Source organism: Muscardinus avellanarius (genome assembly GCF_963383645.1).
Source record: "Muscardinus avellanarius genome assembly, chromosome: 16".
In the NCBI taxonomy this organism is placed as follows: domain Eukaryota; kingdom Metazoa; phylum Chordata; class Mammalia; order Rodentia; family Gliridae; genus Muscardinus; species Muscardinus avellanarius.
The window spans coordinates 8,100,805-8,172,893 of record NC_137802.1 but is presented as its reverse complement, the minus strand read 5'-3'; the positions used below and the strand labels follow the sequence as shown (position 1 = coordinate 8,172,893).

Genomic DNA, 72,089 nt, shown 5'->3' with positions numbered 1-72,089 from the left:
GCATGATCGTGTGCACCTACAATCCTGGTACTTGGGAGGCTTGAAGAGGAAGATCTCAAGTTTGAGGCCAGCCTCAGCAACTTAGCCAGACCCTGTTTCAAAATAAAAAATAAAATAGGCCTGGGGGTGTAGCTCAGAGATAGAATGCTCCTGGGTTCAATCCCTAGTACCATAAAAACAAAAACAGAAAATTCTAGAAGGCAGTATGATACAATCCCAGGCAGAGAAGAAAGGAAAATCTGAGCTACTGTTCCAGGATGCGCTTAAAGTCTCATCAACTCGGAGGTGACATCATTCTCTTTGGTACAGAGGGAGGTATGAAATAATATGCCCGAGAATGCTCTCCAAGGGAATGCGTTTATTTTTTTGGCCTAATTTTTGTAAATCTTTCCACCACCTGGGCGGCGTCTGCTACCCCATCTCTCTGTTTTTGTTGTTGTTGTTGTTGTTGTTGTTGTTGTTTTTTCTCAGAAAGGGCAGCCTGGCCTCAGAGGAATTCTCACAGTGGCTACAGGTACTCATTGGTCCACAAGTGTGTGTGTGTGTGTGTGTGTGTGTGTGTGTGTGTGTGTGTAGTGCTGGGAAATGAAGCTACACCCTCAACCCTATTTAAATTTTTTTCTAATCTTGAAACAGGGTCTCACTAAGTTCCTGAGGCTGGCTTCTAGCCCACAGTCCTCTTGTCTCAGTCTCCTAAATACTGGGATTACAGGTGCTTAGCTCACAATGATATACTCTTATCTAGCTTTGGCAGGTTTTACTCCTTGAAAAACCTTTGCCCCTTCATCTCAAGAAAGAAACCAGGAGCTAGAAACAGGTGCCAGAGGAAATTTAAAGACAGGGACAGCATACACATAGTATTCGACAAGAATGTCTTCTTGGCTATTGATGGCGGCAGTCCTGCGCACGGCCCCAGCTGGCAATGACCACTAGTCGCTTTATCTTCTGAAAAGGCAGCTGCCCAAGTGGGCCAAGCTGGAACTCCAGAAGATCTGCCTACCTCTGGTTTTATACCAGGCCTCCTGCTGCTCCATCCAGAAATTCCCAAAGAGAGGGATGTGTTGAAAACAAGATGCATGCGTTTCAGGGTGGGCAGATGGCTTGGTGGTAGTGAGCGTGTCTGGTGTGCATGAGATCCTGGGTTCAATGTTCAGCAGGAAAGAAAAAAAATTCACATATTTACTTTCTTCTAGGCTGATGAGGGGCAGGTAGACCTTCAATAAGTGTTTATTGATTGCCATTTGTGAGTGTGTGTGTGTGTGTGTGTGTGTGTGTGTGTGTGTGTGTGTGTGTGTGTTACTGGGGTTCCTGGAAGCCCTCTACCTCCGGGCTATACTCCCAGACCTATTTTATATTTTTGAAACAGGGTCTCTTACGCCAGTGCGGCTGGCTTCAAACCTGCGCGATCCTCCTGTCTCTGCCTCCCAAGCGCGGGGATTACAAGCGTGCGCCACCACGCCTGGCTATTGATTGCCATTTTACACCCAACTTTGGGCTATGCCCCGGGAGCATGAAGACAAAGAAAGGAGAGAGATAAGATTCCCTGCTGTGGTGGTGTTTGTTTAATGGAAGAATGTGAAGATAGTCATATGTGTCCACTGAGCTAGGCTGCAGTACACAGTTATGTAGGGACTGCTGTGATGGGTAGTTATAATATGTCAACTGGGCTAGGCTGTCATCTAGGGTTTTTTTGTTTTGTTTTTTGGTTTGTGTGTGTGTGTGTGTATGGTACTCAGGATTGAACCCAGGGACATTGTACCTTTGAAATACACCCCGAACCCCACTTTATTTTTTTATTTTGAAACAGGGTCTCACGCTAGTTTGTAAGTCTTACTACTTGCTGAGTCTGTCCTCCAACCTGCAACTCTCCTGTCTCAGCCTCCCAAGAACTGGGATTCCAACGCTCCACCATAACTGACTCTGTAGTGCACAGTTATTTAACCCAACACTCATCTAAGGATAGCTGAGACGGGGGCTTGTGGATATGGTGAACACCCACAGTCTGTTTACTTTAAGAAATCATCTTAGATAGTGAGGCTAGGTCTCACCCACTCCAAGCACAGGGGTTTCCTTTACATTGTACGTGGGTGTATCGCCACCTAGTGGACGACGTGCAAGTCACAACCAAAAGGAGGACCCAGCTTGCAGAGAAATGCAACTTCGGTCCCAGAAGTGTTCAAACATATTGAGGCTGACCCGTAGCACTGTGGGATTTCAACAATTATCTGGAAACTAAAAAGACGATGATGTTTCTTAACCACAAAATGAACTAGAAGTGAACATTATCCTGTTACTAGCTGATCATTTTATAATGCATGATCTCTGTAGATAGAATTATTATTTATTTTATTTTTTTTTTTTTTGCAGTACTGGGGATGAAACCCAGGGGCATTGAACCTCCAAGCTACACCCTCCACCCCTATTTTTTATTCTTTATTTTGGAACAGGCTCTCACTAAGTTGCAGAGGGCCTCACTAAGTAGCTGAGGCTGGCCGGGAACCGTGATCCTCCTGTCTCGGCCTCCCGAATGTTGGGATTATAAAAGTGCGCCACCACGCCTGGCTAGAATTAAATTTTACAAAGGGCCATTGATTTGGGCGGAGCTACTGCAAAGGGCTCCAAAAGACCACAGCAAGATGGAGTGACTCGTGTTACAGTTCCACACTGCCATGCCAAGCTAAGACCTTGGCTGTCCTGGGAAATCAGGAGCCGGGGAGATAATAGCCAAAGCACTGGACAGCTGCACGATAGAGAAGTCCCCTCTGCTTTAGCCTTTAGGAGGAAAGTAACGTTGACACTTGTTATTTCCTGTCGTCTGTAGCCTTTTCCTGTCTAAAATACTCACAGCCCTTAGCTGGGCGTGGTGGCGCACGCTTGTAATCCCCACGCTTGGGAGGCGGAGACAGGAGGATCACGCGGGTTCGAAGCCAGCCTCAGCTACTTAGTGAGGCTCTCAGCAACTTGGTGAGACCCTGTTTCAAAATAAAGAATACAAAATTGGGCTGGGGGTGTAGCTTGGCAGTAAAATGCACCTGGATTCAATCCCTTGTACCGCAAAACAATAATAAATAAATAAATATAAAAAATAAAAAATAACCGGGCGTGGTGGAGCACGCTTGTAATCTCCACGCTTGGAAGGCGAAGACAGGAGAATCGTGCAGGTTCGAAGACAGCCCACTGGCTAAAGAGACCCTGTTTCCAAATACAATATGAAAAATAGATCTAGGAGTGTAGCCCAGAGGTAGAAGGGTTCCATCCCCAGTACCACCAAAAAAATAATTTTTTAAAAAATAAGATAATAATAAAAAAAAACCTCCAACATATCTGTGAATTCCCCTAAGTGCCTTCTCATGTTGATATCAAGTTTAACTCCACTGTGGTCAGAGAAGGGTCCCACAAAGCCTACTTTTACTCTGGGTTGGGTGCCTTCAGAAAGTAAGGGCAAATCTGAGTGGAAATGTTTCTTTGTGTGTGATAGTGGGGATGTTCTACCTCTGAGCTGTACCCTCAGACTTTTTTTTTAAGCAACAGAGTCTAAGTTATGGCACAGACTCTGAACCCGTGATCCTCCTGTCTCGGCCTCCCAGGGGCTGGGATTACAGGTTCGTGCCAGAAAGAAATCTTCATTTACTCTAATCCAAGAAGCAGGAGGAACTGGGTGGTCTACTGCTATGGCTGAAGGAGCAGTCGCTTCACTCATGGAAGCCAGGAGAGATGTTTGGTCACTCTTTGGTCTGCACAGCCTCTTGGTTCCAGACTCCCACTGGGGAATCTCCGTATTTTAGTCTCACTCAGAGTGGCCTGGTCAGGTTCTATGAAATGGTCTAGGCTCCGTAAGACAACAGCCCACCCCGGCTGTCAGGGTCAGGCCAGCTCCCAGCTTTTCTCTTCTCCTTGTAAACAGGATTCCCATGGACAGAACTACTCAGCAGGGTACACAGCAGTTGTGAAAGACGCAGGACACTTCTTTGTCAGACCCAATTTCTGATGCCCTACAGGCACCTAGCATCCTTCGTCTCCATTCACTATGGTATCAGGAGCTCCCACCAACCATGGTGTCAACCAACCCATCCTCCCTACATTCCAGACACAGCCTTGGTGGGGTGGCATCACCGGTAGAACCACTGCTACAGATAAGCTAAATCCAGCCCGAGTCACCTTAAGTCAGGGATACGTACTACAACAGCCTTCAGACCCCACAGAACTGTCCTACCGAGCTGTATTTCAATGGTTTCCATCACGAGTTTTCTAAAAGGAGCTGTCCAGTTAGAAGGCTAGGACCGTGAGCTACGGCAGTAGCCCAGGTCCTGGGCACAAAGCCCCACTTAGGGGTGTGTGCGGTAGACACGACCATCCTTCCCCGCATTTTTCCTTACTAACAAAATCTCACACTTTATCCCAGGCAGCAATGTACCTACCTAAATACCTGTTTCCACCAGGAATGGTACACCCATTAATTCTAGTACTTGAGAGGCTGAGACGGGAGAACTGCAAATTTGAGGCCAGCCAGCATCAGCAATGTACCGAGACCCCCATTTCAAAATTAAAAGTAAAAAAGGCTTAAGGGTGCATCTCAGTGTTAGAACATTCCAGACTGCTTTGCACTGATATAACACCAATTTGAAAAGCCAAGGAATTAGAAGTGAGCGGAAGCCAGGCCTGTTATGATTTTTTTCCTTTTTTTTTTTTTTTTTTTTTTTTTGCGGTACCGGGGATGGAACCCAGGGGCATTCTACCTCCAAGCTACACCCCCAGCTCTATTTTTAAGTCTTTTTTTTTTTTTGGTGGTACTGGGGATGGAACCCTTCTACCTCCGGGCTACACTCCCAGACCTATTTTACATTTTTTATTTGGAAACAGGGTTTTTTAAGCCAGCACAGCTGGCTTCAAACCTGCGTGACCCTCCTGTCTCTGCCTTCCAAGCACGGGGATTACAAGCATGTGCCACCACACCTGGCAAGTCCTTTTATTTTTGAAACAGGGGAGTTGCGAAGGGACTCACTAAGCAGCTGAGGCTGTCCGCAAACTGCAGTCCTCTGTAGTGCTGGGATTACAAGTGTACGCGCCACCACGCCCCGCTCACCTGTTGTGATTTCTGAACAAGCTTCTCAGATGCACACACTCATTTTCTTCTGTAAAACCAGAGGTGTCACCTTCAGCTGTGACAGTGATCTTGTGACCATGATTAAAACCAGCTCCCTCAGGAGAGTGGGGATGGTGGAGCATCGGGGTCCTTGATGGAATTGTTAAATAGCAACATGATATGGGCAATTTTGTACTCCTAGACTTCTTTTGTGGGAAAAACACTTGTTTGTTTGTTTGATGGTTTAAGCTGCTATTATTTGCAGGATTTTCTGAACTCCAAATAGAGGAAACTATTTAATAGGAAAAAAACATAATTAACAGAATAAATAAAAGGCTTACTATTACAACCAATTACATAAAAGTGTTCAAAACATATGTGAAAGAGAGAGCTGAATTAAACCTGCACTTTTCATGGCAGGAAGTCAAAACAGTGTTTTGTGGTATGGAGGTAACTACCCCAAAATATAAAAATAGAAGCAGCTGAGGATGTTTGCTTCTGGGAACAGATCTAAGTGTAGGGTCAAACTTGCTTTACTTTGAATGTCCTTTTTTTTTTAAGGGATGAAACCTAGGAACATTCAACTTCTGAGCCACACTCCCTGCCCTTTTTATTCTTTATTTTGAAACAGGGTCTCACTGAGTTGCAAAGGGCCTAAGTAGCTGAGGCTGTCCGCAAACCACGATCCTCCGGTCTCAGCCTCCTGAATGCTGGATTACAAGCGTGCACCACCACGCCCAGCTTTGTATGTCCTTTCTTACTACTTGAAATTCTCTTCATGAGCCTTTTGTTGTTTGGGGGGGGGGTTGTTTGTTTTTGTTGTCTTTAATCATAGCAAGAGAAAGATTATATATATATATATATGTATGTATATATATATATATGTATGTATGTATACACACACACACACACACACACACACACACACACACACAACATTCTTTCCCAGCACAAAAACTGACTTTTTAGGAAATGCAAATGCTATTCTTTTTTATTAAGAATGACAATTTGAGCCAGGTGTGGTGACGCATGCTTGTAATTCCAGCATTTAGGAGGCTGAGACAGGAGGAATGAGGTTCGCAGACAGCCTCAGCTAGTGAGGCCCTTGCAATTCAGCGAGACCCTGTTCCAAAATAAAGAATAAAAGATATGGCTGGGGGTGTAGCTCAGAGGTAGGACACCCCACACACACACACACACACACACACACACACAAGACAATTTGAAGGCTTTTAAGGAGTCTTTTCTACTTCTCATAAGTTTAACTGGATTTTATTTTTGTGACGCTGGAAATTGAACACAGGGGCATCGTTCTACCTCTGAGCTACACCCCAGCTTGCTGACAGTCTCCCTAAGTTGCTGAAGCTGTCCTTGAATCTGCGATCCTCCTGTCTCAGCTTCCCGAGTATGAGGATTACAGGAATGCACCACCACGCCACAATTTTATTTTTAAATGAAAAATATGCTTCACACACAAACTTACATGGATTCTCCCCAGTCAAGAGAGACTCTGGCTTCTCTTTCCTACCAACAGTTTTCCTACAGGCTCAGGAGGCACCTTGGAAATTGGTGGTGAGTGATGAGCGTTCACTACAATAAGCTCTGCCTTATTATCGATGCTAGGTTTTCATAAAAGACAGAGAAAAAATAAGTTCCACTAGTTTGAAAATCACTGCAGAATGATGAGGCTGGTGTAGCTAAATTTGACCTACATCCTTATTAAGTCGAGCTTCACATGTGATTTTCTTCCACTGAAAGATCAGATGTCACATGAACCCAGGTTTTCCATTTCTCTTTGAACAAACCAAAAGACCTCGCCAGGGAAGGACCGCACATGTGAGTGGCGGCAACAGCTGGAGATGAGAGTCTGTTCTGCTGAGGTGTGGGCTCTCCTGCGAAACCTTCTCACCCGGTCATCGTCACCATTTATGGTCCGTGTGGCCCCACCGCAACTGGTGGCCCTGCACTGAGGGACAAAGAACCCAGCTTCTTTCTTTGCAAAGAAAATGGCGCGGTGGAAAGGTTACCGCCTCTGCCTCTTAAGTACCAAGGAAGGTTAAAAAGAAAAAGAGAAAACCACTGGCTACCCTCAGTCTCTCCTAAGTAACTTTCAGTTGTGATGAAATGATTAAGGGGGCAGATTTAGTTTTCCAAAGGCGGCTGTGGCGCTCTCTCTCATCCCGTAGGTTCTGATTATACTGTAGACTCCACCCACCACTCTTCCTACCGGGTACAGAGTGTGTCTGCCCACCTTTGAACCTGGACGGACCCTGGTGACTGCTTCGTCCAACAGAGAGAGAGTGTGATCGCGGAAACCATCAAAAGTGCCACGTGCTTCTCTTCCCTCCTGGGAGGCTCACTGCTAGAGCCAGGGCCAGGTCCTGAGGAAGTCCACACAGAGACACCAGAGTCGTCCCGGTGCAGGCGCCCGCCGGTGTCGACCCCCAGACCCGTGACTGAAGGCACCGTGCGCGGCGTCGTGGGTCTGGGGGTTGGTCTTCCCAGCTGACTCCCAGGCACTGTCGCAAAGCAACATCATCCCCCACTGTGCTCCACTCAGACCGCTGTCCCACAGAATTCCTGAGAAGATGGCTTAGGCCACTAACTTTGGCAGTGAATTTTTATGCAGCAACAGCATCTGGAATTCTGGGATTCATCAGCACGTATAGTAAATTACTACATAGAGAAAAGGTCTGTAATAGTACATTCAAATATTGCACTAATAAAAACAACTTACAGTGCACTAAATTCAGGCAGGCTATGAGCAACAGGAAAGCCAGAAGAGTCATGTTGAAACAAGATGAAGTTTGCTTATCACTCCAAGGTCAGAGAGGCAGTCTCGGGCTGTTGTGCCCACCAGCGGGAAGTCAGACGATCTCTACCTCATTTCTCTGCCATCCACAAAAAAAGGCCTCCTACCCCCACAGTCCAAGATGGCTGCTCCAGCTCCAGCCATCGGGTCTACAGTGCAGCCAGCAGTACGGAAACACTGGAGGGGACAGGGATGCGCCATTTCTTCCGAGAAGTGCGTCCACCACTGGCCAGAACCTGGCCACACAAAGGTGCGGTTATGAAGCCTAGGAAAAGTTTCCTTCACTCCAGGTCGCCAGGCCCCAGCTAGACAAGGGAAACCCACGGAGGGGGCAATGAGTCCTGAGGCGTAACCCACGGGGGTCTTGCACAGTTCAGAATTCCACTCATGTATGATTCAGAATCGCAGGTCCAAACGACAACAGGGCCACCTCAAGAACTACGCCCACGTATCTGCTAGACTCCCACCCTAGAGATTTCAGTTAGGTCTTTCAGATTACACAAAACATGTCTTTGGTGAAGGCCCAGGTTTCCTCAACAGATGGAAGAGCAGCTGAATATAATGGGGAAAAGCGCTTAAGTTAATGATTCTGAAGAAAGGAAAAGACATTCAGCGGCAATTCCTCCAGAAACTGCAGCACGTTCGGTGTTACCGTCTACAGGCAGCCCTGCGCTCTGGGCTTCCTGGGCAAGACCGTCGGAGCCGCAAGGCAGGGTTCATCACCTAAGGTGTCACACGTGTGTCCCCAGGATTAAATGAGATGACACATTGCAAAGGCTTTGTAAACAGCAGAATTTTATACAAATATAAAGTTGTGCACCTTCCAAACTACCACTCCAACAGACACCTATTCAATTAAACAAAACATCTTTAAAAAGTTTAACCATGTACAAACACATTCACACATAATCTGCTGACTAAAGATTCCAAAAGAGTTTATAGTACCTACAATAGAATTTACAGACGCCTACATAGTTTACAGATTAGTTACATATATTGCTTTAAGAAATATTAGTACAAATGTATGATTTACACAATATCCCCATTATAGCAAGAAAATAGATTCATAAAATAAGGTGTCTTCTAGGCATTTATTATGCCAACTATTTAACTGATTACTCTCGTTAGGACGTAAGAATAATACTCTCTTAGTGGTATAAAAAGGCAAGCTTTTATTAGCCCAAAGACCACCAAAGAGCTTGCAGGAAGTTCCAAAGTAAATTCTGACTATCCTCACCAAAAAATAAATAGAAGAGCAGCATACCAGGGTGTCCCCTAGACATACACTACGGAGATTCCATTTATACTAGCTGGGCCTAAAGTAAATGACTTACCATGAAATAAATATGAAAACGAAATTTTAGAAACCAGTTAACACCACTGGCCTGATTTTGGTTTTGACTTGCTCGTACACATCTGGAACAAATTTTATCATGAAGAAGCACACGGTAAAAATCAGCAACTTTCCTAACTTTTCTAACTCTTACATAAGCCAAGTGCTCAATCTTATCATGGAGTCCAAGCTTCCTTCTTAAAAGTATGTAGAGAGATAACATGTAAACACACAGAGCTTTGAGAGGAAGGACACCTCCCATGTTCTATGGGTCAGAGTGCAAGGATGTCTGTCATACATGTAATAACATGTAAACACACAGAGCTTTGAGAGGAAGAACACCTCTTATGTTCTATGGGTCAGAGCGCAAGGATGTCTGTCATACATGTAAATGACACGTTAATCTGGATCTACCAATACTTTGCTATGTGCATCACAAAACAGGTTCTGACCTGTTTCTAGGGACACCAAGTGCTACAATGAAAATAAAAACTTAACATGAAAACTATGTCACCTTTTCTTAAAGTTTTTAAGTGGAAAGACAAACCCAACACTCCTCTTTGCAACTGGACTGGACCCTAAATGGCTCAGAGTTCAGAATCTCTTCAGTTGTTCCCCAGGGTAACAGAACACACAAGCTTTTTCTCTATTCAGGAAGTCTGATCATCTCCTGTGTGCTGCAAAATAGAAAAAAAAAAAAAAATCCTTAATATTCAAAGTACTTCGCTTCACATGCCACACACTTCAAAGCATCCGGCCTAGGAAAACACTGCCTCTGTAGGCAGGACCAGCCACACGTTTCATTCACTGGCCCATCACACTAAGAAAACACAGCCACGCAACGTGCAAGCCTGTAACCCCAGTATGTGAGAGGCTGGGATAGGAGGATTGCAGGTTTGAGGCCAGCTTCAGCAACCTAGCAAGGCCCTCAGCAGCTGAGTACGACTCTCAGCAACCTAGCAATACCCTGTTTCAGAATACAGAAATAAAGAGACAGACAGACAGACAAACTAGAAAAGTAACTCCATGGCTCCTATCACCCAGAGCTCAGCGTGCACCGCCAGGTGTCACGGAGGACCCTGACTCTCCCCAGGCACAAAGCTCAACTTCACTTGTATTCACCATCCTTCAACCTTCAAAAAACACCAACAATCCTAGGGGGAACATGATTAACACACACCGAAACTGCCCCAAGGTGAACCACAGCAGTGGCTTCTTGAGACCACGTGAAAACCCTGTGGGAAGGGGTGAGAATCACGAGCCTCCAACAGTATCCATTTCCTCTACCTCTTCTCTTCAATAAAGGACAGCGGCACCAGAGAATGGTGAGATCAATGGGTTTCGAGGGAGGAGGGCTGTGCTTACGCGGGGCTTTGTGCCACCGATCACAGCTTCTCTTCTTCGGTAAATCACTCAATCTTTCGGGGCTTTAGTTATCTCAGGAACAATCCTTAGACCTGAACTTGTCAGAAATACTCCCCGAGGGGAGCCCCACAATCTGGTGCCACCCAGGAGATCTGAGCCTGGTGGCTTGAGAATCACAGCCCCAACGCCCAGTCGGCTTCACTAAACAAATGCGAGCAATGTTCCCAGGAGACTTAGCCAGCAGCTGTTCACCTACAACACTCCACATCCTCACTACAACCCTGGCCTAGACCTTCCTATTGGGGAGCTGTGGTGATGTTCTACGGGGGGAAAACAAACAAACAAACAAACAAACCTCCTGAGCATTTTAAAAGCACTCCTTAAAGATAAGGTCTTATGTGTCAACTTGTTTTTATATTAACCCTAAAGCCGTCCAACACACATTCTTCAAAAACATTCATTTAAAGCCATCGTAGTAGTTGGGCATGGTGGTATACAACTGTAATCTCCATACTTGGGAGGCTGAGATAGGAGGATCACAGGTTCAAGAATAGCCTCAGCAATAAAGTGAGACTCTCAGAAACTTAGTGAGACCCTGTTTCAAAATAAACAAAAAATTAAAGGGCTGGAGGTATAGCTTCAGAGATAGAATGTGCCTGGACTCAATTCCCAGTACCACCAAAGAATAAATAAAATAAAGCCACATTAATTGAGAGCAACTAAACCTAAGGCAATTTTTGATTATCAATGAGAGTTTATCTCTTTCGGTATTAACATAATTTTAGGGCACTGGTAATACACTTCTGGAATACTCTAAAAGCCTTCAAAGAGCAATCAAGGCATTTTCATCATTATCTCCTATTTAAGTAACAATGTACCTTAAGAAAACCTTAGTTAAGAAGTATTTCATAAAAATGAAACTCCACAAGAGTTAGAAAGCATTGCATTAGTCACCGGTCATACCCAAAAAGTACTTACTTGTCTTAAGAACTGCTTTCCAAAATAGGAGGTAGCCATGCTGGTTAAATTCTTCCTGCTGCCCACCTTACACCTGATGTAACCATACAGGTTGGCACCTTGTAGCACCACACCCATCATGACCACAGCCTGGGAGCAGGGGAAAAATAATTCAATGTAAGTGAGACTCAGAAAAGACTTAAATATGAAGGGTTCCTTTAAGAATTAGAAAGGAGCAGTCAAGAGACAGTCAAGTTCAGTCAGCACACACACACACCATAGGGCAAGCTGCTCTGCCAAGCTTCCCACCACAGCAGACTCTTCAGGACAGGCCCAGAAAAAGCCAGCCAAGCACAGACTGGAATCATGAGCCAAAAGGAATCCTTCCTTTAAGCTGTCCTTTTCCGGGATCTTGACACAGCTCATCAGCCTACTAGAACATTCAACACGAGCAAACGATGAAGCGACCCAGCCAAATCGTCTTCAAGAAGAGCCCGACAGGTTTGCAAGCTTCAACACGAAAGAATCCAGGGAAAGTAAACCAACGTTCTTTTTAAAAATTCTACCCAACGAGAACTGCAGCTAACCATACAACAAAAAGAAACTGCAATAAAATGGTAGGCACTGAACCAATGTATCTGAAAGACAGATCAAAGACTGAACCACCAATAAGAATTATCATTTCAAAGGTAACTGTTCTACATCTTGACAAAACATTAACACTGGATAAACAAAAAAGGAAGAAATATAAAAATACAAGTATTTACATTCACCACATTTAAGTGGTTTTAACAAGGACCCTAGAAAAACTAAAATAAAAACGGTAATAGACAAAAATTCAGAAATGAGAGAAGCCAAGAGTGCTAACTTTCTCATCTTTCATAGCAGAAAATTTATAATATTGAATAAATTTCCTAGCTTCTGAGTTATAATAAACATATAAAGTAATAAAAATAACTACTGAACAACAGAAAATAGTAAGTATATATGTATCAAAGAAAAAGAGAACTTAGAATATTTAAAACTGTAGGAAAACACATAATTAAGGCCAAGATGTCTGACACCAATAACTGTTAAATAGAATTAATTTTGACTATTATAAGAATAAGATTTATAGTGGGAGTCAACACCACACCTTCCAAAGATGGCAACAATATTTCCTGTTTCACACACTCATCTAGAACCTTCTTTCCACCATCAGGAAGTAAGGCTTAGTTACATTCCCTTGAATGTGGGCGGGTTACTAAGGCGCTCCTCCACCTTAGACAAGGTTGTAAAGATCGACTCAGCTCAGGAGATGAGCACCCCAAGCAGAGCCCTGACCCTCCATGTGAGCAGTCCAGCTGCCACGAGGCCGCCATGGAGAGACCCTCACAGAGATGTCTCAGCCCCAGCCCCCCTCCACTGTGCGGCCGACTGCAGCTGCTCTAGACCCCAGGCCCTGGCTGCTACCATAGCTCCTCCCTGTGAGATAAAATGACTCTCGTCCTAGGCCACCAAGTTTTGGGGTGATCTACTAAACAGTAACAGATGGGTGCAACAGGTTGCCAATCATTATCTCGAGAGAAAAAAAAACACTGCAGTACAGGCAGTAGTACCCTAGAAAACTGGGCAAAACGGAATCACAGGATCTGCTCTGCAGGACTTAGAGAACTTAAGAAACACAAGACGCGGCTGCCTACTCACTGTAAGTCCCTGAAGTTAAAGGAAGAGCTAGCACTAACGATGAGTCTCTGCCAGTCATCTTAATTACTCCAGAATTCTCCACTGCTACTCACCAGCCACTTCACTCTGAAGGAGAAGAGAGCACTGAAGGCAAATATCACCCACAGTACTGGACAGGCAATAAGCCCCAACCAGAAGATCCTTGATTCCGCCTCCGAAACAGTCTTACTGTCCTGAGGAGTTGCCTATAAAAGATTAAAGATAAGAGTAAATAACGTCTATCACCACTATAATTTTAGAAAATAATTTTAGTATGCTTTTTTCCAACTTAACAGCTTAGAATATTCAGGGCAAAACGGGCAGGCATCATGACTCAAAATAGTAAAGAGTGGCCTCTGGGAGGCTTCTAGTCAATTCTTCTTGCCTTTGTACTGATTATTCATAAGTAGCTCTGAATGATACTTTTGGGTAAGAATCAAGGAAATCAAGGTAATTCTCTTTTTTTGTTATTGTTTTGTGGTACTGGGGATGGAACCCAGGGGCTTTCTACCTCCGGGTTATACTCCCAGACCTATTTTATATTTTATTTGGAAACAGAGTCTCACTATGTTGCTGAAAGCCTCCCTTACTAAATAGCTGAGACTGGCTTTGAACCTGTGCAATCCTCCTGTCTCAGCCTCCCAAATACTGGAATTACAAATGTGCGCCACCACACCCAGCTCCAGTAATACTCATCCTAAAGATGTAAAAGGTCAAGGATTACCACTCAGAAGGGCAAAAAACAAAATGGAATCAAGGATTCCAGACAGTGACCATGTCTCAGCAAAACGCAGGACTGTTCAAGGTTGCTGAGTTTTTTCAAGGTACAATTTGTAGTATTATGGCATACAGGCTCACTATGCACAACGCTCCTTTCTGTCAAAGCCCTTCCAAGCAGAAGTCACACAATTTAACTGGCACTGTCTCCAAGGAATTTGTCCTCTGCCCCCCAAACCGAGTTCCACGGGGAACGGAATGCTCATTACATACTAATAGACTAATCTGAAACAGACAAGGGGCCCCCTGGGCTCCTCAGGGCACAGGCTTCAAGAAGAGAATGAGATTTAGGTTTTCTATTCAGCTGCAACCCTTCTTTCTACCCACAAGTAAAAGATGACCATAAATGTAGAGGGAGAATAAGATTAGGAGCAGTTATCCGCTTGGACATGGAGGGCTGCACTGAGACACCCAGTAAAGCCGCCAACCTGGGAGACATCAGAAAGAGATCTTTCACCAGCACCCCCAACCGGCTGCTGAGCGGGCCACATCAACTCTCACCCAACTGCCTCGCAGAGGAGTCTATCCTGTGCACACCTGTTTCCAGTTTGAACAAGACCGGAAAATGTACTAAGTTTTAGGAGGCCACCTGGATTAGTAATGACATGGCAAGTGATCTGGGGTAGCACTTTCAATTTTGAATACTTCCTCCGGTAATCATCAATCTACACCTAAGCTACCAGACGACAATAAGAACGTAGCTCACCTTCCTGGACTCAAACACCCAATGGCTCTTTCCGTCCTCATCAATATGATTCCACCAGCGCAGGCCGACCATCAGTCTACCGGTGACATTCTGGGAAAGATTAAGAAAAACACACTTTAAAAGCATTACGTCACGCACTCTAAGATCCTGTCTCAGTATAACATTTCCTAAACAAGTCTTCACATGCCTCCATATATGCCCCAAATATTTCTATTACCTCCATAACAGCCAGTTAACAAAGACCACTGTGCATCAGACCCGGCTAATAGAAAATAATAAATAAAAGGGCGATGGCGTGCCAGCACGGGCAAAGGTTAGCGTAAGCAGAACTCGACCCGTAAACATCACCTCTCGTTTCCCCCACCAAATTTCTGCCTTTTCTCCAATTCTCTAATTCTTTCCTATGCTCTTTGGCTACTGACCTTTCCCCACATATCCTGACTGTAGCTACATGCATTTTAAAATGACATCCCTAGAAACAGAGTAATATTTTCATATAACCTACGCATATATTCCCAAATACATTAAATCAGCTCATACCATGAAGATGCTATGTAAATAGCTGTTAGGCTGTATTGTTGGGGGAATAACAAGAAAAAACGTCTACACATGTTCTATACTGATGCAATTATTTTCCTCAGTAGTTTCAGCTTAGTTGAATGTGTAGTCAAATGTGTAGGTGAACGTAGGGCTGTGGATACAGGGGGCTGACTGCATCTCAATATAAATTCTTTCATTTATAATTTTGTATATATTCTTTTATGTATTTAAAAACACTGTAGTTTCATGAGATAATAAAAGGGGTCCATGACACAATAACAAAAATAACAAAAAAAAAAGGTTAGGGATCCCTGTATTTAGATGACGTGGGAGCAAGAGGAACATTCAGATAAGAACAGCAGGCACAGAAGCCCCGAGGAGGAAAGGCAAAGTAAACATCTGTGAACTTGGTGGCTAAGTGGATGTGGGCAGGAAGGCTCCTAGAACAGTTTCAAGTTCCTCCATGTCCCATTCTCCAATTCTTTACTTTCTGTTTTTGTCTTTATTTTTACCAATTTCTCTCGGGCTTTTGTTTTTGACATTTCTAAAACTAAGTACTCCATTATTTTCATCTTTTTTTTTCTAATAATAAAGCCTTTAGCCTATTGGTATTCCTCTAAATTCAGTTTAAATTTTAGAATGTATTTTGATTAGAATATATTTTAATTGCACAGGATTTCTGGAAGATGTCAACAGTCTGTATTTAGTGTTTTCTTTTTAAACCAGGCTAACTAGCAGATTAACCTGTTAAAAGAAATTCCAATTTTGATACTATTTTCTACTGAGGTCTAGTTTTTTTTCCCACTCGACCAAAAAATGTAGGTGGTGCTTTGGGTATTTTGATTTTCTTCAGTGATAATTGATAAATTTTTAAAATGTTCCACAGATTCTAACAAAATATCTGTAGAGACAAAATTCCAAATACTGCTATTTTTTATTTTGTGTGCTGGAGAGGGGAGTATTAGGGATTGAGCCTAGGGGCATTCTACCTGAGCTACACCCCCAGCCCTATTTTATTTTTATTTTGAAAAAGCATCTCAAGAGGTTGATGAGAGTCTCAGTATCTGCTCAGGCTGCCCTCGAGCCTGTGGTCCTCCTGTCTCAGCCTCCCAAGGACTGGGATTACAAGACTGTGCCACCACAGCTGGCTCAAATACTGCTATCACACTGACCTTGTTAATTATCTTTCAGATACTTTAAAAGCCTTGTTTTTGGTCACTTCAAAGACTGGTTTGTAAGACTCTGCCTCTCTGAGTTACCCCCCTCAGCCCTTTTTTATGTTGAAACAGGGTCTGGCTAAGTTGCTGAGGCTGGTCACAAACCTGCGATTCCCTTTTCTGGGCCTCTCAAGTACTGGGATTAAAAGTGTGGACCACCATGCCCGGCTTTCTATAAACTTTTAACGTTCTAAAAACTGTCTGGATCAGTGGTTATGAGTAGGCTTGTAATATCTTACTGATCTTTGAATCACTATACATGTCTCTGAAATTCCAAAATTAGTCCCCCCCCTTTTTTTTGGCCTTTGACTCTCCAACCATGTTTTTACTACAAAAAATTTCAAACACACAGAAAAGGTAAATTTTACAGCGAATACTCAACTACCTACCACCTAGAGTCTACCCTTAACAGTTTAGTGCAATTTACTACATATTCATCTGTTAATCTATGCGCCTGTCTACCCACCCACCCACCTATTTCTCAATCCATCACTGCCTTTGATTCTGAGACCCCACTCATTCTTTTTTATCCCCTGTAGCAGAGTTTCTCAAAACTTTGACACAACTGTGTGTGTGTGTGTGTGTGTGTGTGTGTGTGTGTGTGTGTGTGATGGTGGTACTGGGGATTGAATCAAGGAGCGTTCTACCCTCATCACTATTTTATTTTTTATTTAAAAACAAGATTTCATTAGGTTGCTGAGAACCTCACTCAGTCGCTGAGGCTGGCTTCAAACCTGTGATCCTCCTGTCTCAGCCCCCCAAGTACCGGGATTATAGGCACACGCAACCACATCCCGCTACAATTGATGCTTTTAGCTAGATAATTTTTTGTTGAGGAGCGCTGTTCTGTGCATCTTAAGACATTCAGCAGCAACCAGTGTCCTCTGTCTACTAGATGCCAATATAATACCCCCCTTACCCCCAATAATCAAAAGTGTTTCAGACCCTGACAAATATCCCATGGAGAGAAAAACTCGCCTCTGGCTGAACACTACTGTCCTGGAGCACCCATAGGAGCCTCTGTCAAAGGTGGGGGCTTGTTAAGTACTTGTGGGGCAACTATGCTGAAGATTTATATAGAAATTACATATACAGCATACCTGCAAATCACCCTGAAGCCAAATACGTGCTATCGATTAGAAGCAACACGTAGTATCTTTGGTTGCCATTAATATTTATTTGTTTATAATTGATGAAGGCTGCCCTATGGCACAGGTAACTCAGTGGTATAAATAACCTACATATGCTCACATATATCTGGCATTAGAACAAAGAACAAGCCCAAAGTAATAAAAAGATGCATCAACACCAATCCCCAATGTTAAGTTTCATATAAAACTCATGAATACAAATTATTCAAAAATCACACTAAACACAATTCAAAAATAAAAGCAACCAAACCTACCTTCACTGCCCAAAAGTCACACGACAACAACAAGATAATTGTCACCATACAGGCAATAAAGCTGCTGCTGAGCAATTCACAGAGAAGGTAGACCACGATGGCACTGACGCGAAAGAACAGGTGGAAAAACGATGCCACCGGGTGTCTGAAAACCAAAACATAATGTGAGAAATGCAGTTACAATCCTCTGCAGGCGCCAGCAAATGCAGATGAAAATGTTTTAGCCATGGCACAAACATGAAGAGTCTGTCAAAACAAAAGGACTTAAGGAACCAAGCCACCTACCTAACTACCCTGCTGCCACAAAGGATGTGAAGTAAACATGACTTTAGCATTTCTATAGATGTAAATTCTCACACACACAAAAAAAAAAGGAACAAGAGACTTTACCTAGCTTGGATTAATAAATCATGCCCAAAAAACGCCCAGGCCCTAAGAAATCACTTCAGGCATTAATGCAAAGTCAGCATCAAGCAATGATTTTGTTTGTGTTTTAACAACTTTACTGAGATATGATTCACATATGATACAACTCACCTATTGAAAGTATACATCTTCCCAGCATTTGCAAGGCTGAGACAGGAGGATCTCAGGTCACAGCCAGCCCCAGCTATTTAGTGAGGGTCTTGGCAACTCAGTGAGACCCTGTTTCAAAATAAAGAATAAAAAATAGGGCTGGGGGTGTAGCTCGGAGGTAGAATGCTACTGGGTTCTATTCCCAGTCCCTCAAAAAAAAAAAAAAAGTAAATATACATCTTAATTATTTTTAGTATATTCACTTATGCAACCACCATAATCAATTTTACAACTTTTAATTACTCCAAAAAGAAACTCTGTACCCAGCCCCCACAGGTCTAAGCAACTGATTATCTACTGTCTATAGATCTGCTTACTGTCGACATTTTGCATAAATAAAATCATACAGTATTTGGTCTTTGGTGACTGGCATCTTTCATTCAGCATAATGGTTTCAAGGTCTAAGGTTGAGGTCAAATCTTATTTCATTAAGTATATTTCTTTAAAGAACTAAATTTAGAATACAAGTATATTTGGCTTGATGGTTTCATGTTATTTATAGAAGATAGAATCCTGAAGTTTGTACAATAATCAAAATGTAATGTATCTATAAATATTAAAAATGGTTCATTCTTAGAAAACAAGTAGCATAGAATTTAAAACATTGTTCAAATAATTCGATTTGTTGATTTGAAAACTCAATATTAAGTAACATTCTATATGCCAGTAAGCCCCAAGAAAACCGTCAATTATCTTTGCCTCATACTGAATCAAACTAACACACAAAATTCACAAGCATACTAGAACCACTCTCACTAATCTATAAAGAGAACAACACGGGACACTAGTACAATTCGTGTAATTTATCGTGTACCTGATTTTGGATTTTTTGGGTCTATTAGATGTCTCTTCTTCTGCATCAAACAGTGAAACATCTTCCGTGTCATCATTGCTGTCCTAGTAGGAAAATTAAATATCCATGAAGCAAAATGAAATCCAGTATGTACATGTCTAATACGTGCATAGCTGCACGCTTCTCAAAATGAAAGATAAAATGATGACATGGTCACAGCCATGAGAAAGACACATGCAGATCCTCCACCCCTGAACAAGGTGACAAATACCCAACATGGTAACTCAAGAATCAGATGGGCTGTCAGCCCTCTGAGAAAACACAGGGTGCAGAAGGTGACAGCTCCTCTCAGCTCCTCTCTCCTAAGTCTCAAAGAAAGCTGAAGCCACTAGGGATAAACTTTCAGTGTTTTGGGCTCCTTCACAGAACCATCCAACTGCATCCTTATTTACATGCCTCCGTACAATACTTTCTCTTCTTTTCCAAGGCTTAACCAACTACTGGTGCTTGTAATCCCGTCTTTTCATGCCTTCTCAGAGGCTTGCGCCATCATTTTTCCTTTTATTTATGTTTTCTTGTATCTTCAAATCAGGTAGTGATGACACTTACTGCTCCCGGCTTAGTTATACTGTCTCGTCTCACCTCCCCATATTCTCGAACCTACCCACACCAAACCTAGAATACAGAGGGCGACACATCTGTACTGTTCACAGCGCTATGCCTGGAACCTAGAACAGTACCTAAGCCGCCTTAATCCCTCCGGAAATTATTTGTGAAGCAAAAGAAAAAAAATACTTAATCTAAGTGAGAGTGTACTGTAAACAGGTTATTTTTTAAGGAAGAGTTTAAAGCCGGGCACGGTGGCGCACGCTTGTCATCCCAGCATTCCGGAGGCTGAGACAGGAGGATCCGGGTTCTAGGCCAGCCTCAGCTACTTAGTGAGGCCCTCTGCAACTTAGCGAAACCACACTTCAAATTAAAGAATAAAAAATCGAGCTGGGGGGGGGGGGTGTAGCTCGGAGGTAGAATGCCCCTAGGTTCTATTCTCAGCACCACAAATTTTTAAAAAATCAAAATAAAATAAAAAGGAAGAGTTAATTCTCATTAATCTCCAGCCCAAAACCTGTGGACTATCGCTATTAAGGGCACACACGCGACGATCATCAACAACGTTAGTTTGGAAACAGAAAATTGAACGCGAGACTCCGGCAGTGTCGCCTACTCCCGGGACCGCAGCTGGGTCAAGACTGGGGAGAACCCCGAGATGCCCCGGGCCGCTCCCTGGAGGAGGGAGACCTCCCGTGCACCGAGAGTTTCTGCAGCCCCCCAGCTCTCGGCGCTACAGACGAGGGGCTCCCCGGCCCCCCAAGCTTGCCAGCTGAGCGCCTCCTGCCCACTCCTCCGCGGAGGCCTCGGGGCCCCCCAGCCTGGACAACTGCCCCCGACTCCCGCCGGCCCACTCCGCTTTTCCTCGAGCTCGGGCGGCACGAGCGGACGCGAACACAACGACCCTGAGACGCCCTGCTCTCACCCCTTGAACCCTACAGCGCCGCCACCTTCCCCCAAAGCGCACAGACCCTTACCTGCTGCAACATGACGGCCCCGCGCCAGCCCCACTTCCGGGAGCCACGTCAGCGCGTCAGCCGCCGAGTCCGGTCGGCAACTTACGCGACCCGGGCCTCGGGAGCCCGGAAGGGCCAACGTACAAGCTGCAATCCGGACCCACTTTCTGGATACACTTCCGCTTTGAGGCCGCGAGGCCGAGGGCGAGGCCGGATGTGGGCGTGGCTATTCGGGGACGTGACCGGATGCGGGCGGAGGTATCCGGTAGGATAAAGATGTGGGCGGGGCAGTTACGAAGCGGAACAATCCAGGATGTGGGCGGGGAGATCCGGGAGCGGAAAGATTTAGGGGCGGGACCATCCGGGGCGGGGCGATTTGGAGGCGGGATCACCTGGGGCGGGAAGATGCGGATAATGGAAGATCGGGCTTAGAGATAAGGGATGCCTGTAGAGCCGCGGACTGGCGGAAGAGAGTCCTGTCCTTTAGAAATAAAATCCTGGTGGGGAAGGAACTCGGCCCCACAGTCGGCTCGAAGGGAAAACTTTTGTGGTCTCTTACGGGAACAAGCTCCCACAGGCTTCAGGGCCTCGGTGTGAGGGGCGGGGCTTTATCCCAGAACTGTGAAGACACCGCCATCTCCCCATCCCCACCCACGGTGGGGGGGGAGGCTACCCAGTTTGTGAGGTTTACTGTAGCTGTGTCTCTGTTCTTTCTACTTCTGTTATGCATTCTATTTGAATTCATTGCCATCCTTTAAGAGTGTTAGGGCATTTGACAAAATGTTGCGTTTCGGCCTTTTTTTTAAGAAGCAAAAGATCTAGTTATGCTGTTCCATCCAACTAGTAGGATCTGCCCCCTTCAAATGGGACTTAAGCTACCCGACACCTTCCAATTGTTTAAAGAGAAACCCTGACACACTTGATATTAGTGACCTGCTTTGAGGAAAGGATGAATCCTGAGAAGGAAAAGCACATAAAAGATTCTTAAATGTAATATCAGCGTATTGAAAGCTTCCCCCTTTTGATTCTTCACTGAACTCATCTGAGTTTCATTGAAACTTTCATTTGAAACTTTCAATTGGAACTACGGCAAATTCCAGTGCCTCATGCTGAGATAATCCTACCACCTAATTGGCTAGAGGAGATGATAGCACTAAACTAGTAGTGATGTATGGTCTCTAATTTCCAGTGCTCACCTCCAAATACCACCCCCATCAACCAAATTGGACTGCCTTAGGTCTCACTGTTTTCCAGTGGGAATGTAGATACCAGTCTCTCCCGGCCTCCTCCTGTTCTCTTTGTTTATATCAATTCTTTGTTTCAGAGGAAGACAATTAGGAGTTTTCACATTAATTGCCAGGGAATTATCAAAAAGAGTTTGACAGAAAGAGAAAGAAGGCTAAATACCAAAACCCACTTGGTTTTCTGTTTAAGACATTGTAATTTCCCAAGGTTGGTTTAGATAAATACATTTGGTCCAAGTTCGGGGGCTGGTATTTTCCCCTGCTTCATGAAGTTATCAATAGGCAGACCTTTGATCTTCCGGATCCACGCAGCTCTGCTGGCTTTTCCTGGATTAACCACTCTCGTGGGCTTCCTGGCCTGATACTCCTTCATCTTGGCTTCCCCATACTCCTTCTCCTCCTTCACTGTCAACAGCATGAAGTCAGTGTCCATCCGAAGGGGATCCAGAGTCGTGTAGAAGCGAGGCCGTTCCCTCTTGAGAGACAGGATGGCTGCACCCACATGTGGCGCTAGCATGCGGTTTGGTTTAATGACCTGCATGCTGGTCAGGGGGCCCGCACTGCGCATTGCCCCTTCAATTGAGCTGGGCACGAGGTCTTCACCCTTTAAGTTGCCAGCAAACCTGGAGCGGATGATCATGGGCTGGGGTATGGTGGACTGGACTCTCGGACTATGCAAAGATTTTTTCAAGTTGGGCTGCAGTTTCTGGATTTCAAGAGGAACACTGGTTTGTGTCACATCTATGGGAGGATTGCTTAATCTCAACCGATCAACTTCGTGGTGAATTGATTTTCCTTTGAAATTCAGGACCTTCCTTGGGTATGAAATTCCAGGTCCCCAGGCATCAATAACTTGAGTTTGGGGCCTATGGGGGTAGGCATATTCCCCAGAATTATGGGCTTGTTGCAGGGCGTTGACAGTCAGGAGGAACTGGTCAGGCGAAATCAGGGTTTTCCAGGACTTTAGTTTTGTCTTTGGATGAATGGTCACTTTTCCAGGAGTTTCCAGTTGTCTCTGTTCTTGTGCTTTCTTCACATCGTCTGCTTCTTCAAAAGAAAAAAAGGAAAACAAGCAAATCAGCATCCCATGAAAGAATATTCAGTATTTATGCACGAAAGTTCAAGCCATTCTAACCAATACATACAGCGAGGTCTTGTTCCCAACAGGCCTGTCTCATGTGGGCAAATGTCCCTGATGATGTCAGAAATGATGACACCAGAAGTGACTTAACAGGTTTCTATGAATATGCTAGTACTTGTGCAAAATGGGTATTCGCTTGTGGGTGTGCACATTTTGAAGGCAACATACGTGAGTCCAGTGTTCCATACCTTGTTAATCAGCTTTTTGTGGCTATGACCAAAACACCTGACAAGAGCAATATTTAAGTCAGCTCTTCTATCACTGTGACCAAATACCTGACAAGCACAACTTGGAGAAGGAAAGGTTTATTTGGCTCAGGGTTTTAGAGATTCAGTCTGTGGTTGGCTGGCTCCAAGAAAGAAACCACATAGCAGGGTTCATGATAAATAGAAAAAAGCCACTCTTCGTCATGGAGGCCAGAAGTAGAGAGAGCAAGGGGAGAGGACAAGGGTCATATACATTCCTCATTCCCCAAGACCAGCGCCATTTCTTCCAGAAGTGACCCACTTCTTCCAGCCATGCACAGGTGCTGAACCTTGCTGCATTGGGGACTAATGCGCCTTTAGAGGAACATTCTAAACCCAAACATAATGAGCAACTTTGAGGAGAAAATATTTCTTTTTGTGCAACCAGCTCCACCGCTCTGGGCCTGAGGTAAGGCAGAACATCCATCATGGCAGGAGGATGTAGCAGAGGAGAGCTGCTCAGCTCCTGGCAGCCAGGAAGCAGAGAACAGGGAAGAACAGGCCAACGGCACTCCCCTAGTGTCCTACTTCCTCTGGCCACGTCCCACCTGCCTACAGTTACCACCTAGGAGTTCATTCAAATTACTAATCCAATGGATTAGTCCATGGATAAGGTTAAAGTTCTAAAATATAATCATTTTTGAAAGCCCCCCTCTAGGCAGTGCTGCATTGCCTAGCCATGTGAACTCTGGGAGGAAGGGCATTCCAGATCTAAATCATAACACATGTTCCTGAAACTTCTCTGTTTCTCATGTATGATTCACACAAAACGAGTCTTCACCATTTATGATAATGTCCCTATATTTTTCAATAGCAGTCTTATTGCAAACTTTGATCTCTGCCTTATTAATCATTGTCAATCTTGGGCATTTCCCAAAGTCAGACTGGCCTTCTGAGACTATGTCACCCCTGTGCAAGACAAAACATCTCAACATGACTAAAATGAGGCTCCTAAAGAGGAGTTCCCCCAAATGTTTTGAACAATAGCAGTGACTGCAAAAGCAGTGGTCAGAACAAGACAACACTAGCATATCACTTTAGGGACAAGACCTCTGACCTATATAAGACCATTAGAGTAACAAAGATGTCTTCACAGGTAAGCAAATCCATTGTCTATCCCAAAAAAGCTTTTAATTCCCTATAATGCCCTATGAAAACTTTATCCTCATTTTCAAAAAGAATAACTGGTTGACGAGAAGCAGAAGTCATCTTTCTAGTCCGGAATGTACCAAGCAAAAAAGTCTGAACTCCAAGCAACATGTAAAACTGTGTTATACATGTAATTTCCCTTGGCCAAATAGGTTTTATCTCAAGATGAACAGATTAAGATTAAATGAAATGTCAAATTATTCCCTGGACTTTATATTATTAGTTAATGTTATATTAAAACATATAAAACTGAGTGAGTTTAGATATTAAAATAACCCCTTCTCGTTTTAATCCACAAAGCAAAATTTTTCTCCTTTTATAAAATAGGGCTTGTGATGAGTTCATTGTTATCAACTTATCTTTTTCACATGATAATATATCTTGGACTTGTTTTTAAGTCAACACATACATGGATCCTCATTCAATTTTTAACTATCAACTAATATTCCATAGTATGAATTTTTATGTTCTACTTAACCATTGCCCACCAGTGAACACTTAGTGTGTTAATGATCAGTCTTAAAGAAATGTAAATGCTATTTTTATCATAAGCAAATACAAGATGATAGCACCCAGAGATGGCATGGGGGCTTTCAAAATTGTTAGTAGGAATGTAAATTGATACTGCATATTTAAGGGCAAATATGGCAATGTCTTTCTAGTTGTTTTGTTTTATTTGCTTGTTTGTTTTTGTACTTCTGGGGATTAAACCCAGGGCCATTCTACCTGTGAGCTCTACTCCCAGCCCTTTTTATTTTTTTGTTTTGAAACATGCTCTCACTAAGTTGCTGATGGACTTTCTAAAATTGCTGGAGCTAACTTTGAACCTGCAATCTTCTAGTCCCAGCCTCCTAAGTGATGGGATTACAGGTAACACCAGAATGCCAAGTTTATTCCTAGTTTTTAAATGGACTTGTCCTTCAACTCGCAATTTCACTGCTAGGACTTTACCCTACAGGTAGATCTCTGCGGGTCCATAGACATATGTATATACAAGGATATCCATTGTATATACAGTTCAGCCTTCATGAAACTTAGTTGTTTTGACCCAAATTTGAAACTGGTCTCTCCAAGGAGTTGGTTTCAAAGAAACACTAATATACTCATAAAAAAAAAAATTTGAAAAGCATTTGAAATTTTCCTAATGTCCTTTAAAAACAGCAAAGGTATACTCCAGCCATGCTATTCAGCAACACTTCTTAAATTCCCATCCTCATTTCTTTCTCCCTATCACCTTATCTCTCGTAAATAGCCCCCACCCCAAAGGCTCTCTCTCCTCTCCTGAAATCCCTATAACCGGCCCAACCTCCTTTTCTCCCTGCCCTTGTGCCCATGACTCAAGCTGATGACTTAACGCTAAGAAGCCAGGCGGCTGAATGGCGGGACACGGAGGCAGGCTGTGAGCCAGAGACTGCAAACGCCGACCTTACAGGTCCTCACAATGTGGCCTCAAGCTAATAAGGGGATGATTAGGAAAACCAGTCACTCTTAGGAGAAGGCAGGAATTATTTTCAAAAACAAGAAGTGTTAGCCTGCTGCAAAACAAAATGGAGAGGATCTTGCCACTAACTCAGAACACAGTGCTCACCTGTCTTGTCTGCTTTCTCAGATTTAGTTTCCAGGTGTTGCCCATCATATATTTCACTTGCATCTTTATGGACAGGACCAGCTCTCTTCTTGCCATCTTTTTGGGATGATTTTGGCTTCCCTTGGCTCTGAGGTACCTCTGTTGATGAAGCTAAATTAAGATTGAGAAAGAAACTGGTCAGTATCTAATTCAGTTAGGTCTGAATGATTCGGCATAGTAATCATATAACTGATGCTAATGGAGGCTCATAATTCAACTTATTTTGTCATGACGGACTAAGCAGTCGCTGAAGTCTAAGGTCTAGTTCACGCTCTGACTCCCATCCCACACACATTTCCAACTGATTATCAAGCTTAAGGCATAATCTAAAACTCTTGGTTTTTGAAGACATAACCAATTAATTGTGTGACATGCTTGGAAGTGATCTCTATGAATCTGTGGGTCCAACTTCATGCCACATATTATGCTGGTAAAAGGAAGGACTCTTACTATAACTCAAATAGAGTGTATTCTTTAAATGCAATAAATGGTGTGAGCCATCACACACACACACACACACGCACGCATCTGCTTCATAACTAATATTTTCCAGGTGCAAGTACTATCTTTTGGAGGTCTAAAGATAATACATTCCGCATAGAACATTTTCAGGCTAATACAATTTTTTTTTTTTTTTTTTTGGTGGTGGTACTGGGGTTCCTGGAAACCCTTCTACCTCCGGGCTACACTCCCAGACCTATTTTATACTTTTTTATTTGGAAACAGGGTCTCTTAAGTCAGCACAGCTGGCTTTGAACCTGCGCGATCCTCCTGTCTCTGCCTCCTAAGCACGGGGATTACAAGCGTGCACCACCACGCCCGGCTGATACTAATTTCTATATAAATATTTATGTCATTTATGTTTGGTTTGGGGACGGTATGAGATGTTGGTTGCTTGGGTGTTTGTTTGGGTTTTGTTTTTGGTTTGGGTACTGGGTATTGAGCCCAGGGGCATTCCTCCTTCAAGCTACATGCCCACCCAGCCCTTTTTTATATTTTTCGCTTTGAAACAGGGTCTTGCTAAGTTGCTGAAGCTGGCTTTGTGCCTGTGATCCTCCTGTCTCGGTCACCCGAGTACTGGGATTATAGCTATGTGCCAACATACACAGCTGTTTGTCTTGTTTTAGTGGCAAGTATGAAGTCTACTTTTATATGCTGTATAGAGATCTAATAAATTTGAAATTAGGGGCCATGAAAATCCAGAGATTCCCTTTATGTGAACAACAGAATTTTTGGTGGACCAAAGAGAATAACTCCCACCTTCCTGAAGAGTTAGAATTCACATGATCAAGAAATACTTGTCCAAGTCAGGAGTGGTGGTGATCACCTGCAATCCAAGTACTTGGAAGGCTGAGGCAGAAGGATCACAGGTTCAAAGCCAGTGTTGGCACCTTAGCAAGACCTTGCTTCCAAATAAAAATAAATCAATAAATAGGGCTGGAGGTACAGCTCAGAGGAAGAATGCCTCTGGGTCCAATCCCCAGACACACACACACACACACACACACACACACACACACACACACACACGCGCACATGTGCATGCACACGCCCTTGGCCAAAATAGCTCACAAAGAAACTGGTCCCAGTGACCCCTCCTCTACTTCATCAGTTATCACTAAAGTTGCCCACGATGAAGCTCTTTTACCTGAGGATAGCTTGGTTGGATTCAAAAGCACCCGGGGCTTGGGAGATTTATTCTGTAGCTGCTCCTGGACTAGCATTTGCTTACTGGATACCGAGTCTCTCAGGCTCTGGACCTGAGTGCTAGACTTGGAGACAACATCCATGAGGCTGCTTCCGTCCCTCTCCTCCTCTTTCTCCTTAGTCTTCTTTTTGCTTCTTTCCACAGAGTACTGCCACTTTACTGGCTCAAACTGGAACATGAGAATATTGCTCTCTGTGTTGACCACCATCCTGGAACCAAAACAAGATCACCCACAAAACAAGCATGCAGACCACCAAAACATGGACTGTGATTACTGCCCCATCTGACCCCTGGGCCAAAGGAGCCATGCCCGGGCAGTGACCATACAGTCTAATAGAGGGCGCCAGGGGTCGGGAATGATGAACGCCATTAGGCCGTACAGCAGGGGTGGGTAGCTTCATAACTTTTTCCTTTAGCATAAACACGGCGCATATGCTCTGATTGCTTTGCTTCTCGAGTTGGAATACTTTTTCAATAGGCTTCCGCTCCCAGAGTGAGTGCCAGGCACCAAGGGAGCCCAAAGCACAATCTTAAGTACTCTGCACACAGATATCTTCAAATTCCATCCTTTTCAAGACCCAGAGCTTCCAGACACAATGGTTTCTACTTCTGTGATAGGAATAAAATCTACTGGGCAAGAGACTACTCGTCTTCTGCTGACCCTCCATACGAGGGTCCCACACTTTCCTCATTCTGTCCCTCTAGGGTCTCTGGACATACTCCAGGTGTAGCCATACAAAGCAGGATGATTTTTCTCTTTCCTAAACCCATATGTATGGTCACTTGCCTTCCCCCTGCCCCTCGTACCACCTCCCGCCACACATCGGTTTCTGTCATTTTGTCATTTACACAAAACACACTGCTTTCCTCTCTCTCTGCATCCAGATCTCCTATAACTATACACAAGAAATGGAAATAGTACATATGTTTTCCTCGGCACTCCAAAGGCTGCAGTTTGAAGACCTGAACTGTCAGTGCAAGTTTCCTAGAAAACTGATTCACTGGGGCTGGAAATATTGGAATGGAATTTGGGGCACCGAATTCCATTAAGAAATCCCTTGCAGTCAGGCAGGGTACTTAGTACTTTGGAAGAAAGGAAAGGAGGATTGCCAGTTTGAGGCCACCTTCAGCAACAACTTCCAGAAGTTCTGTTCCAAAATAAAAAGTAAAATAGGGCTGGGGGGGGGGGTGGCGCAGAAGTAGAACACCCTTGGATTCGATCACCAGTATACACACACACACACACACACACACACACACACACACAAACACACACACACACACACCCCCCACGAGAGAGAGAGAGAGAGAGAGAGAGAGAGAGAGAGAGAGAGAGAGAGTTGATTGATTGATTTCATCTCTCCTTGGATGCTTTTAAAGCATTAAAGCTGATTAGGGGAGATGGGTGCTGTGGATAGAACCCCGGGCCTCAGGAATGCTGAGCAGGTAGGTGCTCTACTGCTGAGTGACACTCCAGCTCTTGATAGCATTATTACTCTGGGCGGCTGAAAGCATGATCAGAGAGCACATGGGCCGCATACTAGCAGAATGCTCCTGACAAGGGAACATACCCATTGCACAATATCCCCCCCAAGAACGAATTCAGAGTTGGAGTGAACTCCGATTGTTAGGTTTTGCGCAAAGCCCCATTTGTCCTCCACGAGACTACTATTGCATGATATCCCAAGATGGAGGGAGACACTGCCCGCTCTCCCCTCCCTCCTGCCCACAAACCCAGAGCTTGTGTCCCCGAGAACAGGAAACCATCCCACCGGAATTGCTCACGGTTCCGACCTCCACACCTACCACCCACCTGTTGCCCTGGAAAAAGAAGGACAGCACAGGATCACCTCTGGCATTGACCTTGATCACCTTCAGACAGTTTCCATTGAGGAAATTGTAGATGCGGATCTTGCCATCTGCGCAGGCGCTGATGACCCGGAGATAGAGGAGAGACACATGGAGCACCTCCCTGGAAAGGGACAGAACAACAGGCAGCACCCGGCTCCTGGCAAACGGCTTGAGCTTCCCCGTCATTTGGGGTCCTTGGGGTGTGGTTGGGAGGTGGTGGTCATAGCTATCTTGGAAGTAGCATTTGCTACTTTTTTTACTCTTTATTTTTTTTATTTATTTATTTTTTTGGTGGTACTGGGGGTGGAACCCAGAGGCTTTCTACCTCCGGGCTATACTCCCAGATCCATTTTATATTTTATTTGGAAACAGGGTCTCACTAAGTAGCTGAGGCTGGCTTCGAACCTGCGCGATCCTCCTGTCTCAGCCTCCCAAGAGCCACACCGGGCTTTACTCTTTATTTTGAAACAGGGTCTCACTGAGTTGCAAAGGGCCTCACTAAGTAGTAGCTGAGGCTGTCCTCGAACTGTGATCCTCCTGTTTCAGCCTCCCGGATGCTGGGATTACAAGTGTGCGCCACCACGCCCGGCCTCTTATTTACCGTTTTGATTCTGTTATTATTTGGCTTTATAATATCCCCTTCCCCCCCCAAAAGCTTGTGTGTTGAAAGCATGGTCCCCAGTGCTGGGAGGTTCAGATGTGGGTGTGGCTGGAGGATGTGGCCCCTGGGGGCATGGCCTTGGGAGCTGAGTAAGTCCTTCATCTCCTTCTCTTGCTCCTAACTCTCTGCTTCTGATCACCAGGACCAAGAGCAGCTTTTCTCCACCATACGCCCTGCCACCATGGCTTCTGCATCAGATCTACCCAACCATGGACCGAAACCTTTGAAACCACAAGCTCCAATAAGCCTTCCTTCCTCCAACTTCCTATCAGGCATTTCAGTCAGTGATGAAAAAGCTGACTAAAACATATTCCCTTTAGAATAGTATTATTATGTAATACTAAAAAGAAGAACAAATTAATACCATTTGCAAGAAGATGGAAAGTTCTGGAGAGCATTATGTTAAGTGAAACCAGCCAAGCACAGAAGGAGAAGGTACATATGTTTCCTCTAATATGCCCAAACTAGGGAACGTAGAGGATACCAGTGGTACTCCAGGTAATGGAGGGGAAATACCAGCAAAGTTTGAATGGAAAGATAGGAGAGGAGGAAGGCTGAACTTGATTAATGAGGGTATACATCCAAATATGTGTAAAATTATGAATATGGTATGGTTACCCTGGACAATCATTGGTGGGAGGGGAGAAGGGAAAACAGGGGCTGGGGGGGCAGCGGGCATCAAGTATAGTTTAAATGTACACCATTTATGTTCAACAAAAAATTTAAAAAATAAATTAAAAAAATAAAAAGAATAGTATTATTATGTAAAAGAGAAAACAATGAGAAGCAAAAAAATCAGGAGATAAAAAGGATTCTCTTTATATAAGACAACACCTTAAAAAGAATCGTCTAGCCGGGCGTGGTGGCGCACACTTGTAATCCCCGCGCTTGGGAGGCAGAGACAGGAGGATCGCGCAGGTTCGAAGCTAGCCGTGCGCGCTGGCTTAGGAGACCCTGTTTCCAAATAAAAATGTAAAACTAGGTCTGGGAGTGTAGCCCGGAGATAGAAGGGCTTCCAGGAACCCCAGTACCACCAAAAAAAAAAAAAAAAAAAGAATCGTCTCTGTTCTGTCATTCTTTAACGAATGCATACCCTTAACATCCTAAAGTAAAGTTGTACCAGCAATGAGATTTATGTGTGCTCTTTCATGGTAACCTGCAGGAAAAGGGAGGGAGTAGAAGATCTACACAGTTGCTGTCAACAAAACCCTCCACGTAACAAAAGCTGGATGCAAGCTGGACTGTACATATGCAGCGCCTTCAATTCTGATAGGTCTGATTACCCCCATTCCTGTTAAGGTACCGAAAAGTTGGATTTGATGTCACCAGTTTATTGGCTCCTATACACAAAGCAAGTTCATCATTCCCTGCCACCTCTACCCATCCAAGTCTGCGACGGTTTGCATATGGCTTGAGTATGTCCTGCAGTGGTTCATGTGCTGGAAGCTTGGTTGAAAGGTGATGAAATTCCTCAGGTGGAGCCTAGTGGAAGGCATTGACAAAGACTAAAGCCTTCTATGTGGTGGATGTGGGTCTTTTAATATTCTGTAACAGTGACCATCCTCTGAAAATATGAACAGATAGTTTTTTAACAAATATATAATGGGGGCCCACCATGGGACATACACTGTGATAGTCACTGTGATGGCCATTATGATAGACACTGGGGAGGGAGTTCCCTCAGAAGGGATTAATGTAGTTCTCACAGGATCCCAGTTAATTTTTGCATGAGTAGACTATTAAAAAGAAAAACCACCGGGCGTGGTGGCGCATGCTTGTAATCCCCGCGCTTGGGAGGCGGAGACAGGAAGATCGCGCTGGTTCAGATACAGGCTCGCTGGCTTAAGAGATGCTGTTTCCAAATAAAAAATATAAAATAGGTCTGGGAGTGTAGCCCGGCGGTAGAAGGGCTTCCAGGAACCCCAGTACCACAAAAAAAAGAAAAGAAAAAGAAAAAGGAAAGCCACGCCATGCACTTGGTCCCTTCTACATGTGTCTGGTTCCATATCTATTTCTCTGTCATGTTGTAATGCACTCAAGCAGGCCCTTGTCAGAGACTTAACAGATGGGTTTGCCTGGTCTTAAACTTTGAGGCTCCAAAATTGTGAGATAAACTCTTTTTTAAAAATAAATTACCAGGCTTTGGGTATTTTGTTATAGTAGCAGAAAGTGGACTAAGACAGAATCCATCCATGACCTACCTCATATGCTACCTGCTGCCCCAAAGCCTATCTCTTATCTCCATCTCCTTCTCATCATGCACATGCACAAACTTCAGGTAGACTGCCAGATCCTCTTGGGCACGGCTCTTGTCACAGTTATCATCGCATGCCCAGCAGGTATCACAGTGCATGTCCCATAGTGAGCCCCCAATATATATTTGCTGTAAAAGTGTCTGCTCATATTTTTAGAGTATGGTCACTGTTTACGGAATGTTAAAAGAATCATATCCACCACATACCAAGGCAGATGAAGACTTTTCATGGCCCTAACCACTAAGAAAACAAACATAACAAAAACCTTATAAAAGGCAAGAGCATTCTTAACATATTTTAAAAAAAAATAGCAAGGAGACCAATATGGCTCAAACCCCTTCTTATGAGACTAGATAGATAGATGAAAGATAGATGGGTAGGTGGATAGATTAGATAGATAGATGATAGATAGATAGATAGATAGATAGATAGATAGATAGATAGATAGAGACAACACGCTACAAAATAAGTATCTCAAAGCCCAACAAAGTTCTAATCTTTCCAAGATGGGAATATGGTAACTTTTTTGGTGCCTAGTACCCTGAACACATCTTAATCTTCCCAAGAGGCAGTTCAGGACTGGAAGAGATTCTCTGTAATAGAAGGGTTTGCCTTATTGTGTCTTTCTTTTGACTTTGCTGAGCTGGGCCTACATTTCTCTTGAGTCACTGTGACCTCTGGTAGTTCAGCCTAGAACTACCAGATCATTGGAGCCTTGTGATTGAAAACACAGGCTTTGGGATCAGGAAGGCTGGGATCAAAACCCAACTCTACCATCCACTGGCGGTGTTACCTTGAGAAAGCAAGGCAACCTCCAAGTCTTCCATTTCTGTTCTGCAAAAGGGAATAGTCACTTCTGCCTCCAAGGATGGCTTTCAGGATTAAATTAATGGAGGCATTTTAAAAACCCGGCCCAGTACTTCACACAGTACTGGTTATGATGGTCTTGAAATAGCTTAGTGTCCTTTCAGGTTGTGTTCCTGTCCTAGAAGGAAATTACTTGACTCTTTCTTTGCTCTCTCCTTATCAAAGACACCACAAAGCGACATCATTCCACTTTTCCATAATAGCAACGGAACTGACGGCAACTGCCAGAACCAACTCGTTTCAGAATCCTAGAAAGAGCCAAAGGCTTGCGGCCACCCAGCGAACACTTAGACAAGAATAATGGTCTTGGTGCCAGTGAGACCAATCTGTTCTCTGGCATATTAACTGAGCCCTATTCCCATTTCCCAGCCCAGTAGGAGCTATGGAAATAATAGCCTGAATTCCTAGGACTGGAGCAGGAGATCAGACTTCATTCACAGGGAAATATTTGACCTGCCTGGGGGTTTCTTGACAGACTGGCTCAAAAGGTTTGTCTCTTATTTTTGCCTGACCAATAGTTTGGAAACCGCTACCTGGGAGACATTTGTTGACGCTATTTACAGGAAAGTGTCTTAGTTCCCGCTACCTATGCCAATAGGTGTCCACTGGAGCAAACAATACATTAATCAAAATGGTTGGGAGGAAGTGTTGGGGAAGGAATGAAATGTTCATAGAGTTTTGGAATATTCACAAGAAACTAGACGGTCACACACATGTCCAGGGCAGTGCACATGCTTAATACGGACCTGGGTTGGTTGTGGTATCATATACCTGTAATCCTAATCCTTGAAAGGCTGAGACAAGAGGATTGCAGGCTCAAGGTTAATCTCGGCAACTTAGTGAGTCCCTGTTTCAAGACAAAGCACAAAGCATGGGAGGTACTGAGGTGTAACTTGGAGGTAGAATGCTCTTGGGCTCAGTTCAAAAAAGAAAGAAGGGAGGGAAGGGAGGAAGGGAGGAAGGAAGGAAGGAAGGAAGGAAGGAAGGAAATGAGAAAAAAAAGAAAGACAGACATAGGAAAGCCTTAAGCTTTTACCTCTGGCTAACCTTGCTGTTCTGTGCCAGCAGAAGGAAGTGAAGACTAAGACAAGTCAAAGAAGAAATCAGAAAGGAAATCAGAAGATATTTTGATGAATGAAAATTAAAAGGCAGAATAACAAAACGTATAGGATACAGCTAAAGCAGTGCTCAGAGGAAAACTTACAGCAGTAGAGGCCTACATTTTTCCAACTGATAACCTAAACTTTTACCTTAAGAACTAGAAATGAATCAGTCTAAACCTAAGTCCAGCAGAAGGTGAAAAATAAATAAAGATTATAACAAAAATTAATGCAATAGGTAATTGAGAAACAATATAGAAAACAAAGTCGGTTCTTTTTAAAAAAAAATGAACAAACTTTGAACTACACAATTGGGAAATCTTTCCTTAGACTGACCAAGAAAATAAGAGTACAGTCCGATCGTTAGAACTCCCCAGAAAAGCAATCTGTTAAATTAGTGCTTGTTACCAGTCAGCTAGATATAGTTAGTAAGCACTGATATCTACACCTCACCCCTCTATGATAGTACTGTAATTTCCTCCTTGAGGTCAATGTTTGATAATCCAGATGACATATAAAAGGCATACTGGTAGTTACAAAAGGAAGGGGCTGGATAAGTCCCTAGACACAGGTGCTTCCTGGCACCCAACTGTTAATGATACAATGCTTCAGACAGACATCCATATCCCCTTACACCCCCCACATGTCCAGTGTGCCTGCTTAAAAGGGTCCCCTGAGAGTACAAGAAAATCTAGAGTCACCGCTTAGTAAATAAAGTATCCTTCGATAGATCCCCTGGAGCCGGGCATAGTGGCTCATGCTCGTAATCCCAGCATTCGGGAGGCAGAGACCAGAGGATCACAGTTCATGGACAGCCTCAGCTACTTAGTGAAACCCTTTGCAACTCAGTGAGACCCTGTTTCAAAAGAAAATAAAGACTGAAAATAGGACTGGGAGTGTAGCTCAGAGGTACAATGCCCCTGGGTTCCATCCCCATTACTGGAAAAAAAAAAATAGATCCCCTGGAAAAATCTACTTACTCTTTTAATCAATTAAGATAATAGTTTCCTGGAACCATTTTAGATATACTCAGGAGAAGAAGCACTATTCTATTCATGTAGTCTAAGAATGGTATCGAACACTCTTTAAAGCCAGTGGCCAGCGCCCGGCGTGGTGGCACACACTTGTAATCCCTGTGCTTGAGAGGCGGAGACAGGAGGATGGTGCAGGTTCAAAGCCAGCCTCGCTGGCTTAAGAAACCCTGTTTCCAATTTTTTTTTTAAAAAAAAAAAGTATAAGATAGGTCTGGGAGTGTAGCCCAGAGGTAGAAGGGTTTCCAGGAACCCCAGTACAGTACCACCAAAAAAAAAAAAAAACCCACAAAACAGTGGCCATGGCAGAATCATTCATTGACCACAATACCCTTTCCAACTTCAAGATGTTTCCTAATTGGCCCCAAGTGTCCACCGCCACCAAATTTGAATTGGAATGCAAAATGAAATCCATTTGTTATCCTGGAATAATAGCTAGCCCACTGACTTGTCAGTATAAACTTTTTTAAAAAAAAAATCCTTTGTTATAGTTAAGCCTTTGTCACTTGGATCATTTAAAGCTTTTATGAACACAGGCTTCCTAGGATAAAGGCCAATTAATTTCAAGAATTTTTAAGTTTATATAACTAGCATAATTTTTTGGGGGGTGGCTCTTCCACTCTTTATATGTCTGATTAAATAACAGATGTAAAAATTCATCATGTGTGACATATGTATAAAATTTCAACAACTCCTCACGATCCACAACTAGTAATCATAGCTCTCTCGAGGGAAACAAGTGAGAGTAGGGAAGAGAATGGCCAGAAGAGAGAGTGATGGGTGACAGGTGGGAGAGAAAGCGGGGGAAGCAGATGAGAAGCAGAGAGAAGGAGCAGAGGGACGGATAGAGCAAAGCGCTCAGTCTAGGCCGCTACAGAAGGAGGGAATGCCGTATTCGTCGGTCCCCTCTTCCCCGGCACCTACTTGGGATGCTTGAAGGCCATCAGGCATCGCTCATACTTTCCCACCATGCTCCACGCCATGACCAGGCCGTCAGTGCTTCCTGAGAGGAGATGCCACTGGTCAAAAAACAGGCACTTCACAGCTCCCTCGTGCCCACTGAGAGTCTGCAAGAAATGACGCCATTGTTCTTATCCCCTCTCCAGCTCTTGCCGTGACATACTGCTTTCATCCATGGCTGCCGTGTCCCTCTCTGAATGTTCCTGTGCTGATTTTACTTCTGCTTTAAGAAAGTCAGAGAGGTCCATGCTCCCTCTCTGCAGAGCACTTTCTGCAGCCCAAGAGGAAAGAGATCAAGGAGGGGCCTTATTCTTGGTGGGTTTGGGGGTGGTTCCATCTTCCTGGAACACCAGAGAGGGCCAGAAATCCCTCTCCTCTGCTGTTAGAAGTATGAAGGCCAAGGTGTTCCATCATTGTAATTTGCCAGGACCCAGAAGACACAGGAAGGGACATCCCATTCCTGCAACTGAGGTTCAATTATAATGACAAGATTGGTGGGGGGAAAAATCCACAAGTCAAGCCAGGCACTTCTCACTATTTTTAGAGTTTGTGTCTGCAACATTCCCCACAACGGCTCAGGTATTGAAAGGCATGTCCCCAGTACAACAACAAAATGCCCTGAAGGATTAATAATTTGAATGGATTTACAGGGTCGTAATTTAGGCAGATGGGTTATGGCTAAAGGAGGTAGGTCATGGGAGGTGTGGCCTTGGGCACTATGTCTGTCTCTGGTTTTACTCTGTTGCGCTCTCTCTCTCTCTCTCTCTCTCTCTCTCTCTCGCTCGCTCTCTCTCTCTCTCTCTCTCTCTCTCCTCTGCTCTTTTCTTTTCTCTTCTTCTTCTTTTTCTTCTTCTTCTTTTTTTCTTCTTCTTCTTCTTCCCCTCTCTCTCTCTCTCTCTCTCTCTCCCTCTCCTCTGCTCTTTTCTTTTCTCTTCTTCTTCTTCTTTTTCTTCTTCTTCTTCTTCTCTTCTTCTTCTTCTTCTTCTTCTTCTTCTTCCTTCTTCTTCTTCTTCTTCTTCTTCTTCTTCTTCTTCTTCTTCTTCTTCTTCTTCTCTCTCTCTCTCTCTCTCTCTCTCTCTCTCTCTCTCTCTCTCTCTCTCTCTCTTCCTCTCCTTCTCTCTGGTTGCCCTTGAGTTGAGCCCAGCTTTCCTCCACCAAGCCGTGCCACCATGATGTCTGCCTTGGAGTCAGCCAACTGTTGACTTTACCTCTGAAACCATGACCCAAATAAACTTTCTTCCTTTGTGTTGTTCCTGTCAGATACTTTGGTCATTGCAATGGAAATGCTGACTAATACAACTGTGATCTTGTGTTTCTGGATCAAATGATATCTCACCACCCACCACTCACCAAGATCAGGGGGCCCAAAGACGAGCATGTTTTCTAAACATCTGCTATGGTTTGGGTGTGTCCCATAGGATTTATGTGTTGGAAATTATCCCCAAAGTCATGTGTTAATATTTTGCAGGTGGGGCTTTTGAGAGGCAATGGTATCATGCAGCTTTGTCTTCATGAATAAATCAATCCATTCGTACGCTGATGGATTTATGGGATATTTTGATTATACAAGGGGTTTTGGTTGTAAAAGGTAGCTCTCTCTCTGACACTTCTCTGTCTCACCATATAATACCCTCCACCATAACATGTCCCAACAGAACGGCCCTCATCAGATGCCAGCGCCAATTCTATTAAACTTCTCAGCCTTCAGAAATGGGAGCCAAATGAACCTCCATTTCTAATAAGTCACCTGGCCTCAGGTATTTTTTTATAGCAATGGAAAGTGGACGAAGGTGACATATAGTCACTTGCAATGACAACCAATGTTCCCTCCTCATTAGAGAGTCAGGAGTGAAAAAAACTGGCTCATTCCCCAGTGTTTTAAGAGTAAGTAAGGAAGGGTGGGGAAATTTTTTTTTTGTTTATTTCTTTACCATGCTAGAGTCAGGGAAGACTATTTCAAAAGAGAAAAAGGTATTTTCGTATTTTTACTTAGTACTTCAGTACCTCAGTTAAAGGGCCCCAAGGCCCATATAATGTGCAGAGCCAAATGCCCTCCAACCCCATGGCAAGGTGGGCCATGATGTGGGCGATGGAGTTCCTGACCCTCCACCAGCTCAGAACACCTTTCCCTTTCGTGCTTCGGGGCGACCTTTGGTGGCTATAACTCAACTTCTTGAGGGTGGACTAAGGAACTAAATGGGGGACCACCCATATGCCCTCAACAGCCATGCCCCTGCCCCCACTCCAACCAGCGCCCGCTCACCTTTACCAGCTGGGCCATGGCAACGTGCCACACTCTGACTATTCCTCGTTCACAGCTGCTCACAATGTAGGTGTCGTTGATCTTGGTGGCCAAGATAGGGTCTTTGTGTTTAAATGTCTTCAGGCACTTCCCTGTGTCTATATCCCATTCTGTACAAGAGAGAGGGGAGACAAGGAAGGGAGGGAGGGAGGCTCACGGTGGCGTTTTGGACTCCATCACAAAAGCAAAGACCATTGATTAGGACCCCAGAGTGCCACACCTGCCCCAGCATCCCCGCGTCTTCAAGGCAAACCAGCAGCTTCACACGCCTGTGGCACTGAGTTCCCTAATCACGGGCCCTTGGAAGAGCCATCAGAGCAGCAGACCTCGGTTCTCACCCTGGAACCCAGTCTCAGGATCTCAGAGCTGGACAGCTCCTCTCCAGTAAGCCTACTCTGCAAGCCTGCAAATGTGTGCCATCAAGCAGGGTCCGTGAAAATCATGGCTTGTGTTGACTGTGGTCATCCTTCCCCCAGGCTCTCTTCCTCGCCCACACCTAATATCGCCATTATATGTCATCTTAGTCCGCTTTCTATTGCTATAACAAAATACCTGAGGCCGGGTGATTTAGTAGAAATAGAGATTCATTTGGCTCCCAATTCTGGAGGCTGAGAAGTTCAATAGCATGGGTGCTGGCATCTGATGAGAGCCTGAATCTCTCCTGGCCTTGAACTTGCCTCCCACTGCCAAATATTTCTGAATATGGCTTTTGGGTTTTGTGGAGGAAAGGCCATGACCAGGGGTGGGTTTTACGCTACTTATAGGCTGTGTTACATCTACTACTGTAGCATATGGTAGGGGCTGGGTGGGGATGGCATGGGATGGGTGGGTGAGAGAACAAGCTAGAAGGAAGAACCTGAAATGGGTACCATGAGTCCAAGGATAATTGTGTGTGTGTGTGTGTGTGTGTGTGTGTGTGTGTGTGTGTGTGTGTGTTACTGGGGCACTCAGTTGAATCTATGGGCACTCTACCTCTGAGATATATCCCCAGTCCTATTTTATTTTATCTTTCTATTTTGACATAGGATCTTTCTAAGTTGCTAAGGGTCTTGCTAAATTGCTGTGGATCTTGGTAAGTTGCTGGGGCTGGCCTTGAACTGGCGATTCTCCTGTCTCAGCCTTCCAAGTACTAGGATTACGGCTGTGTACTACCATGTCTGGCTAGTGAGATACCTATTAGTTCTCTTTGCTCCTTCTGTTTTGGGACCCCAGGCAGGTGAGAAGAGCCCAGGGATAGCAGCAGGTTGGTGGCTAGGGCCAGGACTAGAATGAAGTGAGATTTTAGTATTTTGTTCATCGTGAATTTGGTGCATTAATTTTGCCTTTTTAACTATTGCATTGAAAAAGGTATCTTGATCATGGAGCCTCCAATGTTATGACAGAAGCAAGAGTCTAACTCTCTCCCCTCAGTGCTGGCCCCACCAGTGGCCCCTAAGATTCTCACAGCTGGCATGGAGGCCATGGCTGATCTTCCATCTCTACACCCTCACTGGGATCATTCTCACGCTTCCTGTTGTACCCCGCAAAGTGAAAGTAGCAATGACGTATCCAGTAGGTGGAGAAGGGAAAGGGGGTCGGGAGTCGGATTTCTCCAGCAGATCTGAGAACTGGCGATTATGGCCCAACCTCACTGTCCCTTTTTCACGTCTCCTCCTCCTGCCCCTAACATGCTGTGGTTCCCCAGCTCCCTGACTTAACTTCTTTCTTCCATCTCTCCACCTGGTTTTGTGGGGAGGTCTCATCCACTCTCAGGGCTCTCACCTTTTATTACATAATCAGCCCACCATATCTAGGGGTTCCAGGATATGGTGGTTGAGTCTTCAGATTCACTCAACCACAGATCAAAAATAGTAAATGCAGGGCGTGGTGGAAAATACCTCCCACACCAGCGTGCTGAGGCCCACACTTCCGATACAGGACCCTTAGGGTCAAAAACAACATCCAATCCACAGCACAACGTAGCAGTCACAGATTCAAGGATTAGGACTCAAGAACACCTTGGCTTGGATATCCTTCTGCCTACCACACTCAACACGTTCAAAATCGAACCCATGACCTCCTCCCCACTTCTGCCCCTAACTTACTAGTCCCTGTAGTTCTAAAAATTTCTACTAATGGTATTTCCATATACATGGTGACCTACTTTTAAAAAAAACATGTCATATTTACTCCCCTATCTTTCCCACTCTTCATATCTAGTTGGTGATAAAGTTTCTAGAGCTCTCCCTTCTGCTGGGCTGTTGAATATAAAGTCACATCCATCTGAGTCTCTTCTCATTTTCTTCTCAGCTATCCTGAAGGTGCCATGGTAGGTCTCTAGACTGAAGAGCATCTCACCTTGTCTTCTATACCTACATAGTCAACACCTCCATCCTTCTTCCAAACTCTCGCCACCGCTATCTTTCTAAAATACACATCTCATTATGCCAACTGAAGCCTCAAAATGCACTCATGGCCTTCAACATCCTATAAGATAAGTCTAGCCAGGCGTAGTGGTGCACCCTTGTAACCCCAGTACTTGAGAGGTGGAGACAGGAGGATCACGCTTCAAAGCCAGCCTTAGCAACTTAGACTCTGAGCAACATAGCAAGACCCTGTTTCAAAATAAAAAAATAATTTTTTAAAAAGGACTGGGTATGTATCTCAGAGGTAAAATGCCTCTGGGTTCAGTCCCCAGTACCAGTCAGGTGTAGTGGCACACACTTGTAACCCCAGTACTTGGGAGGTAGAAACAGGAGGATCACAGGGTTGTGGCCAGCCTCAGCAACTTAGGGAGATGCTGTTTCAAAGTAAATAAATAAATAAATAAATAAATAAATAAATAAATAAAATAGAGCTGGGGGTATATCTCAAAGGTACAATATCCCTGTGTTCTATCCCCAGTACTGCACACACACACATAAAAATATAAAGTTTAATTGTGTACCATGATGCAGAAGGCACTTTATAATCTGGCCCAAAACAAACTCACCGGGCTGGACTCCAGCAACAGGCACTGCAGTCCAGCCATGCCAAAGACTGAGAAATCCCCTGAATGTGCCATGTTCTTCATTCTCGATTTCCTTCTGCCTGGAATATATTATCCCCTCAGTCTTCTCTGCCTATGAAACTACTCATCCTTAAGTTCACACTCATCCCGCAGCATCCCGCCTGTGGAGCTTTCTCGAATTTGCTTGTGTTTGCATGGTCCCTCATAACTCCACACATGGTTAGGAGCACATGACTTGCAGCCAGGCGGCACTGGCTTCGCACCCCACCTCTACCACTTTGCAGCTTTGATGTGGGACATGTTGGGCTTTCTCTCTCTGTTTTTGATTCCTCGTTTATATCCACCTCACAGGTTCTTGAGATGATTAAATAAGAAGGGATGGATAGATGGATAACATCCATCATGGTGCCTGTAACAAAATTGTACTCAATAAACAGCCACTGTTATCATTCATGTATTGATTGATTGATTGATTGATTGCGGGTCTGGGGATAGAACCCAGGGGCATTCGACCTCTGAGCTACATCCCCTGCCCTATTTTTTTTTATTCTTTATTTTGAAACAGGGTCTCACTGAGTTGCAGAGGGCCTCACTAAGTAGCTGAGGTCGTCCGTGAGCTGCGATCCTCCGGTCTCAGCCTCCCAAATGCTGGGATTACAAGCGTGCGCCACCACGCCCAGCTATCATTCATGTATTTATCATATTTCCCATTACAGAGTTACATATCTGCTTGCATCTGAAGGCTATTCGAGAAAATAAAAAGTCATATCTAAAGAACCACTTCATAGTCATGTTTTTCTTGCCAGCACCTTCACTGTCTAACATATTGTAGACATACCAAAAAAAATTGTTGTTAGCTGGGAGTAGTGGTACACATCTGTAATTCCAATACTTGGGAGGCTGATACAGGAGGGTCATGTTTCAAGGCCAGCCTCAGCAACTTAGTGAAACCTTCAGCAACTTATCAAGACCCTATTTAAAAATAAAAAACAAAAGGAGCTGGTTTTGTGGCTTGGAGGTAGAATGCCTCTGGGCTTATTCCCCAGTAACCCCCAAAAAAGTTATTAGATTAATAGATACATGGATGTATGGATGAATTTTCACTTATATAAATGAGAAAAACAAGCACCTTGATAATGCACAGATCTGGGGAAACTTCTTAGAAACTTAAGGCAGTTCTTTCTCACCTTTTACCTGGCAATCTCTTGCTCCTGATACGAGCCTGTTCTTATACAAATCCATGCAAGTGACTGTCCCCTGGTGACCATAGAAGATTCGAACACAAGCCCCACTTTTCAGATCCCAGTATCTGCAAGAATCAGGCCAAAAAAAATGTCCTTGAGATTTCGTGAGGGCCCAAGGGATCATGCTATATAGATTTCCTTTATCTCAATAGATGGTTGGAAGACAGCAGAGTTTCATAGTTAAGCTTAGGTTTAAGAGACCTGGATTTGAATCCTTGTTGTAGAACTATTTGGTGTGATTTGGGGAAAGCTACTTAATTTCTATGCAAACTTCATTTTCTCATTGATAAAATAGTAATGATAACAGCAGTAATTACCTAATAGGGGTTTTTGTAAATAGTTAAATACTCTAATGCAATGGTTGTCAACCAGGAACCATTTGGAAGTATCTGGAGAGATTTCTGGTGGTACAGGTGGGGGGGGGTGAAGATGCTGGTATGAAGTATAAAGAGTTTAAGGATGCTGTTTAACATCCTACCATGCACAGGGCAGCCCCACAATGAAAAAATTTCCAACCCCAAATTGTCAATAGTGTAGAGGTCAAAAACCTTGCACTAATTCATATAACTTAGGACAGCGTCTAAGACAGAGAAAATGCCTGATATATGTTAGCTGGATTTAGGTGGCTTAGGATCTAGTAGCTTAGAATCTAGTGACCTAGTGGCTTAGGATCCACAGCATGATTCAAAAGAGGAAGGAAGGAAGAAGGAAGGAAGGAAGGAAGGAAGGGAGGGAGGGAGGAAGGGAGAGAATTGGATTCTTACTGAAACAAAAATGAGCCTCTGGCAGATATAAGACCTAAAAATGAAAGGCAAAACTAATAATAAGGCTTTTAAAAATACACCACAGAGCCAAGCACCGTGGCACATGACTGTAATACCAGTGCTTGGGAAGCTGAGATGGGAGGAGCTCAGGTTCAAGGCTAGCTCATTCATGCTAAGTTAATGAGACCCTGTTTCAAAATAGAAAATGGCAAAGAGCTCAGAGGTAGAACACTACTGGGTTCAACCCCCAATAAAACACACACACACACACACACACACACACACACACACACACACATACCACAGATTTGTCATCCTCATGACTGAGAGGGGGAGGCAATCTTTAGCATGTCAAAGTGAGCATTAACCATTAACGAACACTTCTATATGACAAACTTTTCTGTTCATTAAAAGACAATGTTAAAGCCGGGCGTGGTGGCACACGCTTGTAATCCCAGCATTTGGGAGGCTGTGACCGGAGGATCACAGTTCGCGGACAGCCTCAGCTACTTAGTGAGGCCCTCTGCAACTCAGTGAGACCCAGTTTCAAAATAAAGAATGAAAAATAGGGCTGGGGTGTAGCTTGGAGGTCAAATGTCCCTGGGTTCCATCCCCAGACCCCCCCCCACACACACACAAAGACAATGTTAGAGTAGGATATAAAATGCTCCCTGAAGAGATTTTAGTAATGTTTGGAGCTGATGTAATTGAGTCACCAGGGTTGTAAATGCCAGCAGTGAACAAATCATTGTAATGGATTTACCTGGTTGGAGACCCAGACCAGTAGGGTGTGGCTGGAGGTGGTCCCTGGGGTGCCGCCTTGGGGATTACATACATGGTTTCTCCTCCCCCTGCTCTCTGGCTCTCTTTCTTCCAGGCCTCCATGACATGAGGAAAACGGCCCATGTACTTTCTTTCTCTGCTTCTTGTCACCAGGCCCTGAGATCTAAGTTCTCTGGCCTCATGTGGACTGAACCCGAAACAGTAAGGAAATAAATCTTTCCTTTAAGTTACTCGGTCAGTCTTTTACATTATAGCTGCAAGAATGCTGACTGGAACAGATATCCTAAGCTGGGCAATGTAGCCTATTATGCCAGTACTTGAGAGGCTGAGATAGGAGAAATACAGGTTCAAGGTCAGCCTCAACAATGTAGTGAGATTCTGTTTCAAAATACAAAGTGCTGGCGCGTGGTGGCTCACGCTTGCAATCCCAGCACTTGGGAGGCCGAGACACGAGGATCACGCAGGTTTGAAGCCAGCCTCAACTACTTAGTGAGTCTCTCACAACTTAGTAAGAACCTATTTCCAAATAAAGTATAAAATAGGTCTGGGAGTATAGCCTGGAGGTAGAAAGCCCCTGGGTTCCACCCCCAGTACCACAAAAAGGTGGGGGGCTTTGTAACTCAGGTAGAATGCCCCTCCGTTCAATTACCAGTACCAGAAAAATACCCATCAGATTGACAAAAATTTCAAAGAGTGGCGATACAAAATATTAGTATTTATAAGGAAAGGCACTCTCATATGCTGCTGATGGGAATGTAAAATAATACAACTAGTTTAGAAAACAGTATAATACTCTTACCTAGAAATCGCCTTATTAAGACACCTTAAAAACAACAACAGCAAAAAAAATTCATGCACAAAGACCTCAGGGTGACAGTCAAGGCTGTCTCTAGAAGTATTCTTATACATAATTAAAATGATAAATAATGCAAATTACAATCAACAGAAGAATAAACGAGTTGCAATAGTCGTTCAGTAAACTACTGTGGCTCTGTGAACATAAATAAACCATTGCTACCTTCATCCTATAGGCTAATCTCAAAACAGAGTTCAGTGTATGAGGTAAGTGTAGATGATTGTTTTCTTATTATTTATTTATTTATTTATTTATTTATTTATTTTTGCAGTAGTGGGAATGGAACCTAGGGGCATTCTATCCCTGAGCTATACCTTTAGCCCTATTTTTTTTTATTCTTTATTTTGAAACAAGGTCTCACTGAGTTGCAGAGGGCCTCACTAAGTAACTGAGGCTGGCCATGAACCGCGATCCTCCTGCCTCAGCCTCCCAAATGCTGGGATTACAAACATGTGCCACCATGCCTGGCAGATGAAATTTTTTAAATGTGATTATTTAAAGCCAGGCGTGGTGATGCACGCTTGTAATCCCCGTGCTTGGGAGGCAGAGACAGCAGGATCGTGCAGGTTTAAGAGACCCAGTTTCCAAATAAAAAAAAGTATAAAAATAGGTGTGGGAGAGGGGTTATGCCAGTGCTGGGGCCAGTGAGGCCGGCATCAGAGCCTGCCTTGAGGCAAGGCCGGTACTGGGGCCTCTAGGCCAGGATAAGAGCCTGCCGAGGGGTTAGGCCGGTGCTGGGGCCAGCGAGGCCGGCAGCGGAGCCTGCCGTGAGGCAAGGCCGGTACTGGGGCCTCCAAGGCCAGGATAAGAGCTTGCCGAGAGTTAGGCCGGTGCTGGGGCCAGCGAGGCCGGCATCGGAGCCTGCCGTGAGGCAAGGCCGGTACTGGGGCCTCCGAGGCCAGGATAAGAGCCTGCCGAGGGGTTATGCCAGTGCTGGGGCCAGTGAGGCCGGCATCGGAGCCTGCCTTGAGGCAAGGCTGGTACTGGGGCCTCTAGGCCAGGATAAGAGCCTGCCGAGGGGTTATGCCGGTGCTGGGGCCAGCGAGGCCGGCAGCGGAGCCTGCCGTGAGGCAAGGCCGGTACTGGGGCCTCCAAGGCCAGGATAAGAGCTTGCCGAGGGGTTAGGCCGGTGCTGGGGCCAACGAGGCCGGCAGCGGAGCCTGCCGTGAGGCATGACCAGTGCTGGGGCCTCCGAGGCCGGGATCGGAGCCTGCCGAGGGGTTAGGCCGGTGCTGGGGCCAGCGAGGCTGGCATCGGAGCCTGCCTTGAGGCAAGGCCGGTACTGGGGCCTCTGAGGCCAGGATAAGAGCCTGTCAAGGGGTTAGGCCGGTGCTGGGGCCAGTGAAGCTGGCATCGGAGCCTGCCGTGAGGCATTACCAGTGTTGGGGCCTCCGAGGCCGGGATTGGAATCCTGCCAAGGGGTTAGACCGGTGCAGGGGCCAATGGCCAGCATCGGAGCCTGGCGTGAGGCAAGTTCACTCCTGCGGCCTCCAAGGTCGGGACCAAAGCCAGCTTAGGGGTTTGACCGGTTCAGGGGCCAGCGAGACCAAAACTGGGTCCTCCCATGAGGCAAGGCCGCTGCTTGAGCCAGCGAGGTCTGGATCAGTCCACTGAGTAGCCAGGCCACTACTGGGACCATCAAGAGTGGGATTGGTACTTGCAACGCAGCATGCACAGAGAAATATCGCAGAAAATATAAATCAGATGCTTCTCTTAATCAGCAATAACTAGGAGGAAAAGGGCAACAGGAAGAGGTTGAGCTATAGAAAGGGCCCTATAGTGAAGCAACTAATGTGACCAATCAGAGGGTATGTAATACTGGAGGACGGAGCCTCTTTAAAACGCAGGAGGTACATAAACAAATGTATCAAAGTAAATCACCAAAGAAGTGTGGGATGGAGGGAGGAGGAGGGAATGGGACGGGGGCTGGAGGAGGGCTAATTGGATGATGTGTGCTTGTATATCCTCTCAAGTCTTGTACTCCAATGTGATTGATATATGACTACAATGCACCAATTTAAAAAATAAATTAATTAAAAAATAAAATTAAATAAATAAATTAATTAATTAATTAAAAAAAAATAGGTGTGGGAGTGTAGCCCAGAGGTAGAAGGATTTCCAGGAACCCCAGTACCACCAAAAAAAAAATGATTATTTAAATTTATTTATGTTAAGTGTGATTGATTTAAAGTTCATTTACTTTAAATGTGATTATGTTCCATTTATTTTAAGTTAAAAAATGGGCAGAAGTACTTAACATGTCCCAGATCTATAAGCAAGAAGCAAAAACTGTAAAGAAATACAAAGGTACAGTCCATTGAAAAGTGAGCATAACTTTACCTCTTGTAGAAAGGAAGAAATAAGCATTAGGGTAGGGTTCATGGGGGACTGGAGAGAGGTCATGCTCTATTTCTTGGTCTGAGCATTGGGTATAAACACATTTATAATATTATTTAAAATATATGAATAGGCTGGGCATGGTGGCCATGCTTGTAATCCCAGTACTTGGGAGGTTGAGCCAGTAGGGTTTCAGGTTTAACGCCAGCCTCACCTACTTAGGCTCTCTGCAACTTTGTGGATCTCTGTTTCAAAATAAAGATTAAAAATAGGGCTGGGGGTAGAAATAGGGGATAGAATGCCCCTGCATTCGATCCCTAGTACCGCAAAAAAATAAAAAAAGGACTCAGTGTGTAGCTTGGAGGTAGAATGCCCCTGGGTTCAATCCCCAGTACCACAAAAATTAATTAATTAATAATAAATAAATAAATAAATAAAATATATGAATGCATGCATTTTAACCCGCCATCTTGCTTCTCTATTGTATTTCATACCCACAAAGAAAAAAAAAAACTACTTTCTCCTGAAGGGATCTATAAAAAGAAATAGATAATGCATCTGATAATTATTACGCATCTATCTCACTCAAAGTTTACAAAATATGTAAATTTGGGGCTTTTAATTGACCCCCCCAAATGAAGCCATTGTAGGTACTCTAGAAGTGAGTAGCACTTGGGATAAGTGCTCATTCCACCTCCAGCTGCCCCGGGGCCCTCAGTGGGCTGTGATCACGCCTCCTGAGACCACTCACCTGATACTTAGGTCGTAACTGCCGCTCAAGAGAAAGTGCTCCTCCTCACACAGAAAGAGAGCCCGCACGCTCCCAGCATGGCCCCGGAACTCGATGGGTACCTCTCTGATTTGGAAGATGTCCAGCAGATGGATCTTCCGATTAGATGACACGGCTATCAGGTCTCCCCCAGCATAGTGGATGACTCTGTTCTGGTCCCACCTGAGTTGGGGGACAGGGAGTTGGTGGGGATGGATTATACAGGAAAGAAGAGTTAGTGCCCTTCCTGAAACTTAGCACCCTGATTTTGCCTGCAACGATGGGATGATGGGAAACTCAGGGCCTTTCCACAGGGACGCAGCGGAAAGTAAGGCCTGGGATGAACAGGCCCCAAAGGATTCCACCCTCATAATAGGATAAAAATCCCTGTCAGGCAGATTTAAAACCTAAAGACATAAGAAAAAATTATGAATAAGATTTTTTAAAATGCCGCTGAAGTATGCTAAATTCCAAAAGAGAAAATAAAATATGCAGCCTTCCCCAAACTTCTTTGACCACAGGAATCTTTATTTATAGAAAATTTCAGAGGAGCACAGTTGTTGGGAAGTTCAATGTATACCGTCTTTCTTTTCTTTTTCTTTTCTTTTTTTTTTTTTTTTGGTACTTGGGGATTGAACCTGGGGCATTCTACCTTTAGACTACCCCCTCAGTCCTTTTTATTTTTTAATTTTGAAACAGGGTCTCACTATGAGGCTGGCCTCAAACCTGTGATCCTCCTGTTTCTGATTCCTAATAACTGCGATTATAGGTATGTGTCACTGTGCCTGGCTCTTTCTAGCTTTTTTTTTTTCTTTTCTTCTTTTTGTGGTACTGAAATTGAACCCAGGGATATTCTACCTCTGAGCTGCACCCCCGGCCCCATTTGATTCTTTATTTCACAACAGGGTCTCACTAAGTTCCAGAAGGCCTCACTAAATCGCTGAAGCTGGCTGTGAATGTGTGATCCTCCCGTCACACCCTCTTAAGTATTGGGATGACAAACGTGTGTGTGTCACCATGCCCGGCTTCTTTCTATCCTGTTCTTTCTTAAACAAGATCCTAGGAGCTTTTATTAGGTTCAAAGTTTTGTGCTCACAGATGCCACGGGAAACACAAAATGAATATGATACAGATCTTGCGGGCAATAAGATTATGGTCCAATAAAGCCAGGTGAGTCGAATTATTTTTCTGACCCTAGAATTATTAGCAAATAGGTAAAAATATGAGCACGATGGGCCAAATAATGTATTGTCCAAACTGAGGAAGGGACATCATTATTAAGCACATTAAGACCACAGAGGGAAGTGCAGCTGTTCCAAAACACAGAAATGTAAATGTAAAATCTAAAAATGGGAAGCAATTCTTGATATTTTTGCCTGCATTCCACTGGTCAGGTGTGGTGTTCAGCCAGGCACCATCTAAGGATCACTTCTTAGCATACGCTTCCTAAAGCTTAACTCTGGAGCTGGGGGCTGGTGCTGCATTTGGACACAAAACGTCCCCAAAGGCCCAGGTGTTGAAGGCTCGGTCCCTGACACGTTCAGAGGTGGGGGCTCAGGGGAGAGATTGAATCAGAAAGGTGCCGACCTCATCGATGGATTAATCCATTGGAAGATTAATAATCTGGTGTCATTGTGGAGAAGTGATGGAAACTGTACGGGGTGGGGCCTGGTAAGAGAAAAATATTGGGATGTGTTGATCACTGGGATGTGCCCTGGACGTGTCTCTCTCTCTCTTCTCTCTTTTCTTTTCTTTCTTCTTCTTCTTCTTCTTCTTCTTCTTCTTCTTCTTCTTCTTCTTCTTCTTCTTCTTCTTCTTCCTTCTTTCTCTCTCTCTCTCTCTCTCTCTCTCTCTCTCTCTCTCTCTCTCCCCCCCCATCCCTCTCTCCCTCCATCCCTCAGTTGCCATGAGCTGAGCAGCTTTCCTCGGCCACCTTGGCCAGCCCTTCCAACATCATGCCCTGCCTTCCTTGCCTCAGGCCCAGAACATGGACTTCAGCCTATGAAACCATGAGCCAACATTAATTGTTCCTCCTTCAAGTCATTTATCTCTGGTATTTTGTCCCAGTGATGGAAAGCTAACTAATATGGATTAATACAGTGGTAGGGTACTTGCCTGGCATGTGCAAGGCCCTGGGTTCATTCCCCAGTAAAAAAAAAAAAAATAGAAACTTCAACTCTGTCTTCCCCATACTGACCTGCAATTTGCTGATAAGACCCGTGGGCTGTGCAAAGCCTTGCTACTACACAGAGGTGACCCCTGTAAAGCTTTGCTGAAGAGTGAAAGCCTAGGCCTAATGTATGGTAGAAAGTTAATTATTGCCAGTCATGGTGGCACACGCTTGTAACCCCAGTACTTGGGAGAATGAGACAGGAGGATCTCGGGTTCGTGGTCAGCCTCTCTACTTAGTGAGGCCCTCTGCAACTTAGTGAGACCCTGTTTTCAAATAAAGAATAAAAAAATAAAACTGAGGGTGTAGCTCAGGGGTGGAATGTCCCTGGATTCAATATCCAGTATCACACAAAAAAAAGAAAGTTAATTATTAAAGGTGCCCCTTTTTATGTGTCTTATTCAAATAATATCATACAATGCAGGTATCATAAATACTACCTTCATATTTAACATCAAAGATATCTGGTGTTTTGCTGAATCGGGTTACAGATATATATATAATATTATTATATATAATATTATATATATATAATAGTACTCCTCTATTGTATAATAAAGGAGTACTTATCCAGGTGTGGTGGTGCATGCCTGTAATCCCAGTACTTGGGAGACTGAGACAAAAGGATCAAAGGTTTGAGGTCAGCCTCAGCAACTTAGTGAGACTCTGTTTCGAAATAAAAATAAAATAGTGGTAGAATGCCCCTGGCATCAATTTCTAGAACCAAAAAATATACATACACACATATGTATGTATATATAATCTTGCCATATATAATATATTATGTAATATATTGCATATCCCTAGATGACAAGATTATAGGAAGTCTTTTCTATATATATTTTCTGGCATTTAGTAATTTCTTCCCTAATAGACATAAATTAGTTCTCAGATTTGAATAAAACAATAAGGATATTTCAAAAAGTATTTTATGCACACAATTTGTGCAAAAGGTTGCCCAATTTGTGCGAAAGGTTGCTGGTCAATATATCTAGAATTTATTAAGAGAAAATGTCTCTTTCCCGACTGCCAAGCACACATTTTCTGAACAAGATCTCACACTAGTCGGGGGCTGGGGTCTCAGATGAAGACAAGATTGACTCTCCAGGTCAACAGGAGCCAGGAGAATCCTGAGATGCCATTGTGGGTAATTCAAGGGTCCCTGAAGACCTAGATGCTGACCCCGGTACCTACGTGTCAGAGAGAATGCGAACATTATAGGTCCCACAGAAAACGTTCCTCTCCTCCATCTGGACCAGCTGTGTATCCTGGTTCTGGTATGCGGTCCACAGGTTGTAGTCATTCTATCAAGGGAATACTTATAGTCAAAGAAATCAGCTCTACTCAGGGTCCCAGACACCCCCTCCAAGGGCCCATAGATATGAGATTGTAGCCGCTGCTTCCTAGTGATGCAAAGGAACCCACTAGCAGGCTCCAAAGTATCCTATAACTCTGAGCCAAGTGTCCTAATTCATCTCGCGCCTCTTCGTGTATTTTCTATATGACCAAATTCCGTGAACTTTGAAGGCTAGATTCCAGATGTTGCAGAGAGCAGTGCGGCTTTACTGAAAATGAGCTCACAAAAAAGGGGGTTTTCTTGCCACATAAAATAATGGGTGTGCTTTGGCCAACTGTTTCCCTGAAGTCAGGGTTACATCCGTAGATTGCCTGGAGCTCTCAAGGCATAAAACACTCTCGCAGAAGTTCTGCCAAATGAAATTGCCGCTATGCTTTTTGAGCTTTCATTTTCCAAAGCTTTTCCTATACCTGCCGCCGAGTCAATGGCTTGCTCACAAAATATTCCCAACATTTTAAAAGAAGACATAGCTGGAACTTGGGAGGGGAGGGACATAAATTCTATGAAGTCTCAATAAGGTATTTTCATTTCCTTTTCAATCCTTCCTGTCTTCTTTTCATCTTTTCTTTCTTTACTCCATCCTTCTCTTCTTCCGTCTCTCCCCTCATCCATCACGCACTTCCTGAGCAGCTACAACAATGCCAGGCTTGATACATTCTGGCTCAGATGATCAAACTGAACCCCTAGCGCCTCTCTTCTTCCCAGCCATACTCCACCCTCAAAGAACAAGGAAGCACGGGCACTCTCGACTGGCAGAAACAGAAAGGCAGAGTGCCTTTATCAAGAAAGCAAGGACCACTGCCAATCTCACGGGCATGTACCCGGAGGGATGGGCAGCGGGGCAGGGTACAGAGGGAAACACCAAGTGCCCTGTGCATGTATGTCTGGATCATTTTGAACCTTGCTACGATGTAAAAGTATGGGGCACCAATTAAAGTATTAAAAAAGAAGAAGAGAGCTGGGCGTGGTGGCGCACGCTTGTAATCCCCGCACTTGGGAGGCTGAGACAGGAGGATCGCACAGGTTCGAAGCCAGCCTCAGCTACTTAGTGAGGCTCTCAGCAACTTAGTGAGATCCTGTTTCCAAATAAAATATAAAATAGGTCTGGGAGTATAGCCCGGAGGTAGAAAGCCCCTGGTTCCACCCCAGTACCACAAAAAAAAAAAAAAAGAAGAAGAAGAAAGCAAAAGATCGTAGCCTTATGCTTGCATCTGAGAGCCCTGGGGACTTCTCTGAAGGCTCCTTGCAAATCTTCATCTTTTCCTCTGAGTGTTGGGGTTTTTCCGCAGTGTATGGCTTTCCCTCTGCTTGGTCTCCTTCTTTAACCAAACAGTGATGCCACCTACAAATCTCTCCCCAGAAGAACCTGTCTGCTTTCTGGTGTCCAGGCAGCTTTTTTTTTTTTTTTTTTTTTTTTTTTTTTTGTGGTACTGGGGTTCCTGGAAACCCTTCTATCTTTGGGCTACACTCCCAGACTTATTTTTATACTTTTTTTATTTGGAAACAGGGTCTCTTAATCCAGCATGGCTGGCTTCCATCCTCCTGTCTCCGCCTCCCAAGCGCGGGGATTACAAGCATGCGCCACCACGCCCGGCATCCAGGCAGCTTTCTATATCTCAGCTTGAGTTAACCCAGGATTTCCTAGGTTTTCCCCACAGAGGCGGGAATTCCTTGACCCTAGCTCATCTCCTAAGTTCTAGAAGACTTGGAAGCCACATGATGGAGTCATTGGAAAGGAAAAGACTAAGAGCCCTACCAGCCACCAGCTGTAAGAGCTTGGGTAAGTTTTCTAACATCATATCCTTTGTTTCTGTGTCCCGAAACTAGGAGTGATGGTACCTGACCTAGAGTGCAAATCAAAGAAATGATGACCACAAAGTTGTGGGCACTGGGCCCAGCATACCGATGCCTGTTGAGAGCACCACCCCTCAGAAGCACACACCTCCACTCTTTCACTTTCCCCTAAAATATCCTATAACTGAGGTAGCGTGAAAGAAATAAAAGGAATAGGAGACAGACAGGAATTTTCAGTCTGAAAAAGTCCATGATCACCCTCTCCTTCACGCTGAAGGACTATTTTACTCCAGGACTGAATTCTTAACAGGTCCAACAAACCTTCGAGTGCTATGATTCCAGTTGATCAATGCCTGTATACTTTGTGAGCTTACAGATTATATTTTTAGACTGATCGAAGCAATTCTAGAGAAAGATATTGCCCAAAGCCCCAGGATGTGGGTACAGCCTAAGTGCTACCTACCCATCAACCAGATGACGTCAGCCTCAAGAGTCTGGGAAGAACCAGACCCTTGTGCTCAGCGAGCAAAGGAATCCCACTCATTAGTCTAACGCCACCGCGCACACCTCTTGTGCTCTCCATTGACAAAGTTTCCTTCAAAAAAATTTGCACGTCATTCTGGAGACAGCCCACATTCCCCCCGTGAATGTGCATTTCTTATTTCCCTAAATAAATCGCTGTCTACATCTCTGATTGGCTCCCGCTGGCATCCTTTTATATCGCATGAGCTGAGAGGCCTACCCATCCTAAGTTGAGTCTCCCTCTGTCCCCCACTGGGAGCTGCTCCGGACCCTTCACAGAACTGTATTACTTCCCAGGATATAATTGTTCTGTTGCTATTTCACACGGTCTCATCTGGTCTCTGTACTGTGTTACCTGTCTCTCCCCCTTTATATAAATCGTGCATTCCTTGTTATAGTTAGGTATAAAATGTCCCCTAAAGGGTTCAATTAGTAATGTTTGGAGCTGATGTCATTGAGTCTCGAGGGCCGTAATCACAGCAGGGATAAGTCCATCCTAATGGATTTATCTGGATGGTGACTCGGGCCAGTAGAGTGTGGCCTCAGCTACTTAGTGAGGCTCTCTGTAACTCAGTGGGCCTCACTAAGTTGCTGAGGCTGGCCATGAGCCTACGATCCTCCTGTGCCAGCCTCCCAAGCCCCGGGACTACACGTGTGCGCCACCTTGCCTGGCTTCAAATTCTAGTTTATGCCACACAGCCTCCTTGTGGGAAACTAAAGTCAGATCAGCCTTCATTAAGACCACCCCTCATGAAGTCTCCTTTTGGAGCCAACTGAACAGACTTCAAAATAGAAGGGGCTTCAGTAGTGAGGAGGGTGTGGTCTTGAGGGGTCAGCAGGAGCCAATGGATTTTAGGAGTAACTGCTCTGCCCGTAGAGTCCAGGCATTAAGCTCCAAGTTCTTCTCTTGACTCTTCACAACTGCCTAAGAACTGATAAAGAGATCTAGAGGTAAAGAATCCTCCCCTTCCATCCCAGAAGCAAGCAGCAAGGGAGCCTACATTCTGCACCAGCCCTGGCCTCCTCTTCTCAGCAACAAACTCAAGGAGCCTGGGGCTCCCGGGGCTGATAGGATTGAGGGAAACCCCAATCATGGCTGACGCCCTTCCCAGCCTCTGACCTCTCCACTAGATGACCTGGGGCCAGGGACACAGGACATGGGGGTGGGACCTGAGGTCAGGAAGAACCTTGAGAGGTTCAACCCACTTGCTCAATCAACAGATACAAAAATCACAGCTTCTGGAAGGAAAAGTAACTTGCAAGTTGGTATCATTATTTTTATTAGTATTGGTCCTGGAGGTTGGACCCACCTTTGTTCTCAGTTTCCACTTTGGGTTTTTCGCCCGGGGACGCTTCCCTTCTTCTATTACTTTAGGAACTGGAATGGAAACCCTGCTGGCGTAATTAGGGTCTATGCCCTTTGTATAGGACCCCTAGAGGGGGGAGAAAAAGAAAGTGGGTATTATCAGATAGCTTCAGGTTCATGTTTATCATGGCACTGTTCACAAGAGTCAAGATGCAAAATCGACCTAAGTATTCGTTCACAGGTGAATGGATAAGAGAAATATGGTATATGTCCACAAGAGAATACCATTCATCCAAGAAAAAAGGAGGAAATCTTGCTGGGCATGGTAGCGTAGGCCTGTAATCCCAGCATTTGGGAGGCTGAGCTAGGAGGATTGCAGGTTCAAGGCCAGTCTCAACAACTCAGCAAGGCCCTCAGCAACCTCGTGAGACCTTGTTTCAAAATAAAAAATAATGGTACATGCTTGTAATCCCAGTACTTGGGAGGCTGAGACAGGAGGATTCAGGTTCGCAGACAGCCTCAGCTACTTAGTGAGGCCCTCTGCAACTTAGTGAGACCCTCTTTCAAGATAAAAAATTAAAAAAAAAATAGGGCTGGGGATGTAGCTCGGAGGTAGAATGCCCCTGGGTTCAATTCCTGGCACCACAAAAAAAAAAACAGTTAAAAAAAAAAAACAAATTAAAAATAAAAGGCTGGAGCCGGGCGTGGTGGAGCATGCTTGTAATCCCCGCGCTTGGGAGGCTGAGACAGGAGGATCACATAGGTTCGGAGCCAGCCTCAGCTACTTAGTGAGGCTCTCAGCAACTTAGTGAGACCCTGTTTCTAAATAAAATATAAAATGGGTCTGGGAGTATAGCCCAGAAGTAGAAAGCCTCTGGGTTCTACCCCCAGTACCACCAAAAATAAATAAATAAATAAATAAATAAATAAATAGGGCTCTGAGTGTAGATTGGAGGTAGATGCCCCTGTGTACAATCCCCAATACCAAGAGTAACAATGATAATGTTAAAGAGTTTTAGCCAGGTGTGTGGTACACACCTGTAATCTCAGTACTTGGGAGGCTGAGACGGAAGGAGTGCAGGCTCGAGGTCAGCCTCAGCAACTTAGCAGGACTTTCAGCAACTTCATGAGACCCTGTTTCAAAATAAAAATTAAAAAATAGTAAAAAAAAAAAAGGGGGGGGGCTGGGGATGTAGTTCAGAGGTAGAATGACCCAGGGCTCAATCCCTAGCACCAACAATTTTAAAAGAAGGAAACGTTGTTATTTGCAACACTGCAGATGGATGTGGAGGGCATTACAAATCAGCCAAGCTCAAAAAAGATAAATATTATGTGATCTCACTCCTATTTGGAATCCAAAAGAGTTGACCTCATCAAAGTAGAGAGAAGAATAATGGCTACCAGAGGCTGGATAATTAGGGGGGAGCGGGAAATGGGGAGATGTTGGTCACAGGCTACGTCATTAGAGCCAGGCATGGTGGTGCACAACTGCGGTTCCAGTACTCGGGAAGCTGAGACAGGAGGTTGGCAAGTTCGAGGCCAGCCTCAGCAGCTTGGCGAGAGCCTGTCTCAAAATAAATAGTCATATACACACAATCATATCTGTCTATTTCAAGAAAAAATAATTTAAAGATTTTTTTTAAGCTGGGCATGGTGGTGCACACTTGTAATCCCAGAACCTGGGAGGCTGAGACAGGAGGATCATAGATTTGAAGGCAGCCTCAGCTCAGCTATTTAGTGAGGCCCTCTGCAGCTTAGTGAGGCTCTGTTTTTAAATAAAATAAAATAAAGTGGCTGGAGGTGTCACTCAGAGGTAGAATGCCCCTGGTTCGATCCCCAGTACCACCCCCCCACACACACACACACAGATTTATTTATTTTTATTTTTATTTTTTGTTGGTACTGGGGTTCCTGGAAACCCTTCTACTTTCGGGCTACACTCCCAGACCTACAGACCTATTTTATACTTTTTTATTTTTGGAAACAGGGTCTCTTAAGCCAGCGCGTCTGGCTTCGAACCTGCGCGATCCTCCTGTCTCTGCCTCCCAAGCACAGGGATTACAAGCGTGCGCCACCACGCCCGGCCAAAAAAGGATTTTTTTATAAGAACAAAAAAATGACTATTCTTCATTTCTACTCTCCAGGAGGAAGAAAAAAACATGTTCTTGGCAAAATCTGAAGAGGAGTAAGCCCTGCCCAGGTGAGGCCAGTTATGCCCACAAGTGTGGGCAGACACATTGTAAAAGAGACCAGACCCCACAGGCCAGGAAGGAGGCCAGTACAAGAGGGCGAGTGGGTTCCAGGTGACCCTGCCTTACCATGTCCGCTTCTTCTCATCCTCTGCTAGGGGAGAAAAACAAAATCCAGGCTACCGAGACTGCATGATTTAGCATCAGGCAAGAAACAGAAGTACATATGCTAGCGATGATGACCAGATTACCATCGGAGGCAGGCCGCGTGTGAATCTGAACCTACATTGAGCGGCCTTGGAGGCTGGGGTGTGTCACGGGTGCAGAGACATGTCCCTGGCTTGCTTTTGGCAGATGCCCCCAGGCTACCTCTTTAGGGGGGGGGGGGAGAGAATGCCCAGCTTTGTGAGGTTTTTGCTTTGCTTTGTGTTTTGTAGTTCTGGGGCTGGAACTTACACCAGCCAGCTGAGAACTCTGGCACTGAGCTGCATCCCCAGCTCTGTGAGCTCTGGAAACTCTCTGTAGGTATTGTCCCTGCCAGATGCGTTCAGCACAGGAGAGAAAATGGTGGTCAATGGGGAGCCTAAGGGTAAAAATAAGGCCGGCGTAGGGCCTGCCAGGGAGACGGAAAGGCTCATGCCAAGGTTCGGTCAACCTTCAACTGGAGGATGAAGCTGGTCCCTCCCCGATGAAGAGGGACCCCGTCCCCCAAGGCCGGACGTACCTGCAAAAGGGTAATCTGGCTCTGAATGAAGGCGTGCATAGAATAGTCCGTCTTGACCTGCTGGACCATGGCGGCCCAATGATGGCTCACAGAGGCACACTTGTTCAGGGTGTTTTTATCCAGCATTCCTAGGGAAAGAAAAAATAATAATAAAGATGGACCCAGAGACCCTAGATCGGGGCCAGGGTAGGCCTTGGAGAAATACCTCGGCCCACCCCAGCATACTTAGAATGTACTTGGAGAGGTGGACGGGCAGGAGGCGGATGAAGTCCCGATATTTGCTGAACCCAGAAGACAGGTCTCTGACGTCCTCTAGGTCCATCAGCAGGTTGCAGGGATCGTCTGCTGACTTGAGTGTGCTTGTTCTTCCAGAGTACAGCTTATTCATCTCAGAAATACACTGGAGAGAACTCTTCCATTTTCCCTCTAGAGCGAAGCCAGAGAAGGGCACGCGGTGGAGGCCGAGTCCCTCTGCAGGAACTCTTGGCCTAGAACAAATCATCACTTAAAGTACCACCAAATGAAACTCAGCTCAGGGATGTGTCTCTGGTGGCAAATTCAGAAATGACATCCTGTGTAGGGTGTCTTTGAAAACATCCCAAGAGGCCAAGCCTGATGATGCACGCTTGTGATCCCAGGACTTGGGAGGCTGAGACAGGAGGATCGCAGGTTCACGGCCAGCCCCAGCTACTTAGTGAGGCTCTGTTTCAAAATAAAAGATAAAATAACCAGGGGTGTAGCTCGCAGGTAGAATGCTTCTGGGTTCCATCCCCAGTACCATAAAAAATAAACTAAAATAAAAACAAAATAAAACAAAACAAAACAAAAACATAGTCTTCGGTATATACTTTTGAACACAGTGCTTAGTATTTTTCTCCTCTCCCCCCCCCTCTTTCTTTCTGCACTGTGGCTCAAACCCAGGGCTGTATGCATGCTAGACAAGTGCTCTATCTTTGAGCTCTACCCCTAGCCCCCCACTCTTCATTTTGAAATATGAAAATATTTTTATTTTAAGATATAGTGTCAATAAATTGCCCAAGTTGGCCTCAAACTTATAATCCTCCTGTCTCAGCCTCCCAAATACTGGGATTACACACGTGCACCACCATGCCTGGCTCCCAAATTTTATTTTGAGACAGTATCTTGCTAAGCTGCCCAGGCTTACCCCTATCCCAGATGTGAGAATTAAATGAAGGGGAAGCCGGGCGTGGTGGCACACGCTTGCAGTCCCCGCGCTTGGGAGGCAGAGACAGGAGGATCGCGCAGGTTCGAAGCCAGCCGCACGCGCTGGTTTAGGAGACCCTGTTTCCAAATAAAAATATAAAATAGGTCTGGGAGTGTAGCCCGGAGGTAGAAGGGCTTCCAGGAACCCCAATACCACCAAAAACAAAACAAAAAAAAATGAAGGGGAAAATATCAAAGAGTTCCAACACATTATAAATGCTAAATGAGAGATAGTTTCTAAAATCTGCCATCCAAGGCCCTACCACACAGCACCTTCAACTGCACCAAGCCTTCCCAATCTCATACAAACAGTGGTTCTTCCATGTACACGGGGTTATATCTTCTTCACAAAGAAACCACTGTAAGTCAAAAATGTACCTGATACCCCCTCGCCTATTGTAAAGTCAAAAATTCACAAGTAGAATCATGGTAACCCCAGATGCTTCCTGATTTAGGATGTCCTAATAATAATAATAATAATAATAATAATAATAATAATAATAACAACAACAACAACAATGATAATATTTTGTGGTACTTGGGATTGAACCCAGGGGAATTCTACCTCTGAGTGACACCCCCAGCCCTATTTTTTTATTCTTCTTTTTTTTTTTTTTTTTTTTTTTGCGGGTCTGGGGATGGAACCCAGGGGCATTCAACCTCTGAGCTACACCTCCTGCCCTATTTTTTATCTTTATTTTGAAACCGGGTCTCACTGAGTTGCGGAGGGCCTCACTAAGTAGCTGAGGCTGTCCGCGAACCGCGATCCTCCAGGTCTCAGCCTCCCAAAATGCTGGGATTACAAGCGTGCGCCACCACGCCCAGCTTATTCTTTATTTTGAAATAGGTTCTCACTTAAGTTGTGAAGGGCCTCACTAAGTAGCTGAGGCTGGCCGTGAACCTGCGATCCTCCTGTCTCAGCCTAATAAACCTATGGTAAAGTCAAAATAGCATGAGTCCAACAATCCGAGTCAGGGGTCTGACTTACCAGAACCGGTTGCTTCTCCGGCCGTGGGTTCAGGCACCGGTGTCTTGCCTGAGGCTTTAGACAAAGGGAAGGTCGTGGGCCTGGGTCTGGGCTTAGCCGCCCAATAGATCTGTGAGTTCTCAGGCTTAGAGCTGTAGTCTTTCTCAGGGGAAAAAATCACATTGTCGGAGTCTTGTCTGAGTCCTGAAGAACAAAAGATAAAGTTGCCCTTCAAGCAGGTGCAGGAACTTGAGATGGAGAGACATGATTTTATTTGTCTTTGTTTCTTTGAAATACAGTCGGGCCTCTGTAGCTGTGGGTTCCACATCCTGGGAGTCAACCAACCACAGATTGGAAATATTGAGGGGAAAAAAAATGCATCTGTACTGAACATGTACGAATGGTTTTTTTTTTCTTGTTATTTTCCCTAAAGAATACATTATAATAACTAGTCATGCAACATTAACATTAGGTATGATAAGTAACCTACCGGTTAATCTATATAGGAAGGTGTGTGTGTAGGTTCTATTAAACAGATAGTATTTTATAGAAAGGATTTGAGTACTCAGAGATTTTGGTATTCAGAGAGTCCTGGGACCAATCCCCCACAGAAACAGAGGGAGAACTACATATATTAAATGGATCAGGAAAGTTATTTCTCTTTCTATTTAGGGTTTCTGAGCTCCTGTGCAAAAAAGTCTCAGAAAGCTCCTTCTTAAACTTAGCCAGATACACTATGATATAAACTGTATTAAGGTTCTCTATGCAATGACAGAGAATGAGAGAATTTGAACGGGAGCTGCAAGAAAAACTACTTCTTGCCGGGCGTGGTGGCGCACGCTTGTAATCCCCGCGCTTGGGAGGCAGAGACAGGAGGATCGCGCAGGTTCGAAGCCAGCCGTGCTGGCGTAAGAGACCCTGTTTCAAAAATATAAAATAGGTCTGGGAGTGTAGCCCGGAGGAAGGAGGGCTTCCAGGAACCCCAGTACCACCAAAAAAAAAAAAAAAGAAAGAAAAAAAAAAAGAAAAACTACTTCTTGGAAGCTTTTGCTGAATTTTCTTTTTTTTTTTTTTTTTGCGGGTTTGGGGATGGAACCCAGGGGCATTCGACCTCCGAGCAACACCCCCTGCCCTATTTTTTATTCTTTATTTTGAAACCGGGTCTCAGTGAGTTGCAGAGGGCCTCACTAAGTAGCTGAGGCTGTCCACGAACCACAATCCTCCGGTCTCAGCCTCCCGAATGCTAGGATTACAAGCGTGCACCACCACACCCAGCTTGAATTTTCTTTAATGAAATGAATCATTGGAGTTTAATATCAGATTACCTTATATTGGAGAGTTTAACGTGTGTGTGTGTGTGTGTGTGTGTGTGTGTGTGTGTGTGTTGCACTAGATTGAACTCAGTGGCATTTATTACTATTCCCCCAGCCTTTTTTTTTTTTTTTATTCTGTGGTACTGATGATTGAACCCTGGATCATTCTAACTCTGAGCTAAACCCCCAGCCCTATTTGTTATTTTTTGTTTTGAAAAAAAAGTCTAAGTTGTGGAGGGCCTCACTAAGCATCTGAGGCTGGATGACAACCTGAAATCCTCCTGTCTCGGCCTACCAAGTACTGGGATTACAAGTGTGCAGCACCAGACCCTGCTTTATTTGTTATTTTGAAACAGGATCTTACTTAGCCTGATATGGTGGTGCACTCTTGTAATCCCAGCATTTGGGAAGCTGAGACAGGAAGATCACAGTTTGCAGACAGCCTCAGCTACTTAGTGAGGCCTTTGCAACTCAGTGAGACCCCGTTTCAAAATAAAGAATAAAAAATCGGGCTGCAAGTGTAGCTTGGAGGTAAAATTCCTATGGGTTCTATCCCCAGTACTGCAAAAAAAAAAAAGGGAGAAGAAGGGGAAGGAGGACGAGGAGGACGAGGAGGACGAGGAGGAAGAAGAAAAGAAGAAGAAGAAGAAGAAGAAGAAGAAGAAGAAGAAGAAGAAGAAGAAGAAGGAGGAGGAGGAGGAGGAGGAGGAGGAGGAGGAGGAGGAGGAAGAGGAGGGGGAGGAGGAGGAGGAAGAGGAGGAAGAGGAGGAGGAAAGAAAGATGAAAGAAAGAAAGAAAGAAAGAAAGAAAGAAAGAAAGAAAGAAAGAAAGAAAGGGATCTCGCTAAGTTGCTGAAGGTCTTGCTAATTAGCCCAGGCTGGCCTCACACCTGTGATCCTTCTGTCTCAGCCTCCCAAGTACTAGAATTACAGATGTGCATCGGTGCACCCAACAGAAAACCCATTTTCAGTCCTCAAGAGTTTCAAGTTCTGTACTTCCTCCTGCGGCTGTCTTGTCACAGGTTTCTAGGAGGAAGTGACCTTCAGCAAGCTCTCCCTTGGTAAACAGGATCAGGTATCAGGACAAGGTTCACTGAACCCTACCCTGCCTTGAACACAGACTTCATCGGGCCAAGCTTGACTCTACCTGCAGCTTCTCACACAGCCCTACAATCTTGCCTTCTGGCCTCTGATGAGTGGGGCTCTGGTCTCGTTCCCTGTAACCCCGATTACCTGCAATATTGTTCCACTCTCTCAAAAACAGGACTCTGATCACGTCGGCAGCCGTGAGCAGTAACTTGGGGCCACACATCTGCAGCAGCAAGAGGGTGTAGTTGGCCTTGGTCCGGTGGGTGCTTTTGGTGAACCAGTACAAGAGCTCCCTCATCTTCTGCTCAGCCGTCTTATCCAACATCTGGTGCAAGGAGGACTTGACCGTTCTCCCTTCCTTCCTGTGGAGGTTGGCCCGGGACCTGTCGTAGATAAAATCCTTGCCCTGCACGGTCTGAAGGATGTTTTGGAAGTAGTGTAGCAGATACAAGCTGTTCAACTGCTTCAGAACGCTCACGAGAAACCTCCTCTGGAAGGTGTTACTGACTCGCTGGAACCACTCTTTGGTAGAAAAGACCTTCCACGCTAAGATACACGTTTCACACTTCTGGCACACGGGGACCGAGTCGTTTCCCTTCTCACAACGAAAATAGGGGGCATTCTTGAGTCTCATTTCCAGGTTTGCCATGATGGTGTGAGAACCAGTTCATTTTAGCCTTGCCCGTTAGTGACTCCGCCAAATACCAGACGAATGGGGGAAGCAGACAAGTACCCCAGCTCAGCCTTTTCTGTGATAAACATCTCCCAGAGGAACAACAACAAAAAAAAATCAACCTCTGCCACAGATGGGAAGTTTATCTGTCCCAGAAACTGCCAGTAGAAGTCTGGCTTTTGGTACTGACCTCCTTGGAAACATGGCCTTACCATAAATCTCCTAAACCTAGCACTGTGTACACAGAATGAAGGCAGTTGCCGTATATTCTAGAAGAAATGGTCATCTTATTTCCAGAACAAGAATACTAGAATACTCTTAGTCAAATTGAAGTCATATGTGGACTCCTTTTTTTTTGTACTGGAGAATGAACCCAGGGTCATTATCTACCTGTGAGCTACACCCTTGGCCCTTTTTTGGGGGGAAGGGGGTCTGGGGATGGAACCCAAGGGCATTTGACCTCCGAGCTACACCCTCTGCCCTATTTTTTTATTTTTATTTTGAAACAGGGTCTCACTGAGTTGTGGAGGGCCTCACTAAGTAGCTGAGGCTGTCTGTGAACCGCGATCCTCTGGTCTCAGCCTCCCAAATGCTGAGATTACAAGCGTGCACCACCACGCCCGGCTTCTCATCCCTTTTTATTAATTATTTTGAAACAGGGTCAAGCTAAGTTGCCCAGACTGGCCTCAAACTTTCAATCCTCCTGTTTTCAGCCTCCCAAGTTCTAGGATTACAGGTGTACACCACCATGTTCAGCTATGGACTTGTTGTGTGTGTGTGTGTGTGTGTGTGTGTGTGTGTGCGTGTATGTGGTACTGGAGATTGAACCCAGGGGCATTCTACCTCTGAGCTCCACCCCCAACCCTATTTTTTATTCTTTATTTTGAAACAGGGTCTCACTAAGTTGCCAAGAGCCTCACTCAAGTAGCTGAGGCTGGCTGCAAACCTGCAATCCTCCTGTCTCTGCCTCCCAAATGCTGGGATTACAAGCGTGCGCCACCACGCCTGGCTTTATTCTGAAACAGGGTCTCACTAAGTTGCAGAGGGCCTCACTAAGAAACTGAGGCTGGCTGCAAACCCGGATCCTCCTGTCTCAGCCTTTCAAGTACTAGGATTACAAGCACGCGTCACCACGCCTGGCTGGTGCGTGGCTATTAAAAGAAATGAGCCTGGCATGATGCCACACACCTGTAATCTCAGTCCTTGGGAGGTTGAGGCAGAAGGATTGCAGGTTCATGGGCAGCCTCAGCAACTTAGTGAGACCCTCCATGACTTAGCAAGACCCTGCTTCAAAATAAAAACATAAAATAAAATAGGGCTGGTGTGTAGCTCAGAGGTAGAACGCCCCTGGGTTCAATCTCCAGTACCAATCATATACACATATGTGTGTGCATGCATGTACACACACACACACACACACACACACACACACACACAGAGGACATGAAAACCTAAGTCTTATCTGTTTTCTGATATTTTCACCCTTATTTGACTCTGGTTTTTGAAACCTTCGGGAACACTGACTTGGGCCATGACAGCTAAACTCATGGGCACACGTGGTCCCCTTGGGAGGATGTAAGCAGAATTTAACTGCACACTCAGTTATGACCCAGAGGAGATAAGGATCTCCTTTTATTTTTGTCTAATATTCACTAGCAAATATGTGGCTGAAGAGTGCGTGTGTGTCCATTGGTCTATTAGCTTTGCATTGGCTTGAAGTTTTTAAAAATAACGACTAAAGCTGGGAAAGAAACCACTGTAATAGACCTAACAGTAGTCACCCGGGGCACACAGAAGCACCTGCTACTTCAGACAAGATTAGGTTCAAATGCTGGCTTCAGAACTTAGGAGCAATACGATTGATTGATTTATATTTATTATTTATTTGTTTGGGTAATGAGGATTGAAATCGGGGGCATTCTACCTTCAAGCTACACTCCAGATCTTTTTATTTCTTGTTTTGAAAAAGGATCTCGCTAGGTTGCTGACAGTCTCACTAAGTTGCCAAGGCTGGCCTCAAACCTGCTACCCTCCTATCTCAGCCTGCCATGTACTGGGATTATAGGCATGCACCACCGCCCTCAGCAGGAACCGTATGATCCTAAGCAAGCTAGCTGGCCTCTATGGGCCTCAGTTTCTTATGAGAATGGACGAGATGACGGCACATAAAAATTATTGCCATTTTCTAGGATTAGATTAAAATCTATGAAATCAGTTGCTACACTATTGTTATTATTGTTTATGTTACTAGCCTTGAAACTAGAAAAGCCCTTTAAAATTAAAAGTGAGGGTTTTTTTTTTCCTGATGAGAACAGAGGCTGAGAGGCTGCCCCCTGGTCCAGGCAAATCCCAGGGAAACCGAGGCTGCCATGTGTTTCTGATTAGCATAGGCTAGCTAAGTCTACAGGTGTGTATTTTCTGCCATTTACACCTTCCTAGTTTTAAGCGTCTTATTTTGAGCCCCATAGAAATGGAGCTGTGAGACAGGAAAGGTCCCCTCTGTCTTCCTAAAGGCCAGCTTTGAATAAACTTGTTTTCGTCACCAACCTTTGTCTTCTAAAGTTTCATGGGGCTAAGAGGTTATAAGGACTTTCATTCCCAGTTACAGGTCTCTTCCTTCCTTCCTTCCTTCCTTCCTTTCTTTCTTTTCCCCCCTTTTATTGGTACATTAGAGTCTCACATCATAATGTAAATCATGTTGATCATGACACACACATACACAGTACTACTTAGTGTCCCCTTCCGCCTCCCCATTTCCCTCCCTCCAATGCCAAGAATTCAGATTGATGATGACAAAATTACATCACTCGCCAAAAGATGAAGGACCTGGAGAACATTATGTTAAGTGAGATTAGTCGGGCACAGAAAGTGGAGGGTCATATTTCTCTAATACCTGCTAGCTAGGGAGTACTTGGGATACCAGAGGGACTCCAGATAATGGAGGAGAACTTCAGTGGAGCCAGGGAGGAAGGGGAGGAGAGGAGGAGGGTGAGGCTCATTAATGAAATCCTACCATTCAAAGATTTCTAAAGGCTGTGTCTGAAGACCAAGCACAATTACAGAAATGCCAGGAACTGGTTTCAATGATAGTCACATACCTGGGCCAGAGCGGGAGACAGGATTAGGTTCCAAAGAATATCATTCTCAGCCGGGCGTGGTGGCGCACGCTTGCCATCCCAGCATTTGGGAGGCCGAGACCAGAGGATCGTGGTTCGCGGCCAGCCTCAGCTACTTAGTGAGGCCCTCTGCAACTCAGTGAGACCCTGTTTCAAAATAAAGAATAAAGAATAGGGTAGGGGGTGTAGCTCAGAAGTCAAATGCCTCTGGGTTCCATCTCCAGACCCACAAATAAAAAAAGGATATCATTCTCAAAACTCATCCTTTTCTCTTTGAAGAGCTGCCTGGATAAAACTGGGAGAAAATTAGAATCTAACGTATCAGAAAAATGAGGTGGCCAGCAGGAGGGGGCCTAAGGCAGGGGGGCCCAAAGCAGGCTATTTGAAAACACAAGATGGGGTGCATTACCCTCCCCAGAAGTGCTACAAGCGCAAAGTAGTTTTGTTTTCGAGTGTGTGTGTGTGTGTGTGTGTGTGTGTGTGTGTGTGTGTGTGTGCGCCCACCACAGGTGTTTGTGGTACTTGGGATTGAATCCACGAGCAACCTCTGAGCTGCACCCCTGGCCTTTTAACATTTTATTTTGAAACAGGGTCTTGCTAAGTTGCCACACACTGGCCTCAAACTTGGGATATTTCTGTCTCAGCCTCACTAGTACTGAAATTACAGGGATGCACCACTGCACCCAGTAAAAGTAATTTTCTTTCTTTCTTTCTTTCTTTTTTTGGGGGGGGTGGCGGGTACTGGGGATTGAACTCTGGGGCATTCTGCCTCTGAGCTACAGTCCAGTCTGATTTTTAAATTTTTTATGTTGCAACTGAAGGTCCAGATACATTAACAATTTTTTGTGTGTGTGGTACTGGGGTTCCTGGAAACCCTTCTACCTCCAGGCTACACTCCCAGACCTATTTTATATATTTTTTAAATCTGGAAACAGGGACTCTTAAGGCAGCGAGGCTGGCTTCAAACCTGCGCGATCCTCCTGTCTCCGCCTCCCAAGCGCGGGGATTACAAGCGCGTGCCACCATGCCTGACTCACGTTAACAATTTTAATCTGTGGAACTGACGTGGATCGAGGAAGCACCCAACTCAACCTTCATGTCATAGTTGAGTGTTGACTTTTGTCTTGTGTAGTGATGAAAACCTGGGGGAGACAGAGAGAAAAAGGGAGAGAGAGAGAGAGAGATAAAGAGACAGAGAAAGACAGACAGAAAGAGAAAAAGAGAGATTAGCTCAAATACTTACTGGCTCTGTAGCCCTGGACAAGACACACTTGCCTCTCCGGCAGCCCGTTTCCTGATCTGTAGAAGGCACGTTTTAGAGTGATGGAGAATGGGGATTACATAAATGAATACAGGTGAGCAGGGTACTCATTTCTGCTAGCTCTCCATCCCACGTGACACCACTGTGCATGCGCATAAGTGCACGCACACGCAGGCACACACGCGCTCATGAACACACAGCACTCGCCCGGTATGTCCTCAGCAACCAATAGACAGGATGTCAGAGGTCAGTCAAAGCTCTCATCCCCTCAACCCGGACACAGACACACGCATGAATCTCCTCAAACCGCGGGGAAGAGGAGGATATTGTTATCCCACTTGACACCCCCTTTTCTTTTTTCTTTTTTGGTACTGGGAATTGAACCCAGGGGCGTTCTACCTCTGAGCTGCACCCCAGCCCTCTTTTATTTGTTATTTTGAAGCAGTCATGCTAAGTTGCTGAGGTTGGCCTCAAACCTGTGATCCTCCTGTTGCAGCGTCTAAAGTACGGAGATGACAGGCAGGAGCCACCACGCCCAGCCCGCATCCGCTATTCTAAACAGCATCTTGAAGAAGATGGCAGGCTTCTGAGACCCAAGGGGCAAAGGATGCTCTGGAGTGCACCAGTGGGAGAGAGCAACTCCTGCAGCCTTTTTGCTGCTCCTCACTGACCTGTCCCCCCTTCGGCATGTGCCTGGCTCCGGCAGGGAGCTGCAGCTATTTGGGCTTTGGTTTTCCAACATGACCGGATGGGATAGGCCAACAATGGAGAAGTGGTACCTGGGTGCCCAGAGAGGCAGGCAGGCAGTAAAGGACAGGAATGCAGGGGAGAGAAGCGTGTCTCCAGGGAGAGTTTTGGGGACCAGCTGCACATTCTCAGAGCTCTCCAGCATCCAGGCTGCGGGAGGACTGGGTGCTCATGTTGGTTCCTGCCTTTCCTTGTTCCTATCCTGATTTCATACGCTCACCACCCGCCACCCCACAACCCTCCACATGTTTGTCCCACCCTCCCAGGTGGTGCGGAGAAGAAACCCAGGAGGAGGGCTGCTGCGGGCTGGGTAGAGGACACAGGTGGCCCCCATGGGCTCTGCAGATCCCAGCCTGGCCCCTGAGCTTCTCCAGGCACCTGACCTGGTCGTCCAGCAGGGGCTGAGGAGAGGCCCCTGGCTTCGGGGTAGGAGGCATGGGATGAAGTCAGGCCCTACCACAAAGCAGCTTTGCAATCTGGACAATTCATCTGTCTCTCTCGGCTTGCGTCTCTCCTTCTGTGAAATGGAGGTTGTAGTCTCTCATCTGGAGCTCAGGTGGATGTCAGAGTCAAATAAAGAGACTTTTATATTGTGCCCAGAGCTATACAAATGTTGTTGCAGTCCTTAGGGACCACAGGAAAACTAATGTCTTATCCATCACCTCTTCATTATATGGTATAGACTGAGAATCCCGAATGTGAAACACCAGAATTGGAAATGTTCCAAAATACCAAACTTATTGAGCCCTGACAGAATACCACGAGTGGAAAATTTCGTAGCATGAGACTTTTGTTTCATTAACAAAATTATTAAACTATTGTGTATTTGTCTGCTTTTTTTTTTTTATCATGATGACCCAAATACCTGACAAGCACAACTTAGAAGAGGAAAATTTCATTTGTGCTATCAGTTTCAGAGGTTCAGTCCGTGGTTGGCTGGCTCCAAGGTAGAAATCTTGTGTGGCAGAGGAAAACTGCTTGGCAGCCCAGAAGCAGAGATGATGGGGAAGGGAGCGGGGACAGATACAGTCCTCAAAGCTATACCTTCTCCAGCCATACCCTGCCTACTTACAGTAACCACGCAGTAAATCCATTAAACTTATTAATTCATCGGTGAATTTATCCATGGATGAGATTAGAGCCCTGATTCAATTATTTCACTTTGGAATATTGTTGCTTTGCAAACACATGAGCTTTTCTGGGAGACACCCTATTTCCAAACCAGAACCTATCGTATGAAATTACCTTCACTATGTGTATCAGGTGTAGATGAAAGCTCAAAGAATTTGTGTTTAGACTTGGCCCTTCTGCAAGCGCTCTCATTAGGTATATGCACATATTCCGAAATCTAAAATCTGACACACTTCCAGTCTGGGATAAGGCTGTCTCATCTTGTATGCCATCTGTTAGCAACATTCAGTAAGAAAAGCTTCCGTTTAGGAGAAATCAGTGAGATTCCAAGTCATCAAATTGCCCTGGGTTGGCTTAAAAAGGGAACAGGTGGGGAAATAGGGGTGTGTTCCTCAGATTTCCATGACTATAACTTAATGCTTGAGACAGTAAACACTTATAAAGAGGCAGACCCATAGCTTTGGGCCTCTGGTGGGGGTGCTGGACGGCAGTTGTGGGGAACAGGTAACAGAGCAAAGTGCTTACCAGGAGGCAAAGAGAGAGTGAGGAAGGGGCTGGGATTCCACAATTCCCATCAAGGGAACCACCCGTCCCACAATGACTTAAGAATCTCCTCCCAAGCTCTACCTTCTAAAGGTTCACCAGCTCACCAAGCATTTAACACGTGGACCTTTGCAGGGGACACTCATCCAAGCTGCTGGTGGAGAAGCCACCTTTGAGAACCATGGGGGTAAGCTAAGCCCATGCCTCAAAATCTGTGCAAGGAACTTCATTTTGGCGCTAAGCAAGAATTAACTAATTCTTTCACCGTTTATTATCAAGCAACCGAAAGCGGGTTCCTTAACTTTTCTGAGCTTCTAGGGTTTTTTTTTTTTATCCTCCTTCCATAAAACAGGAAAAAAGTATCTACCTCCCAGGGCTACCCGGCCTAAAGGAGCTAAGACCTGGGTAAGGGTATTCAAAAATGATACTCGAAATGTAAACTTCTTTCTCCTTCTCAGTCTTCAAAAAAGTCTAAGCTTTTTTGAAAAAACACTTGAGCATCTCAGCAGAGCATCAGCAAAGGTAGGATTAAAGAAAGAAAGAGGACCCAGAGCCTCTGAGTATCTGGCCAGCCGAACCTACTATTCAAAGTTGTGGCTGGGTGCAGTGGCACAAGCCTGCAATTTCAGTGCTGGAGAAGGCTGACAGGAGGATCACAGGTTTGAGACCAGCCTCAGCAACTCAGCAAGACCTTGTTTCAAAATAGAAAGTAAAAAGGATTTGAAGTATATCTCAGTGGTAGAATGCTCCTGAGTTCAATCCCCAGTAATCCCTTACATACACACACGTGCGTACACACACACGTACACACACACACACACACACACACACACACACGCACACACACACACACACGATAGTCACTTACAGTTAGTTACCCAACTTCTGGGTCATTCTGTTACTAGCTTGAAAACTTAATACATTGAATGAATCTGACTTGAGGACATTCATTCCCAAAACCTGCTGATCCAGGTCAAAGAGTACATTGGAAACTTAAAGCCCAACACAACAGTAATGGGAGGTGTGGCCTAATGGGAGGTGTTTAGGTCTTGGGGCCTCCACCCTCATGAACACATTAATGCCAGTTATTAAAGGGCTTGAATCTGCTCTTAAGCTCAATCTGTCTCACATGTGCTTTCCTCCCCTTCCATCTTTCCTCATGGGTCATGCAACAAAAAGCTTCTCACCAGATGCAGGTCCCTCGAACCTCAGACTTTCCAACTTTCCTTCCAGAATTGTAAAAGCTGAACT

General features: G+C 44.9%; 2 protein-coding genes across 2 annotated transcripts; both read right to left on the bottom strand.

The window, feature by feature from the left end:
* Positions 1-9,878: 9,878 nt before the first annotated feature.
* On the bottom strand, positions 9,879-20,863 carry LOC308274474 (Golgi apparatus membrane protein TVP23 homolog B; the record flags this gene model as incomplete). The annotated part of the gene is made up of 7 exons (XM_080712185.1): positions 9,879-9,905; positions 11,572-11,700; positions 13,329-13,460; positions 14,738-14,827; positions 17,900-18,044; positions 19,290-19,372; positions 20,852-20,863. The coding sequence occupies 7 exons, from the start codon at positions 20,861-20,863 to the stop codon at positions 9,879-9,881; spliced, it is 618 nt and encodes a 205-aa protein (XP_080568311.1).
* Positions 20,864-22,288: 1,425 nt separating this feature from the next.
* Positions 22,289-64,016, bottom strand: FBXW10B (F-box and WD repeat domain containing 10B; the record flags this gene model as incomplete). Its single annotated transcript, XM_080713936.1, is given in 14 exon segments — positions 22,289-23,115; positions 27,885-28,153; positions 29,758-29,916; positions 36,634-36,776; positions 38,933-39,081; positions 43,148-43,269; positions 48,696-48,896; positions 52,078-52,187; positions 55,867-55,989; positions 58,776-58,904; positions 58,906-59,201; positions 60,988-61,170; positions 63,275-63,335; positions 63,426-64,016. Coding segments are annotated over 14 exon segments (3,363 nt in total).
* Positions 64,017-72,089: the final 8,073 nt, after the last annotated feature.